Here is a 72,089-nt window from a genome sequence, read left to right on the forward strand (position 1 = left end):
CCTGTTCTAATTCAAACCTTCCAATCCCAGGAACATCCTTGTAAATCCACAATTATGACAATTAGAGGTGAAAAGCTCCATAAGCAGCCTATTGTGTTCATTGAGTAAGTTCATTGATGGATTTCTACATGTTAAAAACACCAAGACATAAAAGGGTTAGTGTAGGAAAATGGTGTCAAAGTAGAAGATTATTTATAATCTCAGGTGAATGGTGAAGGATGTGCGAAGGGCTGAATGGCCTACTCCTGCTCGTATTTCTTATATTCATATTACACAAGATTTCACCATGAGACATTATCACAGAACAGGAGGGGGGAAAAAAAGCTAAAACAAAGAGTGCTTTTCAATGCATTATCACTTTGCATGTTTCATGTGAACCATTCCAGCAATCCATTTGAAGCATTTTATGATCTGATTATTTGATTGTTGCTAAGTGAAGAGACAGTGGTTTATTTGGTATTATAGACTGATAACATCAGAACATAGGAATTAGGAGCAAGAGTAGGCAAATTCAGTCCTTTTCAATCTGCACTGCCATTCAATATGATTATTCAACATCCGAATCTCTTCCTGGTCTCAACTCCACCTCGTATCCCTTTAACTCTTTTTTTTTTAAATCAGAAATAAATCAATCTCCTTGAAACTATTTAGTGATTCAGACTCCACCGCGCTATGGGGTAGCGAGTTCCACAAATTCACCACCCTCTACGAGAAGTAGTTCCTCCTCATCTCAGTTTTAAATCTGCTGCCTCTCGGCTCTTGATCAAGCTTGCCCCACAAGGTGAAACATTTGGACCACGTTTACCTTACCCATCCCTTTTAGTATTGTATATTCCTCGATCAAACCCCCTCTAATCCTTCTAAACTCCAAGGTGCCCAAACTGTTCAATCTTTCCTCACACATTAACCCTTTCATTTCCAGAATCAATCTGGTGAACTTCCTCTGAACTGCCTCCAATGCCATCACATCCTTCCTCAAATAAGGAGACCAAAGCTGAACACAGTACTCTAGATGTGGTCTCACCAACACCCTACACAATGGCAACAACTCTTTCATACTCCGGCCCCTTTGCAATAAACTAAGAGTCAAACTGCTGTGTTATTGTGATCCTGATGATCTTGTGTTCAAGTTGATAAAATAATCAGCAACAAAAAGGTGCAGCCCAGTCAGATTAAGATTAGCTCAAGATCATTGCTCAGAAGGTGCAGCAACAGGACAAAACAGCAGCCGGGATTTTGTGCTCCCATTCCTGTCAGTAAGTTTGATGGAAAGAACGGAAAACACCACAAGAAGGTCTTAGTTATGTTTCACATTGAGGTAAGAGCACAACATGATTGTCCCCTACTTCCATCAGAGGCCATCTCATGCCATTAAACGTTGGGATCCTCATTATAACATATTGACCCACACACACACACCGGAATCATATGCCCACGCCGAGTAATGAACAGGATTTTCCAGCCCTGCTTGCCCCAAGGCTGGAATTTCCTGCCCAAGGTCAATGGACGTTCACATTTCTTCGAACTTTGTCCCGTGGTGGGCAAGGCAGGAAAATTCCGTCCATGGCAACACGATGTCAGAATGACATCACGTACAAATGGTTTCAGAAGGCGTGCATTTGGTGAGCAGAACTCCCTAGAAAGATCGGAGGCGAGTGCACTCAAGGTGGTTCAGCGCTTGCAGAGCCACCCCACATCTTCTAGGGAGACGGGGTTGTGGGGTTGCGGGGGGGTGGGGGAAGGGTGGCAGTTGAGTTAGGACGCAAAGGATAAACTTGGGTGCAGATATTTTCCTGGGTCTGGCAGACATAGCTCCCTGGCAAACTCTGAACTTGTAAGAAGAAGTCTCACAATACCAGGTTAAAGTCCAACAGGTTTATTTGGTAGTAAACGCCACTAGCTTTCGGAAAGCTGTTTCAGAACTCTGAACTGTGCCAGCTGTGTGCAAGGGCGGCCTTCAGATATGGCGCCCAGATCATTTAAGTGCTGAGGTGATGTGGCAGGCAGGGGAAAACAGGGGCCATTTGCCAACGATGTGGTGGTATGGAAACATTAACTGTCAATATCTTTTTCAAAGTGCCGCAAAATATGGCAGAAAACACCACCATTGCTGTCAGCGACTCAAAGCTGCTTTTCCCACCTGACATCAGCCTTTGTTGACACCAGAGATGATTCCACCCAGAGTGTTTAGCAACAGGTAAAGCTGAAATAATTGGCTTTTGCTACTGTGGTTTAGCTGTCTCCTTTTGTAGCCAAACAAAACCGCATGTTCCCCATTCCTTTGACATAATCTCCCTTTCTAAAGGATTTGTAACATGGTGGCACACTGGTTAGCACCACTGCCTCCAAGACCCAGAGACCCAGGTTCAGTTCCTGCCTTGGGTGACTGTGTGGAATTTGCACGTTTCTCTTCTATCTGCGCGGTGCCCCGGTTTCCTCCCAAAGTCCAAAGATGTACAGGTTAGGTGGATTGGCCATGCTAAATTGACCTTTGGTGTCATGGGGATTAGTAGGGTAAATACGGTGGGGTGTTACAATACAGATGCACTGTTGGTGCAGGCTGATGGGCTGAATGGCCTCCTTCGACACTACAGGTATTCTATGATTGTAGTCAAAGATTGTTTTATCTATCCCTCAGCAATGTCAGGATCTTTGGATGTAAGGCATCAGATCCCTTTTATTTGGGTATAGTAGCACCAGTAATCCAGAAGTTTGGATTATGGTCCCAAAACATGAGTTTGGATCCTAAAAGAGCAGTTTGACTGTTTAAGTTTAGTTAATTTATTGAAACTGGAACATTTTTAAAAAGCTAGCATCAGAAAGGAGATTAAGAAATTACTGGATTAATGTAAAAATTTACTAACCCCCTTTAGAAAAAGAAATCTACAATCCTTACCAGCTATGACCCATACGTGATCACAGACCCAAGAGTTTGACTTCTAACTACACTCTGAAGTAACCCAGCAAGTCACACAGGTCAGTGGTAAAGAAAGTGACCAAGAAGTATTAGCCACACCATCTGCAGCTGTCCAATAAAAATAGCTCATCATCATTTTCTCAAGACCAAATGGGGAATGGGATAGCACAGTGGTTAGCACTGCTGCCTCACAGTGCCAAGGACCCGGGTTCGATTCTCGGCTTGGATCACTGTCTGTGTGGAGTTTGCACATTCTACCCGTGTGTGTGTTTCCTCCCACAGTCCAAAGATGTGCAGGTTAGGTTGATTGGCCATGCAAGATTGCCACTTAGTATCAGGAGGCCGAGCTAGGGTAAATACATGGAGTTATGGGAAAACGGCCTGTACGGGATTGTGGTCAGTGCAGGCTCAATGGGCTGAATGGCCTCCTTCTGCTTTGTAGGAATTCTCTGAAAAGGAAACAAATGCTGAATTTGGCTGAGATGCCCGCGTCCCACAAACACATTTCTGAAAATTTGTTTATGTGGCAGAAAGTGGATTGTTCAATGCGAGAAAGACAATGGCTAGAATTTTCCAGCACCACCCCCCCTCCCATCCCATGGTGAGGTGGTGGCATCTCCCACAGTTGAGTCAGCTCGCTATCGAACAATAGTGGGCTGTTCCGGTCCTGCTGAAGTCAATGGTAACTTGCAGGGCTTGCTCACCCAGCTGCCACGGAACCCAGAGTGGGGGAGTCTCCTTTGACGGGACCAGAGGATCCAGCCAGCAGGAAGGGCCAGAAAATCCTGCCCAATGGTTGGTAAGCCTTGATCATGGGAATGAGAAAGATGCTGGGTGGGATTTTCCTCCTGCTCCACAGTGTGTTTCTCTCAGTGAGCGGGGTGGTGCACCGCTTGCTGGTGGTGGAATGTTATGGTCTCACCAGTGTCAACAGGGATTTCCATTGAATGCTCCCTTGCCTCCAGGATACCCCTGACTGGGTTGCACTGTTGGAGGGGATGCCAGATCCCATCATTGTGAAAACTCTGGTGATTAAAGTTTTGCTTGATTCTAGATCATGCCCACCTCTACATTCAGTTGAAAATTAACAGTGACAAAAGGAGAAAAGAATGTCAGATTTTAAAATTCAAGGGGCAACCCAATCCAGGGCAAAGAATCTTGCTTCCTTTGTAATAACTTGAACTGATCAGGTTGCCATTTCAAAATGTTGTGGAGTGCTTCAATGCGACAGACATTTCTTAATCATGTTGCCTATTCTGTGTGAGATAAGGACTGCTCAATGGTTTATACGTTATTTAAACAAAACCGGCAGACAAAAATATATTTGGCTTCAGTAAGAAATGATATAATTGTTTGATATAGAAAATTGGTTATATGCTTGAAGGATAATACATTATTTATGATTGCTATCTTATGACTTTAAGAAACTTTGATTGGAAGCCTTATATCACAAGGCAAAATAGCTAAAATTTCACTTCTGGCTGAAAAAATTGGTTTCAGAAAAGATTGAAAATTCATTTTATTCAAGTTCCAAGTATTTCCATCTCCTTCGTATTTGGATGTCACATTCCAGTGCAAATACAAATAAACATACATCGCTCATTGGCCACTGATGAGAGTATGATTAGAGTATTTCACAAGAAATTAAATAAACATAGCGTTAATCTGTGCTATTGCATTTTAAAATTTATATCTTACCAAATGTTCCATTAATTATTTGCCCTCCCTTCTCTCCTTTCCTGAATGTTTGACATCTTGCAGGTCACCGCTTCAGGGACACAGTGCCCTCTGGTACATCATCATTATTCATCCACACACTTTACTGCCAGCTCTGAAAGGAAGTGTGACTGCAAAGGGCATCACAAAATTCCATAAACACATGCACACACACACGCACAGACACACACACAGATGCACACGTGCACATACACACGCCACACACAAGCTTATAAACACAAACATGTATACACACACACACACACACACACACATACACAGACAAATGCAAAGACACACACAGGCTCATGCATAAACAAACAGCGGCACCAACACACACGCTCACATGTTTACACCTGTACACACAAATACACATCCACACACACAAAAGACACAGATAAACACACAGACACATGCATACACAAAACACACAGCGGCACAAACACCCACACATTCACACTCTCACATACACATACACTGATGAGAGCAGGGTGCTGAATTATGAGAGTTAACAGCAGAATAACAGCGTTAGTGAGTTTATACAGAAGGTTAAAATTCCATCAGTAGGCCATTGAGAAAGTGGTGCAAGTCATGCCAGTTAGAGCAGGATCTGGAGACATCTGGTTCATGGACAGGAACAAGCCTCAGTCTTAGGCCTGCGAGTCTGGTTTGCCCCTTCCCTAGGCCTGCTTGGTTGAAGCTAATCCCCAAATTTCTGCAATCAATACGAAACAATACACTTGAACATGTCACCATTTGAGGGGCAGATTTCCACATGCTTACTCCGGGCACGGAAACAAAATGGGTGGACATTACACCAGATTACTGCTGAAGTGGCAAATGGTTAAAAAATAAATCCTTACTCCATCTTCGACAAGGTACATAACAATGGCTTCCTGGTTATTTTGATCTTCCCATGCTACTGAGAGATTGCTGCACATCTTCTAGCAGTCCTACCATTGCTTGGTTGCCATCAAATATGTAAGTTCTGCCTTGATTCAGCACAAATCAGGCAACATTTTAGAATGCATTTTTTTTTAAAACTGCTGCACATCTTGCTTTAGTTCCTTGAAGGCTGCTGTCTTAATGCAGCTTGCACAGTTCAGCGAAAAAATGGAACGGTCACAAAAAAAAGAGTATTTTTAACCAGAGTGTCTATTTCATCACCTGTGAGGAATCTAATTTAAAATTACTGAAAGCAAATTTTAAAAATCAATCCAGAAGCTTTTGCTAGTACATTACTGTGTGGCAATTTTTTTTTTGAAAGTAATGCTACCCAATTGCTTCAGTGGATGCCTTGGTGGTTATTTTCCAGACGTCGCTGGATTCCGGGGAAGTGCCGGATGATTGGAAAACGGCTAATGTTACGCCATTGTTTAAGAAGGGTGCCAGGCAAAAGGCGGGGAATTATAGGCCGGTTAGTTTAACGTCTGTGGTAGGTAAATTTTTAGAATCCGTCATTAAGGAGGAAATTGCGAGGCATCTTGAAGGGAATTGCTTGATAGAGCAGACGCAACACGGTTTCATTAAAGGGAAGTCGTGTCTGACAAATTTACTGGAGTTCTATGAGGATGTGTCTAGGGCAGTGGATAGAGGAGAGCCGGTGGATGTGGTCTTTCTGGATTTTCAGAAGGCGTTTGACAAGGTACCTCACAAGAGGTTATTGCAGAAGGTCAGGGGACATGGAGTTGGGGGTAGGGTGTTAGCGTGGATAGAGGATTGGTTGTCAAATAGGAGGCAGAGAGTGGGGGTCAATGGGTGCTATTCGGATTGGCGGTTGGTGACTAGTGGGGTGCCCCAGGGGTCGGTGCTGGGGCCTCAGCTATTTACCATTTATATAGATGATCTGGAGGAGGGAACCGAGTGCAGGGTGTCGAAATTTGCTGATGACACCAAGATTGGTGGAACGGCAAGTTGTGCGGAGGGTGTGGAGAGTCTGCAGAAGGATCTAGATAGGCTGGGCGAATGGGCCAGGAAATGGCAAATGGAATTTAACGTTGGCAAGTGTGAGGTGGTCCACTTTGGTAGGAAGAATGGTAGGAAGGACTATTACTTACGTGGCGAAAAACTGCAGCAGGCGACGGTGCAGAGGGACCTCAGGGTCCTTGTGCATGAGTCGCAAAAACCCAGCTTGCAGGTGCAGCAGGTGGTCAGGAAGGCGAATGGGATGCTGGCCTTCATAGCGAGGGGGATTGAATATAAAAGTAGGGAGGTCTTGCTGCAGCTGTATAGGGCATTGGTGAGGCCGCAGCTGGAGTACTGTGTGCAGTTTTGGGCGCCGCACCTGCGCAAGGATATTTTGGCCCTGGAGGGAGTGCAGAGGAGGTTTACTAGGCTGATACCGGAGTTGAGGGGATTGAGCTATGAGGAGAGGCTGAATAAACTAGGCTTGTACTCGTTAGAGTTTAGAAGAATGAGGGGAGATCTCATTGAGACGTATAAGATGATGAATGGGATGGATAGGATAGAGGTGGAGAGACTCTTCCCGCTCAAAAAAGACAGTAGGACTAGGGGGCACAGCCTCAAGATAAAGGGGAGGCGGTTTAGAACGGAGTTGAGGAGGAACTTCTTCACTCAAAGGGTGGTGAATCTCTGGAATTCTCTGCCCGTTGAAGTGGTGGAGGCTGCCTCGCTAAATATTTTTAAGACGCGGGTTGATGGGTTCTTGATAAGAGAGGGGATTAAGGGTTATGGGGAGAGGGCGGGAAAGTGGAACTGAGCCACGACAGATCAGCCATGATCTTATTGAATGGCGGGGCAGGCTCGAAGGCCTACTCCTGCTCCTATTTCTTATGTTCTTATGTTCTTACACCTGAAATAAGAACATAAGAAATAGGAGCAGGAGTAGGCCATCTAGCCCTTCGAGCCTGCTCCGCCATTCAATAAGATCATGGCTGATCTGAAGTGGCTCAGTTCCACTTTCCTGCTTTTTCCCCCATAACCCTCAATTCCCTTGTCTATCAGAAACCTATCTACCCGTGACTTAAATATATTCAGCGAGGCAGCCTCCACCACTTCAACAGGCAGAGAATTCCAGAGATTCACCACCCTTTGAGTGAAGAAGTTCCTCCTTAACTCTGATCTAAACTGCCCCACCCCTTATTTTGAGGCTGTGCCCTCTAGTCCTGCTATCTTTTCTAAGCAGGAAGAATCTCTCTACCTCTACCCTATCCCTCCCCTTCATTATCTTATACGTCTCTATAAGATCCCCCCTTGGCCTTCTAAACTCCAACAAGTACAGACCCAGTCTATTTAGTCTCTCTTCATAGGCCAATCCCCTCATCTCCGGTATCAGCCTAGTGAACCTCCTCTGCACTCCCTCCAAGGCCAATACATCCATCTGCAAGTGCAGCGACCAAAACTGCACAGTACTCCAGCTGCGGCCTCACCAGTACAGTTGATGTTTAATTTTAGGAGGCTCCAGAAATGGTGCAAACAATCTCAGTTAGGGGAGGCGATGGCCTAATGGTGTTATTGCTAGACTATAAATCCAGAGACTCAGCAAATGCTTTGGGGACCCAGGTTTGAATCCCACCATGGCAGACGGTGGGATTTGAATTCAATAAAAATAAAATAGCTGGAATTAACGAACCTGCTGATGACCATGAAACCATTGCCCATTGTTGGAGAAGTGCATCTGGTTCACTAATGTCCTTTAGGGAAGGAAATCTGCTGTCCTTATCAGGTCTGGCTTATGTGTGACTCCAGAACCACAGCAACGTGGTTGACTCTCAACTGCCCTCTGTAAAAAATTACGAGGGGCATAGAAAGGATGAACACACAAAGGCCGAGATTCTCCCAAAAAAGTTCTAAGTGTCGAATTTGTGGAAAAAAGGGAGTAAATCATTGTTTTTTTTCTGTGGAACTTCAGAGAAGAATCTCCCACATTCTGCAATGCAGAAGTCAGCAGCGCGATTGTCATTAAATTTCGGGGGCAGGGCCCATTCTCACCCAGGAGGCTGAAGCCAGCGGTCCTCTGCACATGTGCTATGGCCCCGAACTGTCAACCTCCCGATCATTGGCCAACCTGGAAGTCCTAGAGCGCTGCCCCACACACCCCCATTGTCTAATCATGGCTCTGTTGACCATTCATGGGCCAGCCCTGAACCCCCAAGTCCTGGACCGCTTGAATTCCAGCCCCCCAGTAGTAACGGTCCCCCTCCCCACCTGCCCCCCACCTCCAGCAGAGATCCCTGGATGACCAGCCCCACTTCGATCACTGGCCTTCCTCTTGCCCTGACCAGATCCCAACGCAGAGTGGCAGTGGGACCCCCACTCTCACCGATCGCACCTTCGGCATTGTTCCCAGTAGGCCTCGCCTCCCCAGTAGGCCTCATCACCTTGCCACTGCCCCATGCCTGATGGACATTGCCAAGTGGATTTATAATAGTGAGCAAAGAAAGATCTTTGTTGGTGATTTGTTGCCATTTCCTTTAATTATGAAGGCACTCTATAAAGTAAGGTTCCTTCTTCGTAATTATTGCATATATAGTGGCAATTTTTATAGCTTTGAATATACCTTAACAATCAAAACATCCAAATTCATGCAAAAATAAAGTCGTGATGTCATCCCATTTTTGAGGCTATTTGGCACTAAACAGTTTTAGCAGTTTATGCAAACACCTCAGCAGGAGAAGATTAATTCTATTTATTCGTGTCACAAGCAGGTTTACATTAACACTGCAATGAAGTTACTGTGAAAATCCTCCTAGTCACCAACTCCAGCACCTGTTCAGGTACTTTGAAGGAGAATTTAGCATGGCCGACACACCTAACCAACATGTTTTTCAGACTGAGGGGGTAAACTGGAGCACCCAGAGGAAACCCACACAGACATGAGGAGAACATGCACACTCCACAGACAGTGGCCCAAGCCGGGATTCAAACCTGGGTCCTGATTCTGTGAGGCAGCAGTGCTAACAGTGGTTTGTCAAAATGATTGGAAGAGCAAAGTTATAGAATAATAGCTTAGCTCAAATAGCTTTTATGGAACAGTGATAGTAAACTGGGGCATTATATTAAACGTACTGGGTTATTGTACACGGTGTCCAGTTCATCACCTGTGAGGAACCCAATTTAGAGCTGCTGAAAGTGAATTTTAAAAGCTCTATACTGAATGTCAAAAAGCTTTGAAATGAATGAGGTAAGTACATACAGTGGGAAAGTGGGAAGTGCGAAAGTGCGTGTGACCTTACTGAAAGTTTGGCCCAGTAAAATAAGTAACATGAAAAAGGTAGTTGAATAAAATGTATTTACTTGGCTGTAGAATATAGCAGCACAGATGGTGAATGAGAAGAGGTCTCATACTTTTACTGATCGGGACTTCAATGTACTACTCAGCAAGTCCGCACTTTCACAATTGACAAGCTGAAAGTGCTCAAGAAAGAGAGGGTGCAGAATGTAATGTTATAGATAAGGAGAAGAGGAAGATCAGCTTAATATATAATAGGTCCATCCAAAAGTCTGGTGGCAGCAGGGAGGAAGCTGTCCTCGAGTCGATTGACATGTGATCTCAGACTTTTTCCTGATGGGCGAAAGTGGGAGAGAGTATTTTCTGAAAGGAAATTGCACAGTGGCTGTGAAATGCATGTGCCATGTATGATAGACTAGTGCATCAGTAAATTCACTGGCTGATCAAACATATACGGAACTGTTTAAGAACAGCCTTTTAAATCAAGAAATGGCACTGATTAACGATGGTTGCCACAGGTCACCAGATATCTGGTACTGCAGGATGGCCAGCTTCTAGAAAGTTCTACTGTGAATTGCAATTAAGGCATGCCATTTCATCCCATTCTGGAATTTCGCACTTTAGGATGTCAAGAACCATTTCAAAGGAATTTACTGAAATGAACTGGAAATAGAATTTGCATTTCTATAAGACTACCTTTACAATGGAGACCAAAAGTCTGCCAGAACAATTGTTATAAGTCTTACTGCCTCATCAAGATGGATAGTGACTCATTTAGAAGGCTAATGGCTGGGACATCACACAATCTACTAGCTCTCCAGCTATGAACCAAAAGCAACCATCAGTTCAAACATCAGATAAACAAATCCCTTCCAGAACCATTATGGCTAGAGAGAGGTCATGTGACTGACATAAGCCTTCAGAAGACTCTTTGTTACAAGCTGTGACAGACAGAAGCACTGAGTAGTCTAACAAATTTGCCAATGAAGCAGTGAGATATTCTCTTCTCTCCCATGTGAAGCTCCTGTCCCTTACAGTTAAAAAAAACCAAACACAGAGATAGTGAATTTGTCAGCGAAATGAACCTCAGGTGAAAAATGCATCATTCCTGGAACAGAGAGATTACAGATTAAAGAGTAATTGTTCCACATGTCTTTGCAATAAGTACAAAGATATTGAGAAAATTATTTCATCCTTCAAGAAACCTACGTGATGGTACTTGGAATGGTAGGACAGGAGAGTCACTTGTACCCCTCTGAATGTGGTAATAACACATGAAAAACTGAATAATTCTGCCCGGGTATGTTTCTCAATTCATGGCAATTCCACTCCAACTCCATTTTCAAGTTTGCTGATAACACCACCATAGTAGATCGGATCTCAGCCAATGATGAGACGGAGTACAGGAAAGAAAGAGTACCCGGTGAAACGGTACAATGACAATAATCTCTCCCTCATTATCAGTAAAATGAAAGAGATAGTCATTGACTTCAGGAAGCATAGCAGAGGAAATGTCCCTGTCTACTTTAATGGTGATGAAGTGAAAATGATTGAGAGCTTCAACTTTTTAGGTGTCCAGATCACTAACAATCTATCCTGTTCCTCCATGCTGACACTATAGTTAAGAAAGCCCACCAACACCTCTACTTTCTCAGGAGGCTAAGGAAATTCTGCATTTGCACTACAACTCTCACCAATTTCTACAGAAACATTGAAAAATGCATCCTTTCCGGATGTATCGCAGCGTGGTATGGCTCCTGTGCTGACCAAGACCGCAAAAAAACTACAACGGATTGTGGATGTAGCCCAGTCCATCACACAAACCAACCTCCCATCCATGAACTCTGTCTGTACTTCCCGTTGCCTCAGAAAAGCAACCAGCATAATCAAGGACCCTATGTATCCCGGACATACTCTCTTCAGTCTTCATCCACAGAGAAGTAGTTTGAGATCACATACCTACCGACTCAAGAACAGCTTCTTCTCTGCTGCCATCAGACTTTTGAATGGACCTATTATATATTAAACTGACCTTTTTCTTCTCCCTATCTGTAACTAACACTACATTCTGCACCCTCTCCTTTGTTTCCCCCCCCCATGTACTATGAACAGTATGTCTTGTCAGTATGACACACAACAATACTTTTCACAGTAATGCAGTACGTGACAATAAATCAAATTTCATTTTAATTGTAAACATTTCAAGGTAATGAGAAGTTTGCATTCAAGGCATCGTAAAATTGAGTAGCCTTGGAGATAATGGGTTAATGTGTGTGTGCATTGGGTCAGTACATCTGTGCATTGGATATTGGTACAGCGGATCATTGTACATATTCAGTTGGCTAGTGAATTGGTGAAGCGGAAAGGTGTGAATTGGAATATGTTTACTGTGAGTTTGTGCATTGATGCAGTAAACTTAATCCATTCCTGATTGCTAAAGCTATTTTAGCCTCAGCCACTCATCATAGAATGCCTACAGTGCAGAAGGAGGCCATTCAGCCATCGAGACTGCACCAACAACAATCCCACCATATCCCCATAACCCCTCATATTTACCCTGCTGATTCCCCCAAAACTAGGGGCAATTTTAGCATGGCCAATCATCCGAACCCGTACATCTTTGGACTGTGGGAGGAAACAGGAGCACCTGGAGAAAACCCATGCAGACATGGGGAAAATGTACAAGCTCCATGCAGACAATGGCCCAAGCTGGGAATCGAACCCGAGTCCCTGGAGCTGTGAAACAGCAGCGCTAACCATAGTGCCACCTTGTGAGTGAACTTCACCGCTCCACAGTTTTCAGTAAAGATTCACTTACTCTCAGTTCCAATCTCTTACCTTTCAGCTGATATCCACGGTCCCTTGTTCTAGAGTTACCTCAAATGGGTAAAGTCCCCTTTTCTCTACTCTGATTCATCTGTTCATAATTTTAAACTTTTCTACTATACTAACCCCATAACTGGATGAGAGAAATAATGTTTCACAAGGGTCAGCATTGAAACCACTGATCTTCCCATCTTATATTAAAAAATCCTACTTGGCAGATACATAGGCTTAGATCTTCTCATCACCAAGTGGCCGGATACTGGGTGTACCCCAGAAGATGGGCTACATAATCCCTCAGATGTCCCAGGGACTCTGTGGCAAATCGCTCAGGAAGTTTCAAATTCCGATGGGCAAATTGCCTGCTCCCCAACACTCTCCAAAAAAGTCTTTGTTTGAGTTGGAATTAGAGTCATTTCGACAGTTCCAATTTACTTAGCTGAATCATTACCTCAGAAATGTTAGATGGAAAAGACTCCAGACTTGACACCCTCCCCAAAAGATTCCCAGACTCCTGACACTCCCAAACTGTCCAATGCTCATTTGATTCTATGAGTAAAATGGGTATAGAGGGATGTGGGCCATGCACGGGCAATTGGGACTAGCTAAGTGGGATGGCATGGACAAATTGGGCCGAAGGGACTGTTTCTATACCCTAAACTGCTGTGACTCTGATGACCATCTGAACCCTCTCTCCACCCTGTCCCCCCACCACGTGACCTCCCTCTCATACCCTCCTGACCCAATCTTGCTGGCTCTCACCAATCAACTAACCCCAACACTGAGTCCCCCATCCTGACATAGCATAACTTAACCAGCTGATCCCACTGACCTGGTGCAGGTCTTCTACCTAACTTCCCCTCCCCAAATACCCACCTCCCCCCTTCCCACACACCCAACTCCTCCCTTCCCACACACCTGATTCCCCTGCTACCCATTCTCCCTCCTGCACACCCCTGTCCCCCTCCCCACATTCCTGACTCCCTCTCTTCAAATACCCAACTCCCTCCTCCCTACACACCTGGCTCTCCACTCCACACACAATCCCCCTCCCCCTCTCTCCGCATTCCTGACTTCCCCCTCCCCAAAATAGCTGACCCCACCCCCCCCCCCCACACACACACATCCCACCACGCCCTCCCCAAAAACTCAACTCCCCCCCACCTCCCCACACACAGACTCCCTCTCCCCACACACCCGACCCCTCCTGACCCAACCTGATTAGATCCCCAATTGACTTTTCTCCCACCACACCTGCCCATCCCCACCTACCACCCTACCCACATACACCCGACCCACTGACCCCATACCCAATGAGCATCCTACTCACCTGCCGCCTCTCTCCCTACACATTTACCTCTCCCCTGTAGCTTTACCAAGAAGTCATGGACTTTTGAACTTTTTACTAGGGGCAGGCCATGGCACAATGGTTAGCACTGCTGCCTCACAGCACCAGTGACCTGGGTTCGATTCCAGTCTCAGGTCATTGTGCAAACTCCAGACAGACATTCTCCCTGTGTCTGTGTGGGGATGCTGCGGTTTCTTCCCACAGTCAAAGATGTGCGGGTTTGGTTGATTGGCCATGCTAAACTGCCCTTTACTATCAGGGGGATTAGAAGGGTAAATATGTGGGTGGGATTGTTGTCAGTGCAGACTCGATGGGCTGAAAGGCCTCCTTCTCCACTGTAGATTCTATGATTCTATGACACTTACCAGCAAATGACAACAAGTGCTGTAGAAAGGGGACCTACCTTCTTCCCAGATTCCATCCGCTGCCCTCTCACAGGTTTGCAGCAGTTGGCTGGATTTGAAGGATCCTCCATTGCAAAATTGATTACAAAAGTCCGAGGAAAGCGAGGATGGGTTTGTTTTGTCTGATGAGAGTCAGAAATAGTGGTTCAGATCCTAACCGGAAAATCTAAGCCACGATTACCAAATTTGCAGATGACACCAAACTGGGGGCCACAGTCAATACCAAAGAGGACTGCAATAAAGAGATGGATGGACTACTGGATGGCATGAATAAACTTGCAGAATAGGCAATTACTTTGTGAATGAAGTTGAACATAAATATGAGGTAGTGCATTTTGATAATAAGAAGGTCACTTATTACTCAGAGCGTGTAAGTCTAGATCGATAAGATCGAGGAACAAACGGGTGTTGAAGTACAAACACATTGATCACTAAAAGTTAAATCAAAGGCCTTATAAAAAGCAAACCAACCCAAGGCTTTATTTCAAGAGGGAGCAAAAGTAGGGGAGTTATGCTAAAGGTATATCATGCCTTGGTTAGATCACATTTCGAGTACTGCATGTAGTTCTGGTCACTATATTGTAAAAAGGAAATAGAGGCACTGGAGAAATATGGGGAAGATTGATAAGAATGATACTCAAAATGTGCATGTGTAAATATCCTGTAAAGTGTTGACAAGCAGGTCTCTTTTCACTCAAGGAAAGAAAGTTCAGCAGTAACCTCATAGAAGTCACTGACGTTAGGAAAGGATTTGATAGAATGGATACAAAAGGAGTGTTCCCTTTTGTGGTGAAGAACATAACTGGAGATCATCAATAAAGATAATCACCAAGAAACCCAATGGCGAATTCAGGATACTTCTGAATCTATACAGAGTGATAGGATTGTGGAACTTGCTACCATGGGGAGTGGTTGAAGTGAATAGGATGTATATAGATGTATTCTCTTATTCTCAGTGGCATCCCTTGCAATCTGCATTGGAGCCTATCAAGGTTTTTAATATCTTTCCTGTATTATACAGTAGAATGTCCAATTTATTAACCAAGATCTTATTTAAGTAGGAAACATTATCATTATCTCTTGGTTTCTATATTCCAGTGAATTCCCGACTTTTGCAGATGTGTGAAGACCAAATATTTTGGTGCGGTAAAAAAAAAATGAATGAATTAACCTGGAATTTTTCCCTAACATTTGGCTGCAGAGAATCACAGAATTTCAGCATAGAAGGAGGCTATTCTGCCCATCATGTCTGTGCTGTTCTCTTGAAAGAGCAATGATGCTTTGTCCCACATCCTTGTGTTTTACCATAACTCTTCATCCTTAAATTATCTGTCAAACTCTCTTTTAAAATCACTTATGGCATCTATTTCCATTGCCTGTTCAGCATTGCAGATTCTGACAAAACTCAGCTGAGGAAAACATTTTTTCCTCAGCTCCCCGCTAGCTCGTTTTCCAGAGTTTTTCAGTGACCATCAAACGTATTGACCCACTTACCATAGCGACTTTCTCCTGCCCTTTTTACATTATCACACCCTCTCATTGTATTGAAAATACAGACACCCGTTCAAATAACTATCCAATCTGTTCCATCCCCTTAGCATAACTGAAGTCTCTCACCCCTGTCAATGTCCTAGTAACCCACCACGGGTAATCATAGAATCCCTACAGTGCAGGAGGTTATTTGGCCCATCGAATCTGACTGACTCAGAATCTTACCCAGGCCTGCACCCTCCCCATAACTCCTAACACACTTTAACTACACAAGTTGGGACAGAAAGGAGCAACTTAGCATGGCCAATCCACCTCACCTGCACACCTTAGGACTGCGAGAGGAATCCAGAGCGCCCACAGAAAAACCCATACAGACACTGGAGAACATTCAAACTCCACACAGACGGCAACCTGAGGCTGGAATCGAGCCAGGGTCCCTGGAGCTTAAAGGCAGTAGTGCCACTGCCACAACATAACATGACATGAGAACTCCTAGTATGAAGAGCACCAGGTCCCTCATGACAGGCTGGTGCAAAAGATTAAATCTCATGGGATCAGGGGTGAACTAGCAAAATGGATTCAGAACTGGTTTGGCCATAGAAGACAGAGGGTAGCAGTTGAAGCAATTGCATCTAGCCACATTTAAGACTTACCTTGATAGACACATGATCAAACGGGGATGTAAGCGGTTGGATAAGCGTGATCGGTGCAGGTTTGGAGGGCCGAAGGGCCTGTTCCTGCACTGTACTGTTTGTTCTTTGTAATATTATTGTTTTTCTGAATGGTGTTCTGCAAGGATAAGTGCTGGGACCTTTGCTGTATATAAATAAATGACGGAAGAAAATTTGGCTGGTCAGATTAGCAAATTTGTGGATGATGCTAAGATTGGTGGAGTTGCGGATAGTGAAGAAGATTGTCAGAGATATAGATAGGCTGGAAAATTGGATGGAGAAACGGCAGACGGAATTTAATCCAGACAAATATGAGGTGATGCATTTTCGTAGAACCACCTCAGGTGGGAGCTATAAAAGGAATGGCACAGCTGTCAGGGGCATAGACACACAGAGATCTGGGACAACAGGTCCACAGGTCCTTAAGTGCAGCACAGGTGGAAAAGGTGGTGAAGAAAGCAGATGGTATGCTTGCCTTCATTGGACAGGGCATTGAGCATAAGAGTTGGCAAATTATGTTACAGTTGTATAAAACGTTTCTTAGGCCACATTTGGAATACAGTGTCCAATTCTGGTCACCACACTACCAGGAGAATATGGAGGCTTTGGAGAGTGGGCAGAAAATGTTTACCAGGATGTTACCTGGTATGGAGGGTATTAGCTATGAGGAGAGATCGAATAAACAAGGATTGGTCTCCCTGGAAAGACGAAGGCTGAGGGGCGACCTGATAGAAGCTTATAAATTAATGAGAAGTATAGATAGGGTGAAGAGTTGGAAGCTTTTTCCCAGGACAGATTACAAGGGGACACAATTTCAAGCTAAGGAGGGGGAAAGATTCAGTGGAGATGTGCGGGGGAGGTTTTTTTTTATACAGTGGGTGGCGGGGCCTGGAATGCACTGAGAGGCGGTTAAATTAGTTACATTAGTTACATTTAAGACTTACTTAAATAGACATATGAACAAATGGAGATACAAGCAGTTGGATAAACATGATCGGTGCAGGTTTGGAGGGCCGAAGGGCCTGTTCCTGCACAGGACTGTTCTTTCTCTTTGTAATATTATTGGCTTTAGGAAAACCCAAGAACTGGAGGGAATAATAATGAAAAATAAGTACATTATTTCATCCATGTTTTGATAAAATTCTGTCCTGTCATCATAACAGTGCCTTTACTGTGAGGAAGATCACAGGGGATTAAGATTATTGTTCTATTTGACTAATACTGTAGGGAAGTGAAAAAAAGGACTAAACTGCTGATTTTATGCTGTTGAGGAAGAATTGGTTTCCCACTTGCAGTCGGAGTTTATCTATGTATATGTATCAGGTATTCTGGAATAAGACTAAAGCCATGGTTTCAATCTGCAAATCCCCACCGTTCAATGTCTAAAATGATAAATTGGATTTTAGCCTAAGGATAAGTGTCAGTATTTACTTATCAACGTATGTCACAAGTGGTCACAATTTAAATGATTCTGCCAGACTCTTGTCAGCTTTTTGCAAAGGACGTTCCACACAACGAGTTTAGCAATCTAAGGCTCTTTTTAAAAAATAAATAGGCTGTGAACTCAAAAGTGAAATTTCCTGCTTCTTCTCAAGTGGCACAGTGATTAGCATTGCCTCCTCTCAGCACCAAGGACCCAGAGTTGGGTCACTGTCGGTGTGGAGTTTGCATATTCTTCCCGTGTCTGCGTGGGTTTCCTCCGGGTGCTCCAGTTTCCTCCCACAGTCCAAAGATGTGTGGGTTAGGTTGACTGGACATGCTAAATTGACCTAGTGTCAAAGGGATTAGCAGAGTAAATATGTGGGATTACGGGAATGGGGCTTGGATGCGACTATAAGTGGCACAGACTCAATGGGCCAAATGGCCTTCTTCTGCACCATAAGGATTCCATGTTTCTCAAGCACCTTGGTATTTTTGACCCATTGAGCTACTTCCGTATTGTATATTTAAATGGGAGTTGCTATATTAAATGCCATGATGAACCAAAGCAAGTAAAATACTGCAGATGCTGCAAATCTGAAACAAAATGCTACAAATATTCAGTGGATCTAGCAGAATAAAATGGAGCCAGAAGAAGCATTAGCTGGTCAGTTTAGTTTTTTCTGAATATTTGTTTTCTTTTATTCATTTGTGGGACATGGGCCTTGGTGACTGGCCAGCATTTATTGTCAATCACATTACTGTGGTTCTGGAGCTATACATAGGCCAGACCAGGTAAAGATGGCAGATTTCCTCCACGAAAGAACATTAGTGAACGCAATGGGTTTTTTTTGACAATGATTTCAAGGTCATCCTTAATTCCAAATACGTTGTACTGAATTCAAATTCCACAACCTGTTGTGGTGGGATTCGAACGCGAGTCCCCAGAACATTAGCTGAGTTTCTGGATTAATAGTCCAACGATAATACCACTCGGCCATCACCTCCCTTATTGTGATACAAGATCATTGACCTGAAATGTTAACTCTCTCCAGTTTCTCTCTCCACAGCTGCTGCCTGACTTGCTGACTATTTCCAGCATTTCCTGTTGAGGTTTCTAAACCTCAACCTCAATTTCTCTAGCTTGAAATTTTGCTTTATTAAATTTATCCGAAGGACTTGCTCCTAATAATCTTCAAACAGTTTACTCGGTCTCGGTGTAAAGCATGCAAAATACAACAACTGCATTGGACCCAGTATTTTTCCTGAAAAGTAACTGTGAATGAACCCTCATGTTGTTGTTATTCAGCAGCTCAGACAACATTTTGTAGTGTGGAAGAAATACTGGGATGAATTTTCCCATTCCACCTACCACGGGAATTGTAGAGGGCCAGACCATGGAAGGGTCCATTGGCGTCAGGTGGGATTTTCCAGTTTCAAGGTTGGAAAATCCCTCCCACCCTGTGATTTTGGCATACGAGGGTTATGGCAGTACTTTTGGATGAAGCAAAATGGGTAGAGGCTGAAATTAAACATTAACATTGGCATAGATTAGGTAAAAGGCTTGTTTGTATGCTATGTATCCTGTGTAATCCTAATATAATGTGGGATTTAAACATGTGGGCTGCACAAAGAGTAAAAAACAAGGTACCTTTATTCCATTGGTATCAAAGTTGTATAAACTCTCGAGAGGTTGCAATTCAAGGTACAAACTATTTACAGAGAATACTCACACTCTAGATTCCTGAACTATTCAGGGTCTCAGCATCTCAACACAATGACTTTATTTTCTTGTTTCAGCTCCTGGCTGCAGTTCTGCTCTCTCTCGCTCCCCTCCATGAGGCTTCTCATGCTCAGGAGTGTTGCCAGCCAGCCTGACTAGGTCTCCTATTCCCCTGATTAGATCTAACCATTGCCAGGGGCTTCATGACCTTGGCTTCTGCCATTGGCAAATCTTGGACTTGCCCTTGCTGCTCTTCCCATCTCCTCAAGGCACCTGGACCTGTCCCTCAACTTATTAAAGACAATATTCCCTGTGGGAAAAGGCCTCCAGCAGCCAACAATTTCCTAATGCTCTCCCTCACCATTTCCACTGGCTGCTTGAGATCCTGCTACACTTGGAATTGCAACAAGTTGCATTGCTCTACGGTTAACCTTGCAAAATGACATCTATGCTTAACATTCGTGTAACTTCCATAAATCTGCTCAACTCGCATATCTGTTGCGCATTCGACTCACCTCAGAACATGAATTAAAAGTGTTAGTTCCCTGTTAACGCTGTGATAGTTTTTAATAGCGGCCAGTTTTTACCCACAAAGCAATCTAATTTAAGTATGGAGCTGAGGTTTGAGATTGTTGTTGGTAATGTTTAAGAAGTTAACAGCTTTTTCTTTTCATACTTTTACCTCTTGTCTATCACTTCTCTCTTAGTCCATTTTTTCCTTCTACCTCTTCATTGCTCTTCCTTGAAAAAGCAGATGGCACAGTGTGTAGCACTGCTGCCTCATAGCAAGGATGTTATGGAAACATCCCAGACACCTGGAAGCTGGCCATGGCCCTCCAGAGGATGATCGCCAAGGACATCACAAGCCACAGAGCACAGTAGGCAGCTGGCCACCTCCGATGTGCATCCTGGGGACACACCGAGATGTAGTAGTAGGCCAGGTAAAATTAGAAAGTTGTAGCAATTGCACGGGTGAAGGATAGCACAAGTCTCATGTTCGCATGTTTGCGCATTATTACTTATCGTTAAGACACTTATTGGCACGAATAAATGTCATTTTGCCTGTGACTAATTTGTCTCAGATTTATCTCCAACAGGAATGGCCTTATCCCAGAGGGAACATGCATGTTGATGTTGGGGACGGAAGCCCCCCCCCTTCTCATGGTCTGTTTCTGAGCAAATGAAGGTGCTCAAAGAAATCACTGGCTAAAGCAGGTGGCATGCATTGGCAACAACTTACACCATCTGCCATGGAAACCCCAGAACCCATGAGTGATTCTCTCCCCTTTACACATCCTGCAACCCCGCATGTGGTTTACTGATCTCTTACCCACATCCCAGTGGGGCCAGGTGCCAGGATACACAAGGAGCACAGGTAGAAGTCAGACTGGTTTGTGACGGGAATCATCACAATCGTGCATAATGAGTCGCCATCACCCTCCTGCTTGCCGCAGAACCTCGCTAACACAGCGTACCCAGGCCCTGCACTCCAGTGTTATAATTTTGCAGGAGGTTGTAGGAATCCAGGGAGTTGGGGGTGGGGGGGGTGGGTGGAGAAGAGGCAGATGGGGAGGGTAGAGAATGCTGCTTGATCCCCCAGCTCAGACTCAGACACACACACACTCCAGAGTAGTAAAGAGCAGCCTACCCACCCCCCATCCCGCCCCCGCTCACAGGTAGAGGCCCAGAACCCATGCAGTAGTGGCCACAGACAGTACTGTTTTAACAGCCCTGAGACTGCATCACTGTTGGTTTTTACAGTTTTCAGCAAAACCCCTGCAGTGGTGCGTCTAGTGGCGTGCACTAGGACCATGAGTGATCCCTATGATCTGAGGTCAGTGCTTCGACGGGGGTCCATGCTGAAAGTCCAAGGTTGCACCCCGTGAATAACAAGAGCCCCCCCCCCCACACCCTCCAAAGACACACGCAGCAATCTCCCCCCCCACCAACCCAAAACACAATATGGCCACCACAAAATAGCCCCCTCTGAGCGGCCTGGAGCAGTTTGTTCAGAGACTCACCTCCCCGCTCGCCCACACTATTACACAGTGCCAGACTCCCATTTACATAGAGAAGGTGTTTTCCACACTGACCCAGTTGCAGCGAGCGAGGTGACAAAGGTAGGCGAGCTGGGACGATTTGGCGTGAAGATCTATCAATAACATGATGAATGCAAAAACATGCAAATTGATGTCTCGCCAGCTTTAGGTGGGCTCCCAATCGTGCTGATTTTCTTACCGGGATAAAGTGGGAACTGGCACCAAAACAGCCGCTTCACATTCGATTTTATGACATTTTCATTCCCAAAAACGAGCACAGCGAGGTCATAAAATCCCGCCCTATTTCTCTTTTGCCAACAGACCTGCTGGGTTTTTCTAGCATCCTCTGATCTTGTTCTAATCCTACTCTTCTTGTTTAAGTACAGTATTAAGACTTCCTGAGTAATAGATTCCAACATCATCCCTACAACTGATGTTAGGCTAATTGGGGTTGTGTTTTTTTCTCTCCCCCCCACCTCTTGAAAAATGGAGAAACATTTGCCGACTTTCAATCAAGTGGGTCAATTCCTGAAATTAAGGAACTTTGGAGCACATCCACTGTCTCCGCAGCTCTCTCTTTTAGAGCTGATTTAACATTCCTTTATAAGACAACCCCTCATCCCAGGAATGAATCCAAATGATACCCAAAGCGCTGAAGAACGGATACAATGCAATCAAATTTGGCAGCATGTGTGTAACAATGTAAATCCCAGTCAGAAAGCTAAATTCAAACTATAAACTTTTAAAAGTTTATTAGTCACAGGTAAAGCTTATATTAACACTGCAATGAAGTTACTGTGAAATTCCCCCAGTCCAGTGCCTGTTTGGGCCAATGCCTCTAACCAGCATGTATTTCAGAAACAAACCAAAAGGAAAGCCGCACAGACACAGGGAGAACATGCAGACTCCACTCAGATAGTGACCCCAACCAGGAATTGAACCCAGATCCCTGGTGCTATAAGGCAGCAGTGCTGACCACTGCGCTACTGTGAAATTGTGACACAAGCCTGAGCCTGCAGTAAGCAAGGAGTGCAAAGTTAAAAGTTTATTTATTAGTGTCACAAGTGGGCTTACATTAACACTGCAATGAAGTTACTGTGAAAATCCCCTAGTCGTCACACTCCGGCACCTGTTCGGGTACACTGAGGGAGAATTTAGCATGGCCAATGCACTTAACCAACACATCTTTCAGACTGTGGGAGGAACCATTTGTCTTCTGAGATTAACTAAATACAGAAAGATCTTTTCTGGTCTTGTGCATTTCTATGTGCCTTGGACCGATTGAAGAACTATTCAATAATGTCACTTTACTGAATATTCTTAATGCACTAACCAACTTATTGATCTGATTTCTATCAAAGTTTTATTTGAACTCTGCAATGTAATTTGTTTTAGTTTCTTCAAAACTTACTGCTTGCTTTCAGTATATTTAATGAGGTGCTATGTATCGGTTAGGTTTTATATGGGATAATCAATGGCTGGCAGTAATTGAATCTCAGGGTTCAGGTGCCATAAGCTGAATGAGTGAACGAAACTCAGGAACACTGAACACTTCCAGTCATTTCATTCTTTGTAAGATTTAGCGGAGAGTTTTTTTTACTTTTACCACTGAAACTTTAACAAAAACGCATCCCTTAATTTTCTCCCCATCTTTTCTGAAGGGTGTCACTTTGGCACTATGGTTGCTGCTGCCTCACTACGCCAAGGACCTAGATTCAATTCTGACCTTGTTTGACTGTATAAGGAGTTTGCTCCAGTTTCTTCCCACAGTACACAGGTTAGGTGGGTTGGCCATGCTAAATTGTCCCTTGGTGTCCCAAAATGTATAGATTCTTTTTTTCATTTGTAGGACATGGGTATCACTGGCTGGCCAGCATTTATTGCCCACCCTTAGTTGCCCTTGAGAAGGTGGTGGTGAGCTGTCTTCTTGAATCACTGCAGTCCATTGTAGGTTGACCCACAATGCTGTTAACGAGGGAATCCCAGGATTTTGACCCAGCAACTGTGAAGGAATGGCGATATATTTCCAAGTCAGGATGTGAGTGGCTTGAAGGGGAACTTACAGGTGGTGGTGGTCCCATGTGTCTGCTGCCCTTGTCCTTCTGGATGGAAATGGTTGTGGGTTTCGATGATACTGACTAAGGATCTTTGGTGAATTGCTGCAGTGCATCTTGTAGATAGTACACACTGCTGTTACTGAGCGTCAGTGGCGGAGGGAGTGGATGTTTGTAGATGTGGTGCCAATCAAGTGGGCTGCTTTGTCCTGGATGGTGTCAAGTTTCTTGAGTGTTATTGGAGCTGCACCCATCCAGGCAAGTGGGGAGTATTCCATCACAGTCCTGACTTGCGCCTTGTAGATGGTGGACAGGCTTTGAGGAGTCCGTAGGTGAGTTACTCGCTACAGTATTCCTAGCCTCTGACCTGATCTTATAGCCACTGTGTTTACATGGTGAGTCCAGTTGAGTTTCTGGTCAATGGTAACCCCAAGAATGTTTACAGTGGGGGATTCATTGATGGTTACATCATTGAATGTCAAGGGACGGTGGTTAGAGTGTCTCTTATTGATGATGGTCATTGCCTGGCATTTGTGTGGCATGAACGTTACTTGCCACTTGTCAGTCCTAAGTCTCAATATTGTCCAGATCTTGTTGCATTTGAACATGGACTGCTTCAGTATCTGAGGAATCCTGAATGGTGCTGAACATTGTTCGCTGATGATTGCACATACTCAGTTCTGATCTTACGACAGAGGGAAGATCATTGATGAAGCAGCTGAAGATTGTTGGGCCTAGACACTCCCCTGAGGGACTCCTGCAGCGACGTCCTGGAGAAGAGATGACTGACCCTCCACAAACACAACCATCTTCCTATGTACCAGATTAGATAGATTAACCATGGTAAATATGTTGGGATAGGGTGTGGGAAGAGGCCGAGGTGATGTGAACTGTCAGAGATAGTCAGTGCAGACTTGATGGACCAAATGGCCTCTTTCTATGTGTTTCTATGATTCTACGCAGGCAGTATCTGAAGTTGTGATATAGTTGAAACATAATCACTTCTTCTTGAGCCTTGGCGTTATGGTGGCACAGTGGTTAGCACTGCTGTCTCAGAGCGCCAGGGACTCAGGTTGGATTCTCGGCTTGAGTCACTGTCCGTGAAGTTTGCACATTCTCCCCATGTCTGGATGAATTTCCTCCGGGTGCTCCGGTTTCCTCCCACGGTCTGAAGGATGTGCTAGTTAGGTGCATTGACCCAAACAGGCACTAGGGGAATTTCACAGCAACTTCATTGCAGTGTTAATTTAAGTCTTACATGTGACTAATAAATAAACTTTAACTTTACTGAACATTCATTACATTTAAACTTAGGTTGTCTGACTATGTCACCACAGTAGAATGTAATCCCATCAAACATCTCCACGGAAGTACTTTCCAACAGTAGCAGTCAGGAGAGGAAACCTTCCATTTTTCCCTTTACTCTCTTCAGTGGTTCTGAAAAGAACAGTAACGTTTTTCTCAATTAAAGGGTTGCACATGTCAATTCCCAAACCTGGCTGGATATTTACTAACCTGAACCACTGGAGCACAAGATTTGTGACTGACAGATAGTCTAGGTCCCTCCATTTTGGAGAGCAGCAGCACTGGCTCTGAAGGTAGTTTGCATTAACTGGCTGCAACCAGACTCATGTGACAGAATATTAGGAAATATGGTTTTGGCTGTGCTATTCATCAGTTGTAGATTACTACTGTAACTCACTGTCATTTCAGCACAACTGTCAATTCTTAAGAATGGATGTTACCACCCATTAATACCATGGAACATATTGCCATGTGCACCAAGAATTGCTCCCAGGACAGAACAGATGTGCACCGCATTCAAGGTAGCCAATGAACTCTGCAGTATATAACTGAAGGAAGACATGTGTCCATACCTGAGGGTGCAGATTGCACCAGCTGAAGTTTCCAACAATTCTGCTCAATCACCACGAGGTGATTAGTATTCAATCTTTAATATTGTCCATTTTAAATGGAAGACTCTGATGAAGTGGCTAGGCAAATTCTTCAATCTGCCAAAGTGAAGTGAAATTGCAATACTTTGACAATTTTTAAACAACTTTTTCAAACTGACGTAAAACACCGCTATTATTCAAATCTCCACTTTGTGTTGTAATTGAAATTTTTTGATTTTAGTCTGCGTAATGTTGATATCACTTGTAAGATAGTTTGGATTCTATTCTTTGGATTCTCAGATTGTGCTGCTGAGAATTTTGGAAAATAGCACCTAAAAGACCCAAGTATATAACACTAACAGATAACCCACACCATTTGATTTATATTATGCATGTTTGCCAAAGGGTATGTGCTAATGATCTCCCTAATGGTTTAGGATGTCTATCCAAATAAAATGAAACAATGGCCGCCATTCTCCCATCACGCCCAGCAGCTGTTCCGTCGGGTCACGGTGGGAGATGCCCATTGTCGGCCTTGAACAGGGATTTGTGCATGTGCCGGGAATGCATGCGCATCTCCCAGAGCCAGAGAACAGTCGGAGACCAGACCATGCTGGAAACCGGCAGGAAGGCAGGCAAGTCATTCAAATCTTTTTTTTTAAAATATGCTTTAAATATTTTTGTTAGCTCATTATCAGGACCTTTCTGACGCTCGGCCGGAGGCAGCCCCCTCCCCACCTCAACAGACAACCCCCCATCCCTCCCCAGTTGCTATCGCTGCCCTCCCTCCGTTCCAGCAAAGTCTCCCACTAGTTCCCTGAATGCAGCCAGTCTGAACCCCCGCAATCAAGCTGGCCAGCAAACAGGGAGACCGACAGATCGGGGCCACTGTGCATGCGCAGAGCTCCAGAACTGTCAGATTCCAGCGTGAATAGGCCCCATCCCCCCTGGGTTTTTAAATGATATTCACAACTGTGACCCCTGCAGTGCAAAGAGAGAGTGTGGAGATTCAGTTGAGAAGCTGAACTGACAAAAAACTGAACTGACAGGATTTAGATCAGTTTTCCTGCCAATTCAACACTTTTGGGAGAATCACCCCCACTGAGAGGCAAGTTCAATCCCCAGTTAGTTGATTCCAGTTAGACACTCAGCTGAGGAAATTCAGCCAAGGTTCCTCCCCTTCATTGTGAAGACAATGGATAGCAAAGTGTGCACAAGTAGTTGGATGTTGGTGAGGACAGGTTTAGGTTTGCTCGTGTTGTTGCAATATTCATTGTGGTTATTTCTATGTATTGAAACACAACAAAGTTACTTTGAACTTGTGTAGAACTTTCATCAGACCATCTAATTCCAGCTTCCATAAAAGGGACTTAAAAGCACTGAAGAGGATACCAGAATTGTGAAGTTATACTGGTTAAGAAAGATTGAATGGGATTGGGCCTCTTTTCTCTAGAAAAGTGGAGACTGAGGGGTGACCTGATGGAGATCTTAAAGATTATGAAATAATTTGATTGGGTAGGTTTGTAGGGGATACAGGAACTATGGGCAAACTGATAAATCTAATAAGAAATTCAGAGAAACTGCTTTACTCAGAACTCACTACAGCAAGGAGTGGCTGAGATGAATAGCATAAACGTACTGAAGAGGAAGCTAGATAAATAAGCACATCACGGAAAATGAAATGGACTAATATTTCAATATAAAAGGAAGGTTAGCAGAAGATTCATGACGAGGTTAAACAGCAACATAGACCTGCTGGGGGAGAATGAGCTGTTCCTGTGTCTTTTTTATTCATTCTTAGGACATGGGTGTCACTGGATGACCAACATTTTTTGCCCATCCCAAGTTGCCTGGGGCAGTTGATAGTCAATCACATTGCTGTGGCTCTGGAGTCACATGTAGTTCAAATCAAGGGCAGCAGATTTCCTTCCCTAAAAGAGATTAGTGAACCAGGTGGATTCTTTTGACAATCGACAATGGTTTCATGGTCATCTTAATTCCAGACTTTTTTTTAAACCGAATCCAAATTCCACCATCTGCCATGGTGGGTTGCGAACCCAGGTCCCCAGAACATTAGCCGAGTTTCTGCATTAAGAGTCTTGCTAATACCACCAGGCTATTGCCTGCCAATTGTAAATGTTGCATGACTATGTAATGGTGTATGATATTCGTTGATGAGACTCACACGAGACTAATGGCTAATTTGCTGAGAAGCAAAAGGGTTTCTACCATTTCTCATCAACAAGGCGACATCTTCAGCCACCTTTTCAGTTTTGAACTTGAACAATGTGTCTACACACAGCACAGTGTTCGAGAAAAAGCACAAGTTGCTGCTATTCATTTTAAGGTAGGTTTTAAACCACAGGTATAGTATTATGCAACAACACTGATCTCAGTCCCTTACCCAACTGGTTTCACAAATATTCTGAGTCTACTTTAGAAAGTACAAGTATAAAGAATTACATGATTATCCTCATTAGGATTTAGAACACCAAATGGGATTCTTGATTTTATATGTTAGACAATGAATTTAAAGACTAGTGATGCAAAAATTGTATCAAGCATGAATTACACTGAGTTGGAATGTAACATGCAGATTTGGCCACCTCATTACCAGAAGAATAGGAAAGCTTTGGAAATGGTACATCGGAGATTGTGGAAGTATCAAGGATAAGAGGTTAATTATGGTGAAGAAGATTTACATCAGAATCTGAGTGGGCGACTAGTGGAGAACAGAAATGTGCATTGACCTCGGGCAGAAATTTCCAGTCTTGCTCAAGTGAGGCTGTAAAATCCCACCCTTGAAATTTGGGATGCAATCCATTGCAGCAGAGAATGCTCAGTGGATATAAGTAAGGATCTTCAAAGTTATGGAAGATTGTGATAGAGCAAATAGTAGAAGGTTGTTTCTTGTGTTTGGTGATTCTGATAACAAGAGGGAATAATCACGTGAGAAGAATGAACAGCATCATTTATCATGGTGGCACAGTGATTAGCACTGCTGCCTCAGAGAATCAGGGCAGCAAGTTCAGTTCCAGACTTGGGTGACTGTGTGGAGTTTGCATTTTTTCCCATGCATGTGTGGGTTCCCTCCAGGTGCTTTGCTTTCCTCTCACACTCCAATTTAGCATTTAGGTGGATAGGCTATGCTAAGTTGCCCCTTAGTGTTCCAAGATGCATGGGTTAGGGGGATTAGCTGGGTAAATGTGTGGTAATGGGGATAGGGCCTGGGTAGGATGCTCTGCTGCAGTGTCAGTACAGACTCAAAGGACTGAATAGCCTTTTTCTGCACTGGAGGGATTCCATTTTTCTTAAGAAGATTATTAGAAGAGAAAATTTTAACCCAAGTAACAATTAAGGCAGAGCTCTTGTTATCGGAATCACCAAACACAAGAAACAACCTTCTACTATTTGCTCTATCACAATCTTCCATAACTTTGAAGATCCTTACTTATATCCACTTAGCATTCTCTGCTGCAATGGATTGCATCCCAAATTTCAAGGGTGGGATTTTACAGCCTCACTTGAGCAAGACTGGAAATTTCTGCCCGAGGTCAATGCACATTTCTGTTCTCCACTAGTCACCCACTCAGATTCTGATGTAAATCTTCTTCACCATAATTAACCTCTTATCCTTGATACTTCCACAATCTCCGATGTACCATTTCCAAAGCTTTCCTATTCTTCTGGTAATGAGGTGGCCAAATCTGCATGTTACATTCCAACTCAGTGTAATTCATGCTCGATACAATTTTTGCATTAAAACCTACCTTAAAATGAATAGCAGCAACTTAAGTGTTTTTTCTCGAACACTGTGCAGTGTCAGTACAGACTCGAAGGACTGAGTGGCCTTTTTCTGCACTGGAGGGATTCCATTTTTCTTAAGAAGATTATTAGAACAGAGAAAATTTTAACCCAAGTAACAATTAAGGCAGAGCTGCTTTGCATAGTGAGGCAAAAGGCTGGATGGCCAAAAGAAATGGGACTTATTATTGCAAAGAAGGAAAGACTGTGGGTGGGTTTCTCCAGCTGTGCTTCCCCCAAAACTGGATAATCTTGTTGCCAGCTGTGATTTCTGTGGCGGGCAGGATGGGAAAATTCCCCCCCAACCATATCTCTCAGTCTCAGGGCACCCATAATACGTCTTTTGCAGCCAATGAAGTGAGGTGCCATCGCTGTTGTAATGTATGAAATGCAACAACCAGTTTGTACACAAGGCAGTGAGATAATAACCAGGTAACCTTTTTCTTTCTTCTGAGGATGGTTGAGGGATAAATATTGGCCAGGACATTTGGAAAAAATCCCCTCACAATGAGATCTTTTGCATCCACTCGAGGGGTTAAAATGGGATCTTGGATTAACAGCTAAACTGTTAATGTAATCATGTAAACACCCTCAGTAGAACAGCAGGGAGCCATTTTAAAAGGAGGACAGTCAGGTTCCCAATTCCACTGGCCCAATCGCAGGACTGGCAGCTTTAAATGGTGGACACTTAAGGATGTGAAAATATAAATAATTATTTTAGAGGGACCAAGCAGACAGGCCCCTCGAAGTGGAAAGGAAATTCCTCTGGTGTTGTTCTCGAGTGCGGTCCTTGCTACTTATGGCCCTCTCTTTGGGTGTTTGAGCCTCCAGCACCACTGCTCCCCGCCCCGCTAAGCCTACTGCATGGAGATCACTTCCACCAAGGTAGTGACCAACTCATGTGGCAAGAGGGCATTGTGCCATAGATAGAGAGCGTGCCAGCATTCTATGTCATCCTTAAATGATTCCTTAAATATTCAAAATGGTTGAGCCCACCTCACTCCATCACCCCACTTTTGGGCAGTGCCCGGTCAATCAACATTCTGATGTGACTCAAGTTCCCTGGAAAAAGGAATTTTTCCAGGAGCCATTCCATTGAGGCTCCATGTTATTTTCTAGGCCCTCTCGCCTCTAGGTCTGCTACCCTGGAAACAGGAAATTCTATCCGTACCTTCACGTAAGTAACAGTGGGCTCAGCGAACCTTGAATATGGAGAGAGAATAGAGCCAACCTTTTGAGCCTGGATGATCCTTCAGAGACAGATCCGAAACATTGGCTCTATTTTCTCTCTCAGTAAGAAGTCTCACAATACCAGGTTAAAGCCCAACAGGTTTAATCAGTAGCAAAAGTCACTTATTCTCTATTCTTCCTATTCTCTCTCCACAGGCGCTGTCAGACCTGCTGAGATTTTCTAGCATTTTCTGTTTTTGTTTCAGATTCCAGCATCCACAGTATTTTGCCTGAATCCTAAAGAAACTGCTTGTAAAGAGGCCTGATGATACCTTTTCTACTCAACAAACCACCCCCCCCACAAACTTTAACATTGATTTCATAAAATACATAGGTTTCTTTAATTTTGTTATATTGTGATTCAAAGCTTTCTAAATTTAAGTTGTACTTGGAGAGTCTTTGTTCCTCTGCTGCAGAATTTTGAGGAATCTTATTACAAGGGAGTTTTGAAAAGCACTCACTCAATTTGTAAAGCCAGAGACTAAGACGGATGAGAATATAGGAGGTATGGTTGATAAGTTTGCAGATGACATCAAGATTGGTGGCATAGTGGACAGTGAAGAAAGTTATCACCAATTGCAACAGGATCTTGATTAATTGGGCCAGTGGGCTGACGAATGGCAGATAGAGCTTAATTTAGATAACTACGAAGTGATGTATTTTGGTAGATTGAACCAGGGCAGGATTTATTCAGTTAATGGTAAGGCACTGGGGAGAGTTATAGAACAAAGATCTAGGAGTACACGTGCATAGCTCCTTGAAAGCAGAGTCACAGGTCGACAGAGTGGTGAAGACAACATTCGCATGCTTGATTTCATCGGCCAGAACATTGAATACAGGAGATGGGACGTCTTGTTTAAGTTGTACAAGACATTGGTAAGGCCACACTTGGAATACTGTGTACAATTCTGGACACCGTATTATAGAAAGGATATTATTAAACTAGAAAGAGTGCAGAAAAGAAAATCTACTAGGGTGCTACCGGGATTTGATAGTTTGAGTCATGAGTAGGGGCTTGATAGACTGGAAAGTTTTTCTCTGGAGCAAGAAGGCTGAGGGGTGATCTTACAGAGGTCTATAAAATAATGAGGGCAGAGATCAGCTAGATAGTCAATATCTTTTCCCAAAGGTAGGGGAGTCTAAAACTAGAGGGCATAGGTTTAAGGTGAGAGGGGAGAGATTAAAAAAAAAGTGTCCACAGGAGCAATTTTTTCCACAGAGGGTGGTGAGCCTGGAACAAGCTGCCAGAGGTAGTAGTAGAGGCGGGTACAATTGTCTTTTTAAAAGTATTTAGACAGTTGCATGGGTAAGATAGATATAGAGGGATATGGGCCAAATGCAGGCAATTGGGGTTAGCTTAAGGATCTTAAAAAATAGGGTGGCATGGACAAGTTGGGCCAAAGGGCCTGTTTCCATGCTGTAAACCTCTATGATTCTATCATGGAAGGTTTGAATGGAATGTGGAATCCATTAAATTGTTTCAAGTTACTTTCTCAATTCATTTAAAATTAGGTAGACTTCAAATCAGGCCACTGAGGTTGGCCTATTGGAATATGAACTCCCTGATTAAGGAGTCAATTGATGGGCCAATCAGGAAGTCTTTTCCATGTATTCAATGGGAGTGTCAGTTCTTCTGGCACTCCTGAAGGTAGACTGCTGACTGACAGCACTCTGTGTACTGCTGTTGGAATTGTAAATAAAAGGGTATTTGGTGAAGGAACTTGTGTCTCTGAAATTTGTTACAGAAGAACAGCAGGAATAGGAAACCCAACTTAAATCTGACACTGGAAGGGATATCTTCACATTATGATAAAAGCGCAGCACAGTGGCACACTGGTTAGCACGCAAAGCACCAGGGACCTAGGTTCAATTCTCAGCTTGGGTGACTCTGTGTGGAGCCTGTGTCTGTGTGGGCTTCCTCCGGATGCTCTGATTTCCTCCCAGTCAGAAAGATGTTCTGGTTAGGTGTATTGGCCATGCTAAATTCTCCCTTGATCTGCACGAACAGGCACTGGAGTGTGGTGACTAGGGGATTTTCAGAAACTTCATTGCAGCTTTAATACGAAGTCTACATTAATAAATAAACTTACAAAGATCTGGAGTGATCAAATGAATAGAGTAAGGTGGACATGGACATTAGGGAGACAGAGCACAAGAAGGCATAATTCGAGAGAGAGAGTTAAAGTACCCAGACGGATGAGATTCACATTTTTCGTTATCAAAAAGGGCTTTAATTCAGCCTGAAGGCACATGTTTTGTTTTCAAAGCAATACGACAGGTTATGAATTTTCAATCAGTAAATACTGATCTCTCTCTGGGCTCAATATTCTTTGCTTATGTTCACCAAACAGAACAGTCAGTTTTCACAATAAGCCTCATCGATTGTCGAGCTAAGGGCCTTTGCAAACAGAGAGAGATTTGAGATATATATTACACCTGTTGTTGAGGGTATATAAAACGCTGCTGTTTGCCAGTTAATCTATCTGACTCTGATGAATGACATTACCGAGGCCCTCGGTAACTATAGACCAGAACCGCATCTCAAGGAAGGAAGGAAGGGATTACTTTCCTAAGAAAATGCCTCGTCAGTCAACAATGTTTTAGCTCTGGATCTACAGACTGCATTGTTTGTTTCATTTTTTTTTAAAGGATGCATTGATGTGAAGTAATATGAATTCATTATTCTAATGCTTCCCAAACGCACGGAGGTGTCAGATGTAATCCACTTACAGACACAATAGAAAATAAAGCCTCCTCTTGAGCAGAAATCATAAATCTCGCATTGTAATACGCAGGGGTGAATTTTCCCATTGCACCTCCCACAGGAACCAAAGCAGGCGGGACATGGAAAGCTCCATTGATCTTGGGCAGGATTTTCCTGTTTCGGGGTGAGCGCTGTATTTTACTTTGTAAAAATACCTCAGACTTGAGTTTGTTAAAGAACGTACCATCCATAGGACATGGGCGTCGCTGGCTGGCCAGCATTTAGCAGATGGAGTACAATGTTAGCAAGTGTGAGGTTATCCACTTTGGCAGAAATAATAGTAGGAGGGATTACTATTTAAAGGGCGAAAAGCTGCAGCATGCTACGGTGCAGAGGGACCTGGGGGTCCTTGTGCATGAGTCGTAAAAACCCAGTCTACAGGTGATCAAGAAGGTGAATGGTATGCTGGCCTTTGTAGCAAGGGGGATAGAATATAAAAGCAGGGAGGTCTTGCTGCAACGGTGCAGGGCACTGGTAAGGCCACAGCTGGAGTACTGTGTGCAGTTTTGGTCGCCGCACTTGCGCAAGGATACTTTGGCCTTGGAGGGAGTGCAGAGGAAGTTCACTAGGCTGATACTGGAGATAAGGGGGTTGGACTACAAAGAGAGACTAAATAGACTGGGTCTGTACTCAGAGTTTAGAAGGATGAGGGGGATCTTAGAGGCGTACAAGATAATGAAAGGGATGGATAGGGTCGAGGTAGAGAGATTCTTCCTGCTTAGAAAGGATAGCAGGACTAGAGGGCACAGCCTCAAGATAAGGGCAGGGGGTAAAGGCAGTTTAGATCGAAGTTGAGGAGGAACTTCTTCAAAAGGGTGGTGAATCTCTGGAATTCTCTGCCTGTTGAAGTGGAGGAGGCTACCTCGCTAAATATATTTAAGTCACGGGTAGATAGGTTTTTGACAGGCAAGGGAATTAAGGGTTATGGGGAGAGAGCAGGAAAGCGGAACTGATCCACTTCAGATCAGCCATGATCTTATTGAATGGCAGGGCAGGCTTGAAGGGCTAGATGGCCTACTCCTGCTCCTATTTCTCATTTAATACGAAAGGGTTCGCTCGACATGAATCTATTTACTGCTTCTCACTATCACTTCTCTCACATTAGCAGCTAATCTCTACCATAACCTTTTCATCGCCTTGAGATCCCTGCAGCACCAAAACCTCAGCGCTCACGCTAGATTTGTGCAAGTTTACACATCAATTTTCATCAGATGCGCTCCGAAACTGAGCCTAATCTGTTCCCTCGTTGAGGAGCCCACAATCATCTGTAACATCTCTTGCATCGGCTATGCTCCTTCATCTCTGAGTGCTGCCATTTCCTACTTCAACCACATTTAATCACTTGCTTGGGGCAGGGGGAAGGAATGCACAAAAACAATACAGGATTACTGAACCTCTAATCTTCCCAGCCTCCCTTAGGAGACAAACAGCTTCCCTGCCTGTGCTGGCGAATCTGAAAACACATCAATTTCAGAGCCAGGGTCCCACCACAGCACAGACTGTGTCTCACAGAAATGTACAGGCATTTGCATGCTTTTAATGCGAGTGCTTCAAAAATATTACCTTGCATGGTTTAAAAACTAATTATAATTAACCAAAAATGAATTATTTGTGTAGTTTCTATCGATGGCGAGTGGTGGTAAAATTGGGAGGAAATATGAAAGAGATTGGAACAAGGCTCTTCGAATTGAGTTGCAGAGTGGTTAAAGCAAGGTAGATTATTCGAACCATTTGGCCCGTTCCGGCTCTCTGCAACACTAAAGTCTATCTATTATTGTCACAGGTAGGCTTACATTAACATTGCAATGAAGTTACTGTGAAAATCCCCCCAGTCACCACACTCTGGAGCCTGTTTGGGTACACCGAGGGAGAATTTAGTATGGCTAATGCACCTAACCAGCACATCTTTCAGAGGAAACCAGAGCACCTGGAGGAAACCCACACAGACACGGGAAGAACGTGCAGACTGTGCACAGACAATGACCTAAGCCAGGAATTAAACCCAGGTCCCTGGTGCTGTGAGGCACAGTGCATGGATTCATCGACCCAAATTTTCTAAGGGTATGATTGAAGATACATGTTAGAATCCTGTAGGAGATGGATGCATGAACCAAAACTCCGGAAGGTTAAACTTCCAATGGAAAATTCCTCTGCTTCCCAGGGTCCTGTAATAGACTCTGAGTTAGAGTCAGAGAATTCAGGAAGATCTATGGTACTTACCTGGATCCGAGGAAATCTTAGACAGATGAAAACTTGTGCAACCTCACAATCAATCCTCCAATCTGCCTCACTCATCTCCTTGTTCCCCTTTTGATCACTCAACTACCCCCTGACCCAGCCTGATTACCCCCTTGAATACTCCACTACAATCCAAACTGTACATAGAATCCCTGCAGAGGAGACCATTCAGCCCATCGGGTCTGCAATGACTCTCTGAAAGAGCTCCCCACCGAGGCCCTATCCCTGCAAATCTGTCCATTTACCATGGTTAATCCCCCTAACCTACACATCTCTGGACACTAAGGGGCAATTTAACATGACCAATCCATCCACCCTGCACATCTTTGGATTGTGGGAGGAAACCTATGCAGGCATGGGGAATCCATGCAAATGCCACACAGTCATCCAAGCTGGAATTGAACAGGGGTCCCTGATGCTGAGAGGGAGCAGTGCTAACTACTTTGCCACCCAGCTATGTCCACCATAACCTAATTACCCCCAACCAAACCTCTAAACCCACCTGACCCAACTACCCCAAACCTGAGCACCCAGCCACCACATCCCCAACCTCATCTGACTCTCCTTGGGCCAACCTAACTAGCACCAACCAGAACCCCATCAACCAGATGCAACCATCCTCCTACTAACTGGTAACCAACCCCAGACCACCCAACTGCCCACCTTACTCACCCATGCATTCACTCACTCACTCAACACAATCATGAACCCACATTCACTCATTAACAACTGGACTATTAAATCTTTACCAGAATGAGGTAGCTAAAGTAGCGTGACTTCACATTGATCCTTTGCATAGACCTTTGCTGGGCTTCTGCCCTGAGAGAGTCCTTCCAAATGCTGCTTTGAAAGTCTGACTAGGTAAGTGAACATCTCTTCTGACTGGTCAGGATTGGATACAACAGGGCACAGTAGTTAGCACTGCTGCCTCACAGCACCAGGAATCCGGATTCAACTCCTGGCTTGAGTCGCTGTCTGTGTGAAATTTGCATGTTTTTCCTGTGTGGGTTTCCTCCGGATGCTCAGTTTTCCTCCCACAGTCTGAGAGACGTGCTGGTTAGGCACATTGGCTATGTTAAATTCTTCCTCACTGTACCCAAACGGGCACTGGAGTGTAGCGACCTGGGGATTTTCACGGTAACTTCATTGCAGTGTGAATGTAAGCTTACTTGCGACATTAATTAATAAATAAATTTCACACATAACTAAGATTTGGGCCCATAAATTATAATTTTTCATGGCCAGTTATTTTCATTTCTTTCCTTCTTACAGAAATGATCTCCTATCCCCGATCCCTCTTGAAGACACATGAATATAGATCCAGAATTTGAAGCATCTCTGTCAAGCTGTTATGGTTCAAGTACCAGCTTGGCCAGCGAGTTATAGTCAGGCTATTAAATTCAGGAAGATATCCCAGCTGAGCTCAATCCTGTTCTCATTCAACATACAAATTTAAGACTCTGATCAGGGCCAGAAATTTTCCTCTCAATAAGAGCCCTGTGGTCAACTCAATATCTCCTTCCCTTCGCCTGGCTGAGTTCTGTCATTGCCATGAAATTGCTTTATCCTAAGTACATTGGAAAATTTGCTTTTACTTTTAGAGGCTCTGGAATATGTCTATGGGACTCAGTTCTGTTCCTGCCAAGTCATCCTGCATCACTCAGTGAGTGAACTGGAATTGCATTGTTGATCTCATCGAATCAGAATCCTACAGTGCAGAAAGAGGCCATTTGGCCCATCGAGTCTGCAACGACCACAATCCCACCCAGGCCCTACCCCCATACCCCTGCACATTTACCTGCTAATCCCTCTAACCTACACATGTCAGGACACTCAGGGGCAATTTTAGCATGGCCAATCAACCTAACCTGCGTATCTTTGGACTGTACCAGGAAACCGGAGAACCACGGGGAAACCCACGCAGACATGGGGAGAATATGCAAACTCCACACAGACAGTGACCTAAGTCAGGAATTGAACCCAGGTCCCTGGAGGTGTGAAGCAGCAGTGCCAATCACTGTGCTACTGTGCCTCCCTGGTATGATGGGGTGGCATACCCAACTCCCCTAGTCAACCTGCAAAAAATGGCCTGCAGTAACTGGTATTACCAGTAATTCTTGGTCAAGAGGACGCAAACCTCTGGAGGAATCTTAGAAAATATATCCAGTGGTACTTAGGGAAGGTGATGACCTCATGGTATTATTGCTAGACTATTAATCTAGAAACTCAGCTAATATTCTGGTTTGAATCCCGCCACAGTCAAGTGTGAATTTTGAATTCAATAAAAAATATTTGGAATTAAGAATCTACTGATCACCATGAAACAATTGTCAGGAAAACCCATCTGGTTCACTAATGCCTTTTAGGGAAGGAAACCTGCCATCCTTACTTGGTCTGGCCTACATGTAACTCCAGACCCACAGCAATTGATTAACTCTTAAAATGTCATGTAACAAGGCATAGGCAATAAATGCTGGCCAGCCAGTGATGCTCTAATCGCATGAATTAATATAAAAATTTGTGCAGCCATATTTATTCCATAGGGGTGACATGGAAATTGGGCTATCGGTGAGATAAAAGACATTAAGGTTTCAAAGGGGTCTGGTGTTTTTATTTCTGATAAGTACTGACCGCAGAAGTGTGCCACCTCATGAGGAGCCCAAAAGAATCTTACGTTTCTTAAAGGGATTTCCTACTACTGAAGAACAACTAGATTGGCTAGCTCTGCTGCCTCACAGCACCAGGGACCCAGGTTCAATTCTAGCCTCAGGTCAGTGTGTGTGTGTGTGTGTGTGGTTTGCACATTCTCCCTGTTTGTGTGGGTTTCCTCCAGGTGCTCCAGTTTCCTCTCTGTCCAAAGATGTGCGGGTTAGGTTGATTGGCCATGCTAAATTGTCCCTCGAGGAATTAGTAGAGTAAATATGTGGGGTAAAGAGATTTTTCCTCAAATCCCCCCAAAACCTCTCACCCCTCATTTTTAACTTTTGTCCCTTTGTAACTGACTCTTCAACTAAGGGGAACAGCTGCTTCCTATCCACCCTGTCCATGCCCCTCATAATCTTGAGCACCTCAAATCAGGTCACCCCTCAATCTTCTCTGCTCCAGAGAAAATAACCCAAGCCTCTCTTTGTAACTTAAATGTTTCATCTCAGACAACATCCTGGTGAATTTCCTCTGCACCCCTTCCAGTGCGATCACATCCTTCCAGTAATGTAATGACCAGAAGTGCAGACAGTACTCCAGTTGCGGCCTCAAAGTTCTATACACATCCATCATGACCTCTCTGCTTTTGTAATATATACACCTCAATTGATAAAGCCATCTGCCTTTTTCACTACCCTATTAACCTGCCTTTCCTCCTTTAGAGATCAAGCCAAGGTCGCTTTGTTTTTCAGAACCTCCTAGTGTCAGACTTTTCACAGTATACTTCCCTGTCAAATTACCCCTTTCAAAAGCTATCGCCTTACACTTTTCAGGATTAAATAATTCCATCTGCCACTTATCTGCCCAATTGACCATTTTGCTTATATCTCCCTGCAACCCAAGAACTCAACCTCACTGTTAACTACCGGCCCAATTTTTTTGTCATCAAACTTATTGATCCTACTCTGATTTATGTAATTTATATAAATGACGAATAATAGGGAGCCCAGCATGGATTCCCGTGGTACACCACTGGTCACTGATCTCCAGTCACTAAAACAGCCATCTGTCACCACCCTCTGTCTCCTATTGCTAAACCAATTGTGAATCCACCCTATTAGATCATCTGTATCCCATGCACATTTGCCTTCTTAATGTGGGATTTGTTAAAAGTTTTGTTGAAATCTATGTAAACTACACCAACTGCACTACCCTCATCTACACACTTGGTTACACGCTCAAAAAATTCAATCAAATTTGTTAGCTATGACCTCCCTTTGACAAAATAATGCTGACTATCCCTAATCAATCCTTGCCTCTCCAAGTGGAGATAGATTTTCTCTTTCAGAATCTTCTCCAGTAGTTTCCCAACCACAGACACGAGATTCACTGGTCTGTAGTTCTCTGGCTTGTCTCTGCAACCGCCTACCACGGGAATCACAGCGGGCAGGGGATGGACCACGCAAAGGTCCTTTGACCTCGGGTGCGAGTTTCTGGTTTTGGGACGAGCGCAGCCAATCGCACCCTAAATGCTGGTTAAACTCAAAGTTGTGAGAATTGAAGACAATTGGATTAGTTGTGTCTTTGACTTTTGTTAGCTTGTTCCACATTCACATTCATCAGTGAGTACCTCATTAAGCAGAGCTGCTAAGAAATCCCAAAGCCACTCAGCAGCAACTCATTTTTTTTCCTCTAGGTTTACTACATCATAAAGATTAATTGTTCCCCTCCAAGTGGGAATTCTTCTCTCTGCAATACACAATTTATGTGGTAGCGATTGTTCTCACACTGGCCTGGGCAAAGACTTCTGGGTAACAGCAGATGGCACAATAGATTTGTAGCATCTGTAGTCAGGATAAAATTTTGGTGCATAATATTCCCTTAAGCAAAGATAATTAAATTATATTTTTCTCATGATTGGTATTAGTTTGGGGAGAAGTACGCTTATCATGAAGTGTGGCCATGCAGCTATAATTCTGAATGGTGTTCCTTGTTGCTCTACTTGGCAACATCGCCAAGGCCATGAAAACTGAGGTGATTATGAAGGCGCGATGTTTTTACTTAGTCTCGCATCTGTCCATGTCAGTACATGACCATGCCAATTTTAATCATCAGGTCTCAATAATATAACTGGCCCACTTATCACCTGGGATAGGTACAAAGTGGACTGGAGTTGACATTCAGTCTCCCGAAAATCAAGTAGCCTATAACACTTAGACAGGGTAAGTGTTGGAGGAGGTTTCCACTCTTGGGAGAGTGTAGGGTCAGAGGCCATTATCGCAGAATAAAGGGGATGTTCATTTGAGATGAATTCGATGAATAATTTCTTCTTTCGAATCTTTACATTATCACTGCAATGAAGTTACTGTGAAAATCCCCTAGTTGCCACACATCAGCATCTGTTCGGGTACATGGAGGGAGAATTTAGCATGGCCAGTGCACTGAACTAGCATGTCTTTCAGACCATGGGAGGAAACTGGAGCACCCAGGGGAAACATAAGCAGACACGGGGAGAACGTGCAAACTCCACACAGACAGTGACCCGAGGTTGAATCAAACCCTGGCGCTATGAGGCAGGAGTGCTAACCACTGTTACCACGCTAGTGTCAAGTGAATAAGAAATGTCAGGTAGTCACATGGTGTCATACAACACAATGACATTCAGAGATTAGTGTGAAGAGGCTCAATATCGCAATCCAAAATTAAAGCCCTCAAAAGGGGCATCAAAGCTATATATTATATACAGTACTCATACCAAGTAGATGAATTAGTCTGATAGGCCAATCTAATGACTAGAAGGAAGGTCTTTAGTTCCTTATAATAGCTGTGGTGTTATAGCCATTCATCTCAGCTACAGCAAGTCTAAAGTTGGTAACCCAGAGAGAAAGAGCAACACAAAGTCACAAAGGAGGAAAATATAAGACTCCAGAGAGACAGAGAACCCCAGAGAAAAGGGGACAATATTCAAATAAACCACAAAACTATTACTGCTCACATCAATGTAATAAAATGCTTGAACCAACAAGAAATGTGAGTAGTTCTACAGGAGAATGTAGAAATCAGAGCTGAACTGGGAGATTTACAGCCAAGTTCCCAGCTGAATCAATTCCTTTGAAATGCTTGATAAACTGAAGTCTTCAATGAACCAAGCTGTGTGAGATCAGACCACATAAATTTCAGGTAAAATACAAAAGGTACCAGGAGGAAAGAATGACTCACAATTCCACAGTTGCCAACTCAAAGTAGGGCTTGGAAAAATTCAACAAGGTATACCAGTGCAACCTCAGGCAGCCACAATTTATGGCAAAGTAGCCTCATGGGAGATTTCGTAGAGTGTTAGAGCAATACGTTGTGGAACCAACCAGGGAGCAGGCTATTTTAGATTTAGTATTATGTAATGAAAAAGGGTTGATAAAGAGACTTGTTGTTAACTATCTTCTTGGAAAGAGTGATCACAGCATGCTAGGATTGCAGATTCAGATTGAACAAGAGAAGACAGAGTGCCAGACTAGAGTTTTAGTGTTGGGCAGAGGTAATTGTACAGGCCTGGGGAAAGAGATGGCTCAAATCAATTAGGTACAAATAATTGAGGGCAGGACAGTTGAGAAAAAAAAACGGATGTTCTGGGACATATTGGATACAATTTCAGAATATTCCTGAGAGGAAGAGGAATTGTGAAAAAAAGGGAAAAGAAAGCTCTATGGCCAGACAAGGAAGTCAAAGAAGACACAAAGGCAAAAATTAGGGCATATCAAGCTGTAAAAGCTAATGGTATCTGGAAGGTCGGGAGAACTTTAAGGTTCAGCAAAAGGCTACTAAAAATAGAAATCAAAAGAGCTAACATAGAACATCGAACAGTTCAGCACAGGCCCTTTGGCCCTCGATGTTGTATCGAGCAATGTCCGAACCCAAGATCGGACTATCCCACTCCCCATCATTTTGGTAGGTCCACGTGCCTAAGATGAGCTACAAAAGGAAATTAGCAGAAAGCATAAACACAGATACCAAAAGCTTCCCTAAGTATATAAAGAGGAAGGAAGTGGCTAAAGTAAATGTTGACCATTTAGAGGACAATACTGGTGAGGTATTAATAGGGAACACTGAGATGGAGGAGGCACTAAACCAATATTTTGCCTCTGTCTTCACGGTAGAGAATAATGAAGATTTTCCAAAATCTGTTGTTAATGCAGGGGAACTCGGTGCAACAACCATCACCAGGGAGAAGGTACTGAATAAACTAATGGGATTAAAGTCAGGTAAGTCTCTGGGATCTGATGGCTTGTGCCCTAAGATATTAAAGGAGATAGTAGCAGAGATAGTGGCTGCATTGGTTGTGATGCATTTCAAAGTTTCTTGGATTCTGGTGAGGTCCCAGTAGATTGGAAACACGCTAATGCGACATCTCTATTCAAAAAAAGGGAGTGGGACAAAAATAGAAAACTATAAGCCAGTTATCTTGACCTCTATAGTGGGGAAGTTGCTGGAATCAATCATTAAAGAGGAGACGGAAGGGCAAAACTCAATCTACCATTGTATGTTTTTATAATGGATATGTCACGCTTGACAAACTTGTATCCTTTGAGGACATTTTCAGCAAGGTGGACAGAGGGAAAATTGTGGATGTGGTATATCTGGACTTCCAGAAGGCATTTGACGAGGTGCTGCGTAAAAGTCTGATCCAGAAGGTGAGTTTACATGGGAATGAGAGTAAAGTACTGAATTGGATTGAGGATTGGCTGACTAACAGAAAGCAGAGGGTCGGGATAAATGGGTCCTTCTCTGGCTGGCAAAATGTAACTAGTGGGGTGACACAAAGGTCAATCCTGGACCTCAACTGCTAACAATCCATATAAATAATCTGCAAGTAGGGTCAGTGTAACATAATAAAATTTGCAGATGATACTAAAATAGATGTGATAGCAAGCAGAGAAGATATAAAAGATTTTATGGATGGATATAGATAGGCTAGGAAAATGGACCAAAATTTGGCAGATGTGGATAAGTGTGAGATTGTCCATTTTGGCAGAAAAAAATAGAAAGGCAAATTAAAATTAGGCAATTATCTAAATGAAAGCAGATTCAAAATGGACCTGGGCAGAGGGATCTGGGCATCCATGTTCATGAATCACAAAGTCAGTACGCAGGTGCAACACGTAATAAAAAAGGCAAATGGGATGTTGGCATTTATTGCAAAGGGACTGGAATATAAAAGTAGAGAAGTGTTGTCACCATTGTAGAGGTGTTGGTAAGTAGTGTGTTCACTTTTGAATCATAGAATCCAAACAGTGCAGAAAGAGGCCATTTGGTCCATCGAGTCTGCACCGACCACAATCCCACCCAGGCCCAACCACCATATCCCTGCATATTTACCCACTAATCCCTCTAAACCTACGCATCTCAGGGCACAAAGGGACAATTTTTAAACATGGCCAATCAACCTAACCCCCACATCTTTGGACAGTGGAAGGAAACTGGAACACCCGGAGGAAACCCACACAGACACGAATTTTCTATATCTAACATTAATCATTTCTGACACAGCTCAGAGATATAGCTCTGTGCTAAAAGCCTAAGCCTGTTAGAACCAAATTTCCATACTCTTTTAAGTGACTTTAGTAGCCAAAAGAAAGGGAAGACTGGTCTCTGATCAGACTGATTTGGATTTGACCACTTTGCAACGCAGAAACGACAATCACTGACTTCATATATTTGGCCAGTCCCCTCAATCTAAGTGTGAAAGCTTTGTTATTACTTGTGAATCACAAAATCAAACATACTTGGTGTGTTTCCACATTGCAAATGATTAATGTATAAATACATTCCTTTCTGATACCATGTGCTTTTCTAATATATGGCACTGACGTGCAGTTTCTCCAGGCTAACCTCTCTAAGTCTAAATGCTCTGTACAGAGAATTCTCCATGGTACCTCAGAGCAGGAAACCCTGACATGTCAGGAGAACTGAAAATGCTTGGAAAATTACAAAACCTTGGAAACACTTTTCATAGTATGTGACATCTAAATGTCTTAATTAGTACAGCCACTGGACAATTGAGACTAAAGTCAACTTCCTGGTGATGTGGCAGAAGGGAATAGCTGACAACAAGGAAAATGAATGAAAGGCCAGCTCCTCGACACACTGTTATACACTGAACTAAGGGACAATTACGCAGATTGCATCTCTCTCTCATGTCCACCAGCTTATTATTAACTAATTAAGGCCACTGAGTTTTCCACTTGCTTCCCAATCAAAAATGCTTAATCCATGTTTTACCTTGAATGATATTAGAGACTCATCTTTCTGCCAGCAATGTATTTGCAAAATTCTTGAATATTTTCTCCTTCTCAGGAGTGCCTGACAGTTTGTAAAATACAGGTAGTGGCACAGTGGTTAGCACTACTGCCTCGCAGCGCCAGGTACCCAGATTCGATTCCAGCCCTGGGTCACTGTCTGTGCGGAGTCTGCACATATTACCCGGACGGGACTGTACGGCCTCGTTTGGCCAAAATCGTAAAATCATGCCCGAGGCCAACAGAGATTTCCATTCTAGACACCTTGCCTGCCCCAGAATCGGTGGTAGGGTTTCGGCCCCTGTGGCTGCGTGGGTTTCCTCCGGTTGCTCCGGTTTCCTCCCACAGTCTGAAAGATTAGGTGCATTGGCCACGTTAAATTCTCTGTGTACCTGAAGAGGCGCCGGAGTGTAGTAACTAGGGGATTTTCACAGTAGCTTCATTACAGTGTTAATAAATAAACTTTAGAAAGTTGTCTTGGATATTTCTCCTATTGAATCATTCAGGAATTTGTTGTGTTAAAATCATCTTCCAGTCACACAGAGTAAACCTAATCTTCCATTGGTCAACTGGTTGTATTTGACACTAAACTGTGAGACTCACAGGCTTAAGAACAAAGGTTTTGTACATTTGATACTTCTAAAGTGCATATTTTTAAAGCAATGTAGCTCACTGTAAATAATCCAAGAGTGGATTCTAGGCATGCGTTATTTAGAAAGATCATAGTAATCCTTAAAGGAACATTAACATGCTTGGCAATGTTAATGTCAGAATCAATAGCATTGATGTTGTACCACTCAGTTTCTAATTAATCAGCATTTTAATGTAGAATTTAATTTCAAAGAGTAGAGCTCTTGCTACAGTGTAATTGTAAATGCGCAGGACTTGGAATGTGAGCAAACTGAGCTGTTCATCACCACCTACAAAGACTTTATTTCCATAGCAACCGGTGTTAAAATGATAGATGTCACAGGCTTAGTGTTGTAGCCATCATTCCAGTCAATTTCAATGAACGCAAACCAGTGGTGCATTTGGCATAATATTGACAAAGTATTTTTGGAAATACATTCAACATTAAAAAAATTTAAGTTCTACAGAAAATCCCCAGTATATATGAAAGAAAATGTATTGTAGAAAGAGCCATGCTATGTTCACAACTGGACATTTCATACGAGTTAAAAATGTGGACTGATTTGCATAAATCCACTTGTAAAATTTCTGAGGAAGAATCTTTGAGGGAAATCAATACTCACAATGTTGAAGTAGAGAATTGTGCAGCCGATAGTAAATAATCAAAGGATATGCTGAATTGCTTCTCATTTTAGCCTCGTCAAGTTCAAACAGACTTTGATAAGACATTGGGTCATACTTGCTGCTGTGATTCAAAATGTTGTCTTTCTTGTAGCTGCCTGCACGCTTTCTGTGAAAGATTAAAATGGATTATTTCAATCAAAGGAAATCTGTGATTAATGGTTTTCATGTGATCTAAACCATCAAAGCTCCTGCATTACTTTGTTACTTTTTCCCCTCATGTAGGGCAAACAACAGACACCAAAAAAAGTTAAGGTTTATATATTAGTCACAAGTAAGCAGACATTAACACTGCAATGAAATTGCTGTGAAAATCCGCTGGTCACCACACTCTGCACCTGTTCGGGTACACTGAGGGAGAATTTAGCATGGCCAAAGCATGTCTTTCAGATGGTGGGAGGAATCTGAAGGAAACCCATGCAGACAACTTGCAAACTCTATAAAGACAGAGACTCGAGCCAGAAATTGAACCCAGGTCTCTGGCGCTGTGAGGTAGCAGTGCTAACCGTTGTGCCACCGTGCCTCCCTCCCATATTTGGAGTTTGGAGAATGAGTCACATCCTTGAGTAGATTTGTTATTGAAATACCAATTGGAGCCAATGAAAATATTTGGGAAGTTCACTCTTCCTTGCTTATATGCAGTGAGCATGTAGCTGAATGCCTTTCAGTATTTCTAATGTTTGATCATTTTTGCTCAACACGATCACCGATGTGTAAAATTGATAGGAGATCTTTGTATTGGTGGCACAGCAATCAATGAGACATCAGTAATAGATTAGAGGGCAGCTATCCTGCTCATTTTGCATCAGAAGAAAGGAGTCTCTTTTCCTAACTCAGACTTATAACCGCCCAAGTTGAACGGAGACAGGCAGAAAGATATTTAGCGGGGCTTCTGCTAGTGGCATGGTAACAGTGGTTAGCACTGCTGCCTCACAGCACCAGGGACCCGAGTTTCATTTCCAGCTTGGGTGACTGTCTGTACAGAGTCTACACGGTCTCCCAGTGTCTGCATGGGTTCCCTCCAGGTGCCCTGCTTTCCTCTCATAGTCTGAAAAATAAATGTGCTGGTTAGGTGCATTGCCATGCTAATTTCTCCCTCAGTGTACACAAACAGGCGCCGGAGTGTGGTGACTAGAGTTGCTTCACAGTAACTTAATTGCAATGTTAACGTAAGCCTACATGTGACTAATTAATAAACTTTAAAGGTGTTCGGTCATAATCCCACAAATGGGATTATGGGACGCACCATTGGCTTGTTACCTGAATACATACACCACTGTCTGACTCTCCAGTTGTTCTTAGAGGGTATAGAATCATCATAGAATCCCTACAGTTCAGAAAAAAAGGCCAGTCAGCCCATCAACTCTCCAACAGAGCATCTCAGCCAGGCCTGCCCTATCCCTATAGCTCTATATCTTTACCTCCCAAATCCCCAGAACCTACACATCATTAGCCACTAAGGGGCAATTTAAAATGGCTAATCCACCTAACCAGCACATCTTTGGAGTGTGAGAGGAAACTGGAGCACCCGGAAGAAATCTATTCAGACAAGGGGAGTACGTGAAGACTCTACACTGTGATCCAAGGTGGGAATTGAACATGGGTCCCTGGGTAGTTGGATCCTGTTTCAGGATTACAACTGTCATAGTGTATAGCTACAACTTTTTTTATTTTATTCATTCTTGGGACATGGGCTTCTCTGGCTGATCAGCATTTATTGCCCATCCCTAGTTGCCCTTGAGAAGGCGGTGGTGAGCTGCCTTTGTGAATCGCTGCACTCCACATACTGTGGGTTGACCCACAATGCCATTTGGAAGGGAATTTCAGGATTTTGACCTAGCAACTGCGAAGGAACAGTGATATATTTCCAAATCAGTATGGTGAGTGGCTTGGAGGGGAACTTACAGGTAGTGATGTTCCCATGTATCTGCTGTCCTTGTCCTTCTAGGTGGAAATGGTTGTAGGTTTGGAAGGTGCTGTCTAAGGATCTTTGGTGAATTGCTGCACTGCATCTTGTACATAGTACACACTGCTGTCACTGAGCATCGATGGTGGAGGGAGTGGTTGTTTGTAGATGTGGTGCCAATCAAATGGGCTGCTTTGTCCTGGATGGTGTCAAGCTTGGGTGTTGTTGGAGCTGCACCCATCCAGACAAGATGGGAGTATTCCATCACATTCCTGACATGTGCCTTGTAGATGGTGGACAGTTTTTGGGGAGTCAAGAGGTGACTTACTTACTGCTGTATTCCTAGCTCCTGACTTGCTCTTGTAGCCAGTGTGTTTACATGGTGAGTTCAGCTGAGTTTCTGGTAACTCCAAGGATGTTGACAGTGGGGGATTCAGGGGTGGTTACACCATTGAATGTCAAGGAGCAGTGGTTAGAATGTCTCTTATTGATGATAGTCATTGCCTGGCATGAATGCTACTTATCACTTGTCAACCCATGCCTGGATGTTGTCCGGATTTTGTTGTATTTGAACATGGACTACCTTCAGTATCTGAGGAGTTGTGAATGGTGCTGAACATTGTTCGCCAAAGATTGCACATCCCCACTTCTGACCGAGGAAAGATTATTGAGGAAGCAGCTGAAGACGGTTGGACCAAGAGCACTATTCTGAGAGGCTACTGCAGAGATGTCTTAGTTGAGGTGACTGACCCGCCACAATCACAATCACCTTTCCATGTACCAGGTATGACTCCAACAAATCAAAAATTTAAAATATTACATTTAGGAACTTTGGTTCGTTGTTATTTTACTTTTTATATGTAACCTCATGTTCTGGACCTTACTCTGTCCTTGCTATCGAGCGACGAGACGAACACTTATACAATTAGGAATGGAGACGACAATGATAGGGGCAAAAATCAAAAAATGAGGCATCAACATGACAAAGCATCAACATAGGATGACATGCATGCTAATCTTTAACAGCAGCATGCTCTTGACAGAGTATTCAGTGATTCATGCTGCCATAGTGATAGGCTTTGAAAGAGAAATGGCCTAAGATATTCCTGATGACTCACATACTTGGTTAGTCTACCAGGATTTGGGAAAAGGGGAGAAGCTGTGGCTCACAAAGTAGGATTGTGGGTGAGAGTTTATATTCAGATTGAAGAGATTGAACTCATGAGTTAAAATGAGGCTAGAAGATTCACCTAGCTTGTGCTGGGGGAAGACTCTCTGGGGAAAAATAACTCACTGTGAAAGACAGTTCAAAGACTAAAAGTTACCATGCTAAGAAATGCAAAGAATAGAAGAAAGCCCTTGGGACCCAAGATTTAACATGGACTGATTCTGAGAGAATTGAATGTCTATTTAACAGACAATGTAAAGTATATCTGTGAAGTGTGTTCTTTCAGATCTGCCAAAAGTAAAAAAGGGGGATACAAGGCCTATAGTATCTGTTCTGTGGGTTAAAATATAAGTTGCCTACAAAAGATATGTTTCATAAGAAATGCTTTTGTCTTTTACTACCAGAGGAGTCTTGAAACATGAAACCTTGTCATGTTAGCCTTTTAGCTATTCAGTGGAAGTTTAAATTTCTTTCTAAACGTTATCAGTCTCTATGGGAATCATCACACAGGCAATTACTGTCGCCAACGAGAGAGAATCTAACCATCTCCCCTTGACATTCAAAGTTATTACCATGACTGAATTCCTCTACCATCAACATCCTGGGGATATTATTGATCAGATATTTAACTGGATATTTAACTGGACCAGCATACAAATACTGTAGCTGTGAAAGCAGGTCAGAGGCTGGGATTTCAGTTCCACGTAACTTATGTCTTGATTTTTGAAAATCTTTTCACCATCTACAAGATACGAGTCAGGCCATTGATGGAATGCTCTCCACTTGCCTGGGTGCCAACAACGTTAATAATGCTCAAGGAGGTCAACATCATCTAGGACAAAGTAACTGGATTTGAGCGGCACCCCAACTTCAATCTTAAATCATATACACCCTTGACTTTGTGTGCAGTGACAACAGTGTATACCATCATGCACTGTAGCAAATGCCAAGTCTCTTTATATAGTATTGTGATCACTATTACCTAAAATCAAAACGGCAGCAGGAACATGGGAATGCCACTAACAACAAATTCCCTTCCAAGCCACCCATCATCCTGACTTGGAACAATATCACTTTTCCTTCAACGTTGTTAGGTTACAGATGTGAACCATCTCCAACACTGCAGGTACACCTACAGCACACGGACTGCTGCAGTTCCAGAAGGCAACTCACCAACACCTTCTTCCTTTGCCAGAGTCTGATGAAGGATCTGGCAATAATACTTGGGTTAGCCTCCCTCTACTTTGATTTGATTTAATTTGATTTATTGTCACTTGTATTGGGATACAATGAAAAGTCTTTTTTTTTGCGCACTATACAGGCAAAACGTACCGATCAAAGAGAAGGAAACGAGAGAGTGCAGAATGCAGTGTCACAGTCATAGTCAGGGTGAAGAGAAAGACCAACTTAATGCAAGGTAAGTCCCGTCAAAAGTCTGCCAGCAGCAGGGAAGAAGCTGTTCTTGGGACAGTGGTACGTGACCTCAGACTTTTGTATCTTTATCCCGACAGAAGAAGGTGGAAGAGAGAATGTCCGGGGTGCGTGGGGTCCTTAATTATGCTGGCTGCTTTGCCGAGACAGCAGGAAATGTAGACAGAGTCAATGGATGGGAGGCTGGTTTGCGTGATGGATTGGGCTACATTCACGGCTTTGTAGTTTCTTGCGGTCTTGGGCAGAGCAGGAGCCATACTAAGCTGTGATACAACCAGAAAGAACGCTTTCTATGGTGCATCTGTAAAAGTTGGTGGGAGTCATAGCGGACATGCCAAATTTCCTGAGTTACTTCACTCTGAATTTACTTCACTCTGAGTAGTGTTCCCATCTATGCAGTTTCTCCCATGTATTTCAGAGCAGTAGCTATTGAATAATAGTACCATCACAGAGCAACACTGGGTATAATCAAAATGATAGTCAATAGGAAGGAAGGTGCATGATGATCCACTGGGCTTGATTCACTGCTTCCAATGGTTGCAGTACAGTTTTGATTAAAGCAATGTGTTTATTTACAAGAATTATAGAACTCATTTCTTTGGCACAATTTTTCTTTCACAAGATCACTGAGATAAATTGCATTTCTCTCCATTATGTTTCGCCTCACATGCTCACAGTTCTTGCTGTGCGGATTGTTATGTTGATTTGCAACACTCGAGAACAGGCCACCCACTGCATCTTATGAAGGATTATTATTCAAATTGGTATCTAGCCATCAATCTCTGAAACTAACTTTAATTGCCTGAAACTGGTGTCTCTCAGGCCCTCAGAAGAGAATGCAATCTATCATCACCTCTCAAATATGTCCAACTCACTGCATCTTTCCAAAGCTACACACAAATTTTAACAAAAAAAAAGGCATTAATGAATCAGGATGTATGTATATTGTCATATGTTAAATGGGTTTTGAGCTGTCAGTGCCTGTCAAAAACAGTGCATCCACTACATATGGGGACTAACTTCAAAACCAGGACTGCCCATCTCCATGTCAATGACTTGACACCCAGCCAATTTTCAGCACTCAGGTAATGTTCTGTCTACAGGAGGCAGTTTGACAACAGAACATTCATTTTTCACTCCTTGCAGACATTCTACAGCCCGCCAACAAATATAATCACACAACAAAAAGAGAATGACGCTGAAAAGTCAGCCATTCTGCCAACCAACTTATGGTTATATCTTTTAAATGTCATTGTACTCGATGTTTTGTGCTAATGGGAGAACTGCAACGGAAGTTTATTTTATTAAAGAACAAAGAACAAAGAACAACACAGCACGGGAAACAGGCCCTTCGGCCCAACGAGCCCGCGCCGCCGTCCTACTATCTCAGTGACCTATTCATGATTTTAGTCTACGCCTAACGTGCGAGGATCAGGGAGGTCCAATTTAGGGACAATTTTAGTACCCAATCAATCAGCCTAAAATTAGTGTCACAAGCCGGCCTACATTAACACTGCACTGAAGTTACTGTGAAAATCCCCTAGTCATCACACTCCAGCACCTGTTCAGATACACAGGGAATTTCGCATGGCCAATGCATCTAACCATCACGTCTTTCAGACTGTGGGATGAAACCCACACAGACACAGGTAGAATGTACAGACTCCGTGCAAACAGTGACCCAGGCCAAGAATCAGACTCAGGTCCTTAACACTGCGAGGCAGCAGTGCTAACCACTGTCACCCAATTGGAAATAGCAGAGATAGAGGCCACAAGTACAACTACTAGCCCAGGTTTGTTGCATCCTTCTAAGAAAAGGCTCTTGTAACTTCAGGAATTATGTCATCGACTGAAGAATTAAAGAATGAAGAATTAAAAACTGTTCATTAATATATTTAAGACTGCAGTTTTGGAAACACAGCTGAGAACCGTGGTTACAAATTAAAGGCTTTCAAAAGGTTACACATATCATTGTAACATTGTATAACCGACTAATTAACTTCAAGCTCTGTTACTGTGTCACATTTTCTCTTCAGTCAAAAACTGGGATTTATGCTTTGTTAATATCATTCAAATAAATGACACGCTTATTCACATTGTTCTGTTATCTACAAGAGGGATTACCAAAATTGTTTAAAATGAATGAGAATTTGTATCAAAATAGCAGACTATAGTTTAGCCATTGAGGCACTTGCATGATATTGCACAGACAGGTCAATTTCTAAATTCCTGCTCCCAGTATCAAGATCAGAAATTCAGGCAGGAACTCTACATGAACACAGAGGGCAGCATGGTAGTACAGTGGTTAGCACTGCTGCTTCACAGCCCCAGAGTCCTGGGTTTGATTCCTGGCTTGGGTCACTGTCTGTGGAGTTTGCACATTCTCCTTGTGTCTGTGTGGGTTTCCTACCACAGTCCAAAGATGTGCGGGTTAGGTTGATTGGCCATGCTAAAATAAACTGCCCTTAGTGTCCTGAGAGGCATAGGTTAGAGGGATTAGTGCGTAAATATGTAGAGATATGGGGGCAGGGCCTGGGTGGGATTGTGGTTGGTGCAGACTTGATGGGCCAAATGGCCCATCTTTCTGTACTGTAGGGTTTCTATGATAACTGTCAGCCCAATGGTTTAAATGCTGAGAAAATCATGCATGGCATTGTCCTAAATTTGGGTGAAAGGATTAGTCTGCTGTGAGGTTGCAAATTTACCCCCCGTGATGTTTTGCGAAGTGGGAATTTTGCCATATTTTCATCATGTGACAGAAACAGGAGTGCAACAATCATGGTAATTAGAAAACTTAGTCGACTTACATCATGCAGCAGGAAGGAATAAGTAAGAGGATTCGTGGCTGCAATCTGTTGGCAATAAATACATTATGTTGTGCAGTTCACATGGCTCTCAGCGAGTGTTTCCTTGATTATGATTCACTGTCATGCATTTCACTGATACATGATGACGGTCATGCTTTCCCACATTCGCAGCCAACAAGGCATTTCAATCCCAGATAAAAGCATGCTGGCTGTTTTTTGAAATGAGTTACATTCTGAACTGCGAGATGCTTTCTTGTTACGACTTTTCTTTCTCAAAAGGGGTGGAGTCGTGAACAATGTGCCTTGCTGGAGGGCAGAGACAGAGAGATCGGGGAGAAATAGAGAAAGCGCTCACGTAAGTTGGGAGTTGAAAATTTGGAGTGAAAAGATTGGGACCAGATCTTTTGGGGAATAAAATGAAGCAGCACTGTTACACACAGAGGGAATACTGGAGTATTACGTGCAGTTCTGGTGTCCTTATCTGAGGAAGGATGTCCTTGCTATAGAGGGAGCAGTGAAGGTTTACCAGACTGATGGCATAACAGGAGAGACTAAATCAGTCAGGATTATATTCATTGGCTCAAAGCTAAATGGCCTACTCCTGCTTCTAGTTTACATGTTTGGAATTCTATTTTGCAAATGACAATTGGTACCAGATCAACTGTAAATTTTAAATTGAAAGATTTTAGTTCTCCACTGTACTGAGGGAAATGTGGCCATGTGGTATTTGGGGTTAGGTCACAGATCAGGCACAATCCATTGAACAGTGGGACAGACTTGAGGGACCAAATGGCTTCCTCTTGCTCCAGTATTTCTCTATTGTTGAAGTCCAGAGTCTGGCAAAAGGTTGGGGGCTTTAGGGGGTCAATGTGCCCTACATTTAGAGAAGGATGTTGAAAAGGTTAATCTCATGTCTGTATCAGATTAACTGACCTCACCCAAGCTTGTAGCAGTGCTAAATTTAGCCTCAAAGTCCCAGAGCAAAGGAGAGACAAATGGTCTTTGTTGCTGGTTATTATGCGGTGATCACAAACGACAATCTATAAAACCCTTGAGACTAGACCAAGTGAATGCTCAATCCGACCCCTTAAATAATGCATATTCACAAAAAGCCCAGGCAGTTAGTGTGTTTGTGATAACTCCTTGTGGCAAGTACATGGATGGGCAATGCACGAGACAGAATCAGTTTGTAACGTTTCAATAATAAAGCACTTAGATGAAGCTAAGAATAGAAGCGCAAACCAACCACCTAGAATTCCTCTCTTTCTCTGGTAATTTATATGTCCTTTCACTCAGCAATAATCCAGGAACCACGGGTGGCATGGTGGCACATTGCTCTACATAAAGCCAGCATTGACACAATCCTGTCAGTTTCATCCTCTTGCTCTAATCCTAGAGCCCTGCAAGTCTATTCCCCATCAAATTCCCTTTTGAGATCATTGATTGTCCATGAGGGTGATGGAAGTGGAGACAGCAAGATCCACATCGCAACCACTCGCTGTGTAAAACCATTCTTCCTCATTCTCCCACATCTCCTGCCCAAAATCTTAAACCTGTGACCCCTCTTTCCTTGTAAGGAGAGTAATTATTTTTTGTCTACCTATGCGAGGAGAAGTTGGAGAAAATTGGTTTGTTCCCACTGGAATGTCAAAGGTTGAGGGGCCACCTGATAGAAGTCTACAAGATTATGAAGGGCATGGACAGAGTGGATAGTCAGAAGCTTTTTCCCCAAGGTGGAAAAGTCAATTACTAGGTGGCATAGGTGAAAGGGGCAAGGTTTAAAGGAGACGTACGAGGCATGTTTTTTGCACAGAGGGTGGTGGGTGCCTGGAGCTTGCTGCCAGGGGTGGTAGTGAAAGCAGATACTAGAATGACTTTTAAAGGGCATCTTGACAAGTACATGAATAGGATGGGAATAGAGGGATATGGTTCCCAGAAGGGTAGGGGGATTCAGTTGTCAGGCAGCACGGTCAGTGCAGGCTTGAAGGGCTGAAGGGCCTGTTCCTGTGCTGTAATTAGAGAACAAAGAATGAATTTTCTTTGTTCTTCATTCTTTGTTCTCTAAACCTGCCATGACCTCTCCTGCCTTTCACCCTCTATCAAATCTCCCATCAACATCCTTTGCACCAAGGAGAACAACCAGAGTTTCTTCAGCCCAATCTTAGAGCTAAAACCCTTCCTCCCTGGTGGGGGACTTTTGCAATAAATGTTTTGCCCTTATTTCCATTGTTACATCTGACTTGATTCAGCTGAGCTTTTTTCATTTTTATTCTTATACTCTTAATACTCTTTCATTTGAGTTTACTATGAAATTGCCAGTAATTTGAGTGAATGGCGATTAAATCAATGAAATGCCTGGGATTGTAAAAATAAATTCATTTTACAGAAATATAAACAGCATAATAGCTGTGAAGCATGACAGCAACTCGAAAGGTCAATATTAAATCATGTAATTTATTGTGAAACAAATTCTAGACAGAGTGATGAATGTGACTTTACTCTCCAATGATCAGGTTCCAACTGAGGGATAGATCTGCAGTTTCCACCATGATTGGCCCGGGCTCATACATTCCTCTGCTATAGGTCCACCCCACCACATGCCCCACAACCCTCACCTCTTAAAAGGGGCCACACTGCCACAAACAGAAACTAGAACCTCCTGTTCCAGACAAGTTCTGAGAATGATTTTCCTGCTTCCTTACTCCCTCCTGCCTTCTACCTTCCCACATAGCCACCCCTGCACCCTCCACACCTCAACAACCCCTTTCAACTTCCCAACTCTTGCTATGAAGGCCATGGGGGATCATCAATAGGTCTACCCATGAATTTCGTAGAGTACAAACTCCCTTATTGAGTGGAGACTTACTCAATGGGAAGTGAGCAGTGGACATTCAAACGTAATGATTTAACCCAGATTAGTATTCTGCTGGAACCAAAACAGGAAACGCTGGAAAATCTCAGCATGTCTGGAAGCATCTGCAGGGAGAGAAAAGAGCTGACGTTTTGAGTCCAAATGACCCTTTGTCAAAACTGCTGGTCCCTGGGTATTGACTTGACGCTCTCAGCTGTCAGTGTGGCTCTTGTATTATCATTTAAGGCATTTTGGTGATGGAGAACTGGCCTTGGCGGAATAATTAAACTCTCCTCCCCCTCCATTCCCAACATCCTTGTTTGAGTTACAGCTGTTACATGTATTATGCCTTCCAGTTCTGACGATAGGCTAGATTTTAAAGATATCACAAGCGCCCGAGATTGGCCCCAAGAACTGAATGACCAACGTTGTGTTCTTTATGCAATCTACTGCATTTACATTGTTTTTGATTATTTCTTCAGGAGTAATTAGTGAAAGTATAGCTTATTGAGTTATTAGTTAGCAATTAGCCATGTGAGCAGACAATTAGTGCATGTATATTATAACACTCGTTGGACTCTTGGGATTTAGCCAGCACCTTGCAATGAGCTGACATATGAGTAGAAGTTCCAGTCTATGGGATTTGAGTTTTAAGGTCACAGTGTCTGTTTTGTTGATTGTATATTCATAAAGTCATTAGATTCTACCCTCATTTTATGTTACATTAATATGATTTTGGAAGTGACATAGTGGCACATTTGTTAGAATTGCTGCCTCACAGCACCAGGGACCCAGGTTCGATTGCACCTTTGGGTGACTATGTGGAGTTTGTACGTTCTCTCTGTGACTGGGCAGGTTTCCTCCAGGTGCTCCGGTTTTCTCCCACATTCCAAGCAAGTGTAGATTAATTTAATTGGCCAAGCTAATTTGCTCCTAGTGCCCAAAATGTGTAGATTAGGTGGATTGACCAGAGTAAAATTGCTCCTTAGTGTCCAAAAACATGTAGGTAAGGGGATCAACAGGGTTACAGGGATGGGGTGGGCCTGGGTAAGATGCTCTGTTGGAGAGTTGGTGCAGACCCAATGGGCTGAATGGCCTCCTCCTCTATGGAATTTTCATTTATGAATTCCAATTTACAGCTGATGGACAAAAGAGATTGAGAAACTATGTTCAGTCTTGACAATTTAAGAAGTGATTACTCCTTTCAAGCTCTGCTAATGTGGAACTTCTAAAAAACATGAAATGCTGATTGACTGCTCCCCTTTTTTATATATTAAATAGCATAAAAGCTGGAGATACTTATCACAAAATAGACGATGCTAGATACTGAAAAAGAAAATCTTGCCAATTTGTACTTGCTGTCAATGGGCCAGCTCTCTCTCTCTGTAACCTAATGTCATAGAATCTTTACAGTGCAGGAGGCCACCATTTGGCTCATCGTGTCTACACTGACAACAATCCCAACCAGGTCCTATCCCCATAACCCTATTTACCTTGTTAATCTCCCTGACACTAAGAGAGATATGGGCAAATCAACCTAACCCACACATCTTTGGAGTGTGGGAGGAAACTGAAGCACCTGGAGGAAACCCACACAGACATGGGGAGAATGTCTGTGTGGAGTTTGCACAGTCACCCAAGGCTGGAATTGAACCCAGGTCCCTAGTGTTTTGTGGTAGCATTGCTAACCAGTGTGCAACCATGCCGCCCCTGGTTCTGGTCCAACAGATCAGGTTCAGATTATATTTAACTTGTCCATGCAATGAATGAACCAACCTCTAAAAACAGACAAAAGCAAAATGCTGGAATCTGAAACAGAAAAATGTTGGAAAATCTCAGCAGGTCTGACAGCAGCTGTGGAGAGAGAATAGAGCCAATGTTTCGAGTCTGGATGGAGCTCTGACGAAGGGTCACCCAGACTCAAACAGAAACTTTGGTTCTGTACTTTCCCCACAGAAAATAAGAACATAAGAAATAGGAGCAGGAGTAGGTCATCTAGCCCTTCGAGCCTGCCCCGCCATTCAATAAGATCATGGCTGATCTGAAGTGGATCAGTTCCACTTTCCCGCTTTCTCCCCATAACCCTTAATTCCCTTGTCTATCAAAAACCTATCTACCCGTGACTTAAATATATTTAGCAAGGTAGCCTCCACTACTTCAACGGGCAGAGAATTCCAGAGATTCACCACCCTTTGAGTGAAGAAGTTCCTCCTTAACTCTGATCTAATCTGCGCCCCCCACCGACAGATACTGTCAGACCTGTTGAGATTTTCCAGCATTTTTTGTTTTTGTCTAAAAACACATTACTATGTGCAAATTGACTGCCACACTCCCTGCATTAAAACACTCTTACACTTTCAATGTCCTTCATTGGCTGGAGAGCACTTAGGATTGTACAGTCGTAGAGTCATAGAGGTGTGCAACACAGAAAAAGGCCCTTCAGCCCATCGCACCAAACCACTCAATTATTCAAGCCCTATTTTCCAGCACTTGACCCATAGCTTTGTATATCTTGGCATCACAAGTGTACATCTAAATACTCCTTAAGTTTTATTCAGGTCACTGCCTCCATGATAGGCCCTATATAAATGGAGATCTTTCCTTCTTTCTCTTATGAATTCAAGAGTCTTATCTTCAGATAACAAGATTGTCTGAGCAAAAGTAAAGGCTGATGGTTATAGAGTGCTCCTTCCATTTCTCTGAAAACATAATCCATGCAGAGTAAATAATATTGCCAACATTGCAGCCATTTTACACACACCAATAAGGTGACTGACTAGTTTATCCTTTTTTTGTGGCTTGGAGTGTAGGTGGAATGTTAGCCAAGCAATTAGAGGAACTTTCCATCCTTCATCAAACAGCACCATAGAATATTTAACAGGGGCCTGAACCACTATAGGGGAGATGATGGCCTAGTGGAATCATCGCTACACTATTAATCCGGAAACTCCCCTTATGTTCCGGGGACCCAGGCTCAAAGCCCACCACGGCAGCTAGTGGAATTAAATTCCAGTAAAAAAAAAATCTGGAATTGAGATGACTATGAAACCATTGTTGGAAAAATCCATCTGGTTCACTAATGTCCTTTAGGAAAAGAAATCTGCCGTTCTTACTTGAGCTGGCCTACATGTAACACCAGAGCCACCGCAATATGTTTGACACTCAAATGCTCTCAGGAAGCTAGGGATGGGCTATAAATGCTGGCCAGCCAGCAACACTCATGTCCCGCAAATGAAAAAGAAAAATAGGTTTGTTGGCTCATCCAGTGATCACTAGTTTTTAAGTTTATTTTTTGGTGTCACATTTAGTATTACATTAACACTACAATTACTGTGAAAATCCCCTGGTCACTACACTCTGGCACCTGTTTGGGTATGCTGAGGGAGAATTTAGCATAATCAATGCACCTAACTAGCAGGTCTTTTGGATAGTGGGAGAAAACCGGAGCACCCGGAGGAAACCCATGCAGATACGAGGAGAATGTGCAGACTCCACATAGACAGTGACCCAAGCTGGGAATAAAATCCGGGTCCCTGGTGTTATGTGGCAACAGAGCTAACCACTGTGCCACCTCAGCAGATTTTCAATACAGTCTTAATTTCTGAGTTGGATCAATTATCTCTGACTCAGAGGCTCAGAGCATGAAAACTTTATCACTGCTATTCTATTCTGAGGGTTTTTAAGTGATTTAGAGTTTTGAGATGTTGACCAGAACACCTATTCCTTTCCTACTGTAAATACAAGAGCTGAATTTCCACCTTCCATAACCCTAAGAAAGTGATTCACAAGAGCATGTTTGGGAAGGCACGGGCTTAGGAAACTTTTGGCGTGTGAATTGGTCATGTGCCAAATTCCTCATGTATACTCCTGGTACATGAAGCTCTTCACTGGGAATGCTGAAAGTAAAAATACATCCCAAAATCAGGCCAAAATGTCCAAACCAACTTTTGGATTCCTCCCACCACAACCTCACAAAGGACTAATGTTACATCTCAGAGGGCCATTCTGATGCAGAATGCAGGAACTCGGGTCCCTAGTGCTGTGAGGCAGCAGTGCTAACCACTGTGGCACCATGCCGATTTATTAAAAAGCCAGATCACTATCTTTGTTACAGAAGGCCGAATTGCAGTGAGCGTCAGACTGCAGTGTAATCTCAGGATAAACATCTTCAATTTCTCCTACTTTGCAGTGCTGGCTAAATGTCGATCAAGCTACAATCTGTTCTATTTTTTTCATTTAGTTACAGGAACTTTCCTGCAGTTCTCAAAAGTCTGAAGGGCAGAGCCCACTCTGTATGACAGGCCACATTTCCAAGTCCCAGGTGGCAATCCATCAGTTTTGCCTGTCAGAATCACGGCAGGTTTTGAATTCATACCCACACCTTTAAAAGGAAGGAAAAATGAGCAGCTATCTTGTGTGTTACAGAAATCAGACCTACCCTTGGCTAATCAAAGAAATATTGGTAACAGACACTAGTTTTGATTCTTTTTCTCTCAGGAAGGAAAACATTCAATTAGCTATGCAGATAGTTTGATGAAATGACCAAATAAGGAGGCCAGGAGTAGATATGGATTATAATCCTCTGCCTCTGGAATCTGACTTTCCATGACCCACTGCAATCTACCATTACACGCAAGCACCCTTGACTATAACTTCTCTCCCTTTGTGCTCACACTACTGCCTGATACGAGTTCCAATGATACTGTGGACATCCTCCCTTGAGTGCGAAGCCTTCCAGGCCACACGTGGCGAGATGAAGCCCAGTCCTGCATCCCTCCTCCACTCTGCCCTTGGAGCCCGGCGTGTGATGGGACCCCACCCAGATAATTCACAGTTGCCCCTCTCATGCTGAGCCTCTTGTTTTCAAACCCTCCCACTCTCCTGACAGGCCCCTCTAAGGAAGGGCACTCCCCTTAGCTGCAACATGGACAGGAACCCAGAAAGGAGGGCACAGCAAGTGCTTTCTGCATATCAGATTTCACAACCACTTTAAACCAAAGGGGGCACCCTGACACGAAGGGAAGGTGAGGCCTACAAGTGACGTCTCCCGACCCCTCTCCCCGAAATGGTGATTCTGGGGACCCTCACCCCCGAGTTGAACTTGTGTCCTTGAATTCTCTCCACTGCCCCCTGAGCTGTCTGAGCGCTCACCTCCAAACTCCCTGCTGGAGGTAAAGGCGCCAGTTTCACACTTACGTAGAAATGTTGTAAGTGGCGCTGGTGCCCACTCTATATCCGGTGAGGGAGGGAAGTCCCAGACAGAGTGCACACTAATGACATGTTAATTAATTAAAATGAGCTTTCTGTGGTCCTGTGATGTGTTTCCTGCCACTCCCCCAGCGAGGGGTTGGCAAGATCAAAACTTGTCGGCGTGCGTCGCACTCTCCAGACAGTTCAGGCTCAAAATCACCCCCATAGTTTCAACTAATTTTAGCGTCCGAAAGATTAAATGCCTTTCATCCCAATTGGAGAGAAGTTGCAGTTCACTCTTCCTCCTAATCACGTTTTAAAGTCACATTGTCGTGTTTTTTTTTCAAATGCGATTTGCTTCCTGAGTAGAAAAATAAAGCTGAAAAAAGAGGAAAGGCTGTTGAATTATAATTTGCCCTGATGTGGGCTTCCCTTAGTTTAATTAATCACATAGCTTCTACAATAATATCCACCTCCACTCCACCTCATTCCAACTACTACTGCATTCCTAATCCAAGCATTTGTAACCTCAAGGCTTCGCTATTCCAATGCGCTCTCTCTCTACTAGCTCTGATTCCCCCCCTCCTAGAGAATTCACAAGTTTCAGCTCAATCAAGAACTGCTGTCATCCGCCTGTCCTTTCACCACCGTGCCCTCGCTAACCTGCTTTGGTTCCCAGTCCTTCAGCACATTAGATTTAAAAATCTCACCAAAATAAAAATATTTACCAAAGCAAAGGCAGGAGTTGTAGCTTCCCCAGTGGGATGTCCTGAATCTCTGAACTGACAACTCCATGGCCTACATTATACTATAAAATCATAGAAACCCTACAGTGCAGGAGGCCATTGGGCCAATTGAATCTGCACCAACCACAATCTCACCCAGACCTTATCTCTGTGGCCCCTGATACTAAGGATCAATTTAGCATGGCCAATCCAACCTAACCCGCACATCTTTGGACTGTGGGGGGAAATCAAAGTACCCAGAGGCCGAAGATGAACCCGGGTCCCTGGCGCTGTGAGGCAGCAGTGCTAAATCGCTGTGCCACCCATAAGCAATAACCAGGTGTGTACACGGTGCAGCTTTGCCATAACAAAATGGCTCAATGTGCGGCACAGGACTGGTCTCCGAACCCGCCCCACTGCCAATGAAAATGGAGTGTTTGGCACTCAGCCAAAACTCAGTTCACTGCAGTGGCACAGGGGAATCCCAGCCTCAGGTAAGTCACATAAGGAAATATTAGGACTGATGCCTGAAAGATTGGTCATAGAGGTAGGTTTTAAGAAATGTCCTAAAGGACAGAGAGGTAAAAAGGTAGAGAGACTCAGGGAGGGAGTTTAAATTTTGGGCAGCTGAAGAGATGGCTGCCATTGGTGGAGAAATTTAAATCAAGAATACTCAAGAGGTCAGAATGCAGCAATCTCATGGGTTTTTTTGTGTCACAAGTGGGCTTACGTTAACACCACAATGAAGTTACTGTGAAAATCCCTTAGTCGCCACAGTCCAGTGCCTATTCGGGTACACCGAGGGAGACTTTAGCGCAGTCAATGCAGGTAACCAGCACCTCTTTCGGACTGTGGGAGGGAGCCTGAGCACCTGGAGGAAACCCATGCAGACATGGGGAGAACTTACAGACTCTGCATAGACAAAAACCCCAAGCCAGGAATCGAACCAGTGTCCTGGCGCTGTGAGGCAGCAGTGCTAACCGCTGTGCCACCATGCCAGAGGAGATTGAGAAACAGGGAGGGAGCAAGGCAATGGAGGGATTTGAAAGCATTTTAAAACTGAGGTGTTGCCCTAACAGTTGTTATTGCTCAGGGAGTATGGTAATAATAGATGAACAGAATTTGATTCAATTTAGAATAAGAGCAGCAGAGCTCAGTGTTATGAGGTTGGATGATGATAGGTTGGCCAGTCGAACATTGGAATAACAAAGCCTAGACATAACAAATTCATAGTAATATGATTGAGTATTTTCAGATACTTGAATAAATTAAAAGGGGCTGTTGTTTCAGCCTTCATCAATAAATGTCTATTTTCTTTTAATCATTCACGGGACATGGGTATCGTTTCCTGGTCAGCATTTACTGCCCATCCATTGTTGCCCTTGAACCGATCGAATTGCTTGCTCATTTCAGAGGGCAGTTGAGAGTCAACTATATTGCTGTGACTCTGGAGTCACACACAGGCCAAACAAGGTAAGGATGGCAGGTTTCCTTCTCGATATTGAACCAGATAGGCTCTTCTGACAATCATTTCATTGTCAGTGGATTCTTAATTCCAAATATTTTTATCGAATTCAAACCAGGATCCCCAGAACATCAGCTGAGATTTTGGATTAGTAGTCTACTGATAATACCATTAGGCCTTCATCTCCCCCTCCCCCTATTGAATGTGCATCAATAATAAAACACCACTATCCTAGTTGCCTGATGCATCTTCAGATTTGAATAGAGCAATTTTGAAGCCTTAAGGATTCCATGAATTTGGTTTCAAGTTGTAAGCACCATATCAAGATTGCTTATATGTCAGCGTTGTACATGCCACAACCTTTTGTCATTCAAGAATGTCACAAAGTAGAAATAACTGTGAAGATTTAAGACCTTCAAGGTTAACCACTTCTACATTCTCCACTTTCAAGCTTTGATAAGTTCCAAAAAAATATATTAAGCAACACTTCATGGGCTGTCACAAGCTGTCTGAGTCATTGTCCAGTTAAATAAATATACTCTAAATCCTTAAACAGAGCTTAAGGTTCATGCAATGATGCACTAAAACAGCAACTCTCTGCCTTGATTGTATATCTTTGTTTTGCATTATAAAATAAATGCGTAAAAGTGCATAATTAATTTTCTGGTGGCACAGCGAGGCTGAATAAACTAGGCTTGTACTCGTTAGAGTTTAGAAGAATGAGGGGAGATCTCATTGAGACGTATAAGATGATTAATGGGATGGATAGGATAGAGGTGGAGAGACTCCTCCTGCTCAGAAAGGACAGTAGGACTAGGGGGCACAGCCTCAAGATAAAGGGGGGGCGGTTTAGAACAGAGTTGAGGAGGAACTTCTTCACTCAAAGGGTGGTGAATCTCTGCCCGTTGAAGTGGTGGAGGCTGCCTCACTCAATATTTTTAAGACGCGGGTTGATGGGTTTTTTATAAGCGAGGGGATTAAGGGTTATGGGGAGAGGGCGGGAATGTGGAACTGAGCCACGACAGATCAGCCATGATCTTATTGAATGGCGGGGCAGGCTCAAAGGGCTAGATGGCCTACTCCTGCTCCTATTTCTTATGTTCTTATGTTCACTGCTGTCTCAGTACCAGGGATCTGAGTTCAATTCCTGGCTTGAGTTACTGTCTGTGGAGTCTGCATGTTCTCTCCATGTCTGCGTGGGTTTCCTCCAGGTGCTCTGTTTTTTTTTCCCCCCCCAGTCTGAAAGACATGCTGGTTAGACTAAATTCTCCCTGAGTGTACCCAAACAGGCGCCAGAGTGTGGTGACTCTGGGATTTTCACAGTAGCCTCATTGCAGTCCTAATATAAGCTACCTGTGATACTAATAAATAAACTTAACTCTGGTAAAAAATCATTGAGGGATGATCAGATAAAGGATGTTAAGGTTATAAAAAGGATTTGATCAAGTTGAATGGAGAAAATGTTCCCTCTTGCTGAAGAAAGCAGAGGTTGGGGGTGGGGGGGGCATAAATATAAGATAGCCACTAATAAATCCAGCAGGGAATGCAAGAGAAATGTCTTCATCCAAAGAGTGTTTCAATGTGGAGTCTGCTACCACACGGAATAATTGAGGCAAATGGCATGGACATCTTTGAGGGAAAGCTAAATAAAACTCATGAAGGAGAAAGGAATCAAAGGACTATGTTAATGAAGTTAGTCGAAAAGGATTGAAAGGTGTTCACATAGAATATAAACACCAACAGTTATGCTGAATCTGTTGCTGTAATGGAATTATTTTGTAATTTTCTTCTGTAGCTTTGATAGAAAATCATTGGAAACATGTTAGTATTCCTCTGGGTTTGCATGTTAGTATTCCTCTGAGGTACATAGAATTTCAAACACAGAAAACATTTGTCCCAGCTGGTGTGCGGTGTTGCTAATGTTTCATACAAGCCTCTTTTAATCTTCCCTCATCTAACCCTATCCCTGTCTTCACTTTTCCTCATAAACCTTGTCTTAAATGTGTGGTTTTATAACTCTCAGGATTTGTATGATTTGCATAATTGATGAGTTAAGTAAAATCATTATATGACAATCTTTGTGTCACTCCAACAAATATTTGGACATAAAATCATTCTGAAAGAAATATTCTGAAGCCACACAATCATGATTTTACCAAAATGAGGAAACCTTTCCACAAGTAGGATTACTGTACCTAACTACCAGAGAAATGTTTACCCTTTGGTCTCCACGTGACTAAATTTCCACAAAGATTTCAAATGTTATTGTAAATTCATTAGGGTTAGTTGTTCATTGTTATGTTCAGTGTTATCTCCTCTACAGTTACATCTGTATTATTTCCAAAATCAGTTATGTTTGATTTATATTATGTTCTTTCTTTATACAAAAAGAACAAAGAAGAGTACAGCACAGGAACAGGTCCTTTCCTCCATGCCTCTGTCAATCATAAAGCCATAGAGTCATAGAGGTTTATAGCATGGAAACAGGCCCTTTGGCCCAACTTGTCCATGACGCCCATTTTTTGCAAACCACTAAGCTAATCCCAATTGCTCGCGTTTGGCCCATATCCCTCTATATCCATTTTACCCATGCAACTGTAATTGCTTTTTAAAAGGCCAAATTGTACTCACCTCTTAGTACCTCTGGCAACTTGTTCCAGACTCTCACCATGCTTTATGTGAAAGAATTGCCACTCTGGACACTTTTGTATCTCTCCCCTCTCACCTTGAACCTATGTCCTCTAGTTTTAGATTCTCCTACCTTTGGGAAAAGATGCTATCTAGCTGATCTGCGCCCCTCATTATTTTATAGATGTCCTAAAGAAACTAAAAAAAAAAAATCTTCTGCCTTTACTTGGTCTGTATCCCTCTTTTCCCTCCATATTCACGTACTCATTCAGATGCCTCCTTCCTCCACCTCCTCTGGCAGCACATTCCAGGTACCCACCACTCTGCGAGAAAAACTTCACCTGCACTTCCCCCTTAAACTTTCTCCTGCTCACCTTGAATTTGTGCCCCCTTATAATTGACACTTCCAGCTTTGAAAAAAGCCTCTGGCCATCAACCCTGACTATGCCTCTCAATAGTTCAACTGGACTGAAGAAAAAGTCATAAAATACTTGTCAAAATATTATTCTCCTTAAATTAATATTTAGGGCCACATAACTACCAATTATCAACAATTTCTAAGGATTAGCAATTAAATTCTCATTTTTCAATCTAATCTCCTTGTATCAATATTCACTACTGTGCATCTTTTTAGAGTTTAAGTCTATTTATTAGTGTCACAAGTAGGCTTGCATTAACACTGCAAGGAAGTTGCTGAGAAAATCCCTAGTCGCCACACTCTGGCATCTGTTTGGGTACACTGAGGGAGAATTTAGCACAGCCAATACATCTAATCAGCTTGTCTTTTGGAGCGTGAGAGGAAACCAGAGCACCTAGAGGAAACCCATGCAGACACAGGGAGACTGTGCAAACTCCACATAGACAGTGACCCAAGCCAGGAATCAAACCCAGGTTCCTGGCACTGAGGCAGCAGTGCTAACCACTGTGCCACCGTGCTGTCCACAATGATGATGTTCTATTAGTTCAAGCATCATTCTATTCCACATCTGCAGTTTACACATATGACACAAGCACATTCCCATCTGTCTGATGTGCATTTCAAACTGATTATATTCCCTTACTGTCCTCAATCCTAACCCTCTCCACATGTTCCAGGGTCTATCTCAATTTCTCCTCTCTAACTCAGCCACTGCCGTCTCTGATCTGGGAATAATTTAGACGGCACTAACACACAGGATTGTTAAGTAATCAGATAGCATGAGTTTTTGCTGCCCTGGATAACCTCACTCACATTTACATCCTGTCTGGAGGGAGCATTGGTGGACAGGCAAAGCCACTGGGAAAGGATGGGCCTGTAGGGAGGCGAGTGTCCGTAGCAATTGTGGTAAAAACATAACAGAATTGTTAATAGCTTCCACAAAGTATCCAAATGTTATTTTGAATAGATTAGTGCTAGTTGCTGATTGTTATGCTCAGTGTTATCTCCTCTAGTTATATGCAAATTATTTTCAAATCAGTGATGTTTGATGTATATATGTTCATTCAATGTGCAATAGTAGGACTGGACTTCAGGTAGGGGTGTGTGGATCCTCTGGGGTGGCATGGTGGCACAGTGGTTAGGACTACTGCCTCCCAGTGCCAGCGACCCAGGTTCAATTCTGGCCTTGGATCACTGTCAGTATGGAGTTTGCACATTCCCCCCATGTCTGTGTGGGTTTCCCCTGTTTCCTTCCAAGATCCAACGATGTGTGGGTTAGGGTGATTGGCCACGCTAAATTGACCCTAGCGATAGGGGATCACCAGGGTAAATATGTGGGGTTACAGGAATAGGGCCTGGGTGGGATTGTGGTCGGTGTAGACTCGATGGGCTGAAAGACCTCCTTCTGCATTGTAGGGATTCTATGGTATAAAGAGGTCACAGGAGAGCAGATGATTTCATGAATTAACATTTGATTTGGGGTGGTCAATGGACATAGCCTTGCAAGTTTTGGCCAAGCTACACAAAAAAAAATAAAGAAACAAGATGTTGAGATAATTCACATTATTGATTAAAAATACAGCATTACATTAAAAAACATTTATTAGATATAATTTAATAACAAATTATTCATTCATGGTGGAGGAATCCAGAACTAGGGGTCATACCTTGACGATAAGAGGTAAGCCTTTTAGGACTGAGGCGAGGAGAAATTTCTTCATCCAGAGAGTGGTGAATTTGTGGGAATTCACTACCAAGAAGTTGAAGCCAAATATTGCGTGATTTCAAGAAAAAGTTAGATCTAGCTCTAGGGGCTAAAGGGATCAAGGGCTATTGGGGGGGGGGAGGGGGGGGCGTTGGAAAGCAGATTCAGGGTATGCAATTTTGATGAGCCGCCATGATCATAATGGATGGGGTAACCACGCTGGAAGGGCCAAATGGTCCATTCCTGTTTCTATTTTCTGAGCATGTTTCACACAGGACCTAGGTCAGCATTGATTGTTCATCCCCAACTCCTCTTGAGAAGGTAATGGTGAGCCACCTTCATCAATGGCTGCATGCCGTATAGTACTGGGGTAACACCCTGTGTGTTATTAGGAGTGAAGTTCCAGGATTTGATCCAGTGACACTAAGGAAACAGTGTTTATATGCATTATTTTCAAATCAGAATGGTGTGTAGCATGGAAGGGAGCTTGCGGGTGGAGGTGTGTCCATGCATCTGCTGCCCTTGTCCTCCTAGGTGGTAGAGGTCTTGGGTTTGGGTGCCATGGAAGGAGTGCAGTTCATTTTGTGGATGGTATATACTGGTACCACTGGGTGTGATTGGTAGTGAAACTTAAGGTAGCGAATAGGGTGTCAATGAAACTACACTTTCCTACTTCTTGTAGAGAAGAAAATCACCTGGTCTGACCTAAATGTGATTTCACATGGAATGGATTACAAAAATAGAGAAATCTTAATAAAACAACACTCGTATCTGCAATACTGTGAACAGTTTTGTTCCCTTATTTGAAGAAAGATATGAGGAAAATCGGAGACAGTCCAGAGAAGGTTCACTGGATTGATCCCAGGGACGGAGGGAATTTCTTATGAGGAGAGGTTGAAAAGGTTGGGCCTACACTCACTGAAGTTTAGAAGAATGAGAGGTGACCTTATTGAGATATAGAGGATTCTCAGTGGCCTTGACAGGGAGATGCCGATTGTTTCCCCTTGTGGGAGAGTCTAGGACCAGGAGGCATAATCTCAGACTAAGGGCTTCCCATTTAAGACAGAGATTAAAAAGGAATTTCTTCTCCTGGAGAGTAGTGAGTCTGTGGAGTTCTTTATTGCAGAGGGCTGTAGGGGCTGGCTCCTTAAGTATGTTCAAAGCTGTGATGGACAGGTCTTTCTTTAATCAGTGTGAGGACCAAGGGTTATGGGATTGAGGTGGAAAAATGGAGTTGAGGGTTGTCATATCAGATCAGTCATGATCTCACTGAATGGAAGAGCAGACTCGATAAGCCGAACGTGCTTAATTCTGCTCCTACATCTTACGGCCTAATGATCTCATGTGGCTGGTCCAGTTCAAATTCTGGCCAATTATAAACTGCAGGATGTTGGTAAAGGAGGCGGCGGGTGGATTCAGTGATGCTAATACCACTGAATATCAAAAGGAAGGTGGTTAGATCCTCACTTATTGCAGCTGGTTACTGTCCGGCACTTGTATGAAGTGAATGTTATTTGCCACTGACCAACACAAATGCTGAAATTTCGACAGTAAAACAAGCTCGATTGCAGAATTTTGCCAGCTCCAACTCAGAAGCTTTCTTCGTAACATCTGAAATAAAATCCAGTCTGAAGCTGGTTAAGTTAGGGCAAAGCAAATTCCTGAAAATGTGTCATCTTTCCCCTGTCAATGCCATTCACTTCAATGAAATGGAGAGCATCTGATTTCAGAAGCTGAGTACGTGTCTGGAATAGATTAGCTTAAAAACAATAAGTCTTAGCATTCTATCCCACTCGAAGCTTAATTGTTGCACCTTTTTAGACTAATTGTCACTGTGATTACCTAAACTGTTAATTTGTCTCATTTTGCCAGAATTTCCTTTCCATTTCAACCTTTGCTTTTGAGTCACGGGCTTTTGTTTAAATGTTGTATTCAAATGAAGCCTCATTCCTTTGAACGGTTCTGTGCATCGTGCGAGTGTACGTTTTTTTAAATTGTCAGACATATCATTAAAAATTATACAATACCAATTTGTTTAATACAGTACATTCTGTAACAACGCCACACAGGTCATTTTGCTCCTCGGTCTGTGATTTGGGCTTTATCCAATTATGTCAGTGTGAAAAGATTGTCAGGGATTTATAGCTCTCCCGTGCGTATCAGGGTGGAAACTAAGTGCAGCCATGGGTTCAGTTCAAATTGCAGAATGTGCGTGCTGTTGGATTTAGGAGGGAGAAGATTTAGGAGTTCTCTTCAATTATCAGTCATTTTTTTCCCCCCATCCTTCAGTTGTGAGCATTCATCCTTTCAGGACTTTCATCAACCAAACCAGGAGGCGAGTTATTCATAAGGTCCTCTGTATCTAAAAGCAGCCAGCAGTCTACATCCTTTTTCCAATGGGTGTCCTGTGCCAGGGTTAATCTTTTTCTGTGCAGTGTTGCAGTACCCTGCGGGGCTCCACGAGCAACTGAGCCGTGATGTGATTTACATATAACCGTAAGAAGTAGGAGCAGGAGCATTGTAGCTCTATTTTTGCTTGTTACAATCTTAGTAGTTTCACACAGGACTGGTAAACTGATTGTTTGAAGGTGTAGTGCAGATTTACTCAGCAGACAGATTTAATATAAAGATTCAACAGCTATTGTTAACAGAAAAGTACCAGGGCAACTTCTCCACACCATGTGCTGCTAATTAAACTGAAAGCTGCCCTGAACCATGCCTGCTAGTCACATGGTTTACATCCTGGCTGCTTACTCGTGAACATATTCTCTTGAATGGATGTAAAACATTCACCTTTTTCCTCAAAGATAACATTAAGAGTGAAAATATCAAAATTTCAGTATAGTTGCAAACACTATTTACACAAAACCTAATTTTCTGTTCGAAAGAATAATAACTTAAGAGTGTAAACTCTCCATAGTGTATAGGCTATTTAACAATCCCCTCCCCAGGTCCCATAGTAGCATGGCCTTCCTAAGATCTAGACATGAAAACCTGTTCAATTTCTAGTTGCAGATCATTCTGCTCTGCGCATTCACCCTGGTCCGTTTTGACACTAATCTCACATGTATATTTTTCAGTTAATGTGAGTCTCTTGTGATCTTCCCATTTTGTGACATGCTGGCAGCAGCAGTCTTATTGTTTGATTGCATCTTACCCTTTGTCACACCTCCCCAGCCCCGTTTTCTGCAATGGCAAGCCCAATGTCCTTTTACATTGCTTAAAATACAAAGATCTTGGAATGCAGGACAGCTTCTCAGAGACAGAAAGCTACACTTCCCCCAAGATTTGCTTGCACTTTGCATTCTGACTTTCATGCCAGTAGTTGTACTGATTGTTGGCTGGTTTTGCTGTGCAGCTAAGTGACTACATATTTTCTGCCATCTTTTAGCAGTGTGTCACGATCGTGGCCTTTGTCTTCCTCCAAAAGATTTTTGTAAAAAGCTTCAATTGACGTTGAAGCTACAACCAGCCCTATTATTCGTCCAGACAGCCAAGTTTCACAGTCCTTGCCATGATCTCAGTACTTGCTGATGAACTGGTCAATTGATTCTTGTAGCTGTTGTCAGTAAGCCATCAGCTCAAAACACGTTGTCATGTTAAAGTTTACAAGAAGCCGATTCCACCTCCCAGTGGTTTTCCAAAGTGTGGCAGATACTCATGACCCTCCTCAGACAACCCCGATGTATTGGCTCTGCGCAATCCTTAATTTCCAATGGCTATCTTTATTTTTTTACTGTTAGTGCCTCTGGTTCTCTGATGGAAAAAATCTAAAAATAGCTAATTCAGATAAGATATTTGTGGCCTTCCAATCCATTTTTGGG

This window comes from Carcharhinus amblyrhynchos, chromosome 29 (assembly GCF_965287045.1).
Source record: "Carcharhinus amblyrhynchos chromosome 29, sCarAmb.v2.hapA, whole genome shotgun sequence".
Classification (NCBI taxonomy): domain Eukaryota; kingdom Metazoa; phylum Chordata; class Chondrichthyes; order Carcharhiniformes; family Carcharhinidae; genus Carcharhinus; species Carcharhinus amblyrhynchos.